The sequence below is a fragment of the Phragmites australis genome, chromosome 9, assembly GCF_958298935.1.
Source record: "Phragmites australis chromosome 9, lpPhrAust1.1, whole genome shotgun sequence".
NCBI lineage: Eukaryota > Viridiplantae > Streptophyta > Magnoliopsida > Poales > Poaceae > Phragmites > Phragmites australis.
The window spans coordinates 22,274,495-22,346,583 of NC_084929.1; the positions used below are offsets into that span (position 1 = coordinate 22,274,495).

A 72,089-nucleotide genomic window follows, 5' to 3' on the forward strand; every position below is an offset into this window, starting at 1 on the left:
GCAGTCTGTCATGAAGTGGGTGGTGTCACCACACTCAAAGCAAGCCCGAGGACCACCCCTTCTCTGGTCTTGGTGATTGTTATAGAAGTGGGTGAACTTTTTTACAATCAGTTCAAGATCCTCATCATCAAGAGAATCCACCTGTTCCTCTATGATGGAGACCAAAGAAGATAAAGAAAAACCACTTGGTGAAGGATTAGCACAAGAAACACTAACTCCAGACTCATTGCCACCACTAGGTCCTCAAACCAATGGCATGTTTTGAGATAGGGAGTTTCCTAGGTCTATCCTCACCGCCTTGACGATCTTGGTGGACTTGAGGATGGAGGTTACGGCCAGCGGAAGAAAATGACATTTTTTGTGTGAAACATATGAGTGAAATCAACAACCAAAGCCAAGAAATTCATCAATATAAACTTGCTTTGTGTAAGACCGAGATTGGCGACTAGAGGGGGGAGAATAGGCGCCTAAACAAATTTATTTTGAAATTAATGGCATTTTCCTATTCTTGAACCCAACACGCTACAAAACCACATGCGAAAGCAAGAGAGGCAAGAACAGTTTGCAGGACTTCCAAAATCAACTCTCCTCTTAGATGAATGTAAACACTAGGTTCTGGTTAATGCCATATTAAGAGTCATAGTGCAAAAAATCAAGCAACTTGAAGAAAAACAACTAAACACAAGAGAACTAGCCACCAGAAGAAAGGATTCTTCAAGTTGATGGATCTAGAGGTTTGGGATGGTTCAAGACCAACTCATATAAGATGATTAATCCTCTAGCAGCAAGAAGAACACCTCTAACATGACTCAAATGGAGCAGCTCTCAAGGAAAACAAAAATCAACAAGAAACCAATAAAAACTTGCACGAAAACATGGGAGCCAAAAGCAAGTAACTAGAAGGAGATGAACTCAAACATATGCGAAAATACTTTCTTCATTAAGCTCAAAGGAACGCTCTATTTTGGCAGATTACAAAATGTTTTTCTCACAAAAACTCTCACCTAAACATAGGCTAAGCACACCTCTCTCCCTCTCCACACAACACAAGTGGAAGGCTCTCAAAACTCTCCTAAAATTCTCAAAGGATCTACGGAACCACTAGCCATACCCTCTATTTATAGGTCTAGGGGACTTACTTAACCCTTAAGCAAGCATATCCCTAAATTGTCTTTCATTTACAATGCACTCCCACCTACCACCGGGGGTAGTTTTGTTTGAATTTTTCTTCATCCATCAGATGGCCATGGTGGCTTCATGACTTAGCCTCGCCTCGACGCATGCTTCACGATGATGCCACATGCATGCCATCCTCCCGCTGCTTTGTGGTCGAACCAAAAAACTGTCTTGCATGTTTCTCAAAGCATGACTCACAACCACTTTCTTACACCTTAAGCAAGTCTTCTGATGTCAACGTGTGTCCTCCATCTTGCGATCTTGACAACCGGCAAGTCTTTCCCACTCTCAATCTCTCGAGCCGCCTTGCCACTTGCGCCAGCATACCTTTTCGATTGACTTTGTCAACACGCTATTTTCATCCTCCATCTCATGCTTTGCCTAATCTCCACGTGTACAGCTAGGATCATCCTTGACTCTGCTCGGCTCCCTCAATCATTCGGCACCAAGCTATCCGTTTAGCCCCGATCTTCCAACTGTTGGTCACCAAGTTGAATCCATCACCTACATACCAAAAGACAAGGAAACATGTACTTCCAACACCATTTAACTCTATCATAAATTAGTCAAAATCAAAATCCCTGTTGAAAGAGACATCAAACAGAAAACGTGAACTTCGTATGTTCTGACATACATACGTCCTGAGCACCGAACCATCCACCATGTATAATTCATCAGACTGACCATCTTGCAACCCTCTCTGCAAGAAATGCTCCAACGTGCTATTCATTTCATCGACAGACCATCCGACGTATACATTTTCACCGAACCACCATTATCTCTGCAACATAAGATTCAGCGTATTCTCCAGCGTTTACATCTTCCATCGCCAGACCATTCGTCGCATGTAAGTCCACCAAAGCCTATTTGCAACCTCTCTGCAAGAAATAGTCCGCCGTTCATTGTACCTATCGCTGGACCATCTAACGTGTACTTTAATTTTTTGGTTTTGAATAGAAATGCTCCAGCGTGTACTCCATTTGAACGCCGGACTATCCGGTGTGTTCAAAATCCTAGGCGTCGGACCATTCAATGAGTACAATTTTTCTAGACTCAGTCACAAATACTCAAACTCTATTTTCTCTATAACTTTGGTTTGTTATGATCATAATTACAATACATAACCATGCCTATACAATTTCAAAATCATCAAATCAATTTAACATCATTATCAATCACTTGTCACATATAAATTAAAGCACATTTCAACTTAGTTTCTTACTTTGTGTAAGTCTGTACACTCCCACGTTGTTTGTGTTGTCTTCAGATTTTAATTGTCTTCCTGCTAGCGTTTCCATCCTGCTTGGACGTTGGAAATTTTTGTTTAAAACATGCATCATTGCGGGCTTTCCATAAGGACCAATAATTAACTGTGCAGCCCACAATTACTATGTTTTTTTTTTGTTTCTTTTGGGAATTTCTTCAGCCAATTTCCCTAACAAGTGGTTTTGAAAACTCAAGCTCCCGTTAAAGATAAAAAAAATTATTATGGTATATCAGACGTAGAGTGATTTTGATCAAAGATAATCTGATCAAAAGAAACTAGAAGCTTCAAGTGCTCCTTTTGTAATCATAATGAAAATATTTAATACCTTTTATTTGAATGTTCTTTGGCTAAGACAAATTGGTATATAGTCATAATAGCATTAGGGATTAAGAAATCGAAGAATATTTCACATATGATGGGTACTTAGTTACGTGATATATGAGCTAAGAAAAAGAGAAGAATCTTACTTGAGATAGAGCCTTTTTTAGGCTATTTAGCTTTGTCATAATGATATAGTATTTTATACAAAAATATGTCATTCATACAGGTACTTTTTAGAAAAATTTATTGGGTGAGGTTTTAGAGACTGCTACACATGGAGGATCAAAAGGAGGAATTTCTGAATGCTTGCTATTCATTAGAGGTGGTGGCAATAGAGCTTTTTACTAAACACAGGTGACTTTGTAGTTATAGCTTACAAGTTTCATGACACTTATTTTCTTTTTAATCATGTTTACTCCCCGTGTGATGTTAGCTACCTATGTTGAGATATTGTAATAATTAATTGTTGGTTGTACGCATCTCTGGATGAAAAAGCCAGATGCTTTTCTTCATTTTCTAAAAAAATTATAAAATAACTTGTACATCGAGGTCGGAGTACCTGTAAGGCAAAATGAACATTTAACCTTTAACCATGTCGCATGAAGGTAAACTTTAGTTCAAGGGGATAGCTAAATCTCACCTGAGTGTTTTAAAGGGCCTTGACCCATGAATTTTGGTGCCTTAGATTTGTGCTTTAGGAATGATGGTTATGAGGTAAGAAAAATTCATGTATTTAAGGCCTCTAACACCTGAATTTTTGTTTATACATTAATTATGGTTAGTTTATATTTGAATTACAACAGCTTTACAACGGAGTTACAGACATTTTTCTTTTGTGTAATTTTGAAGTAATGATGGCGTATAGTAACTAAAAGTTCAGGTTATTGGTTTTGGCACCACTGCAACTATATTTACAATTTTTCTCAACTACTTCCACTAGAAATTTACAGACAGTGGCCTTCAGAGTTTGAGTACACAGTGGTCTCATTCATTTTCTGATGTATCCGAAGTAAAAGGCATTACGAGAATATGCGAGTAGATATAGCTTCCCGATGAACTACACGCCATTCCACCTTGGGGAAGGGTCTCTTTTCACCTGTACCAAATCTGCATCCTCATGCGCATGCGCCACGGTCAGAGAAAAGAATCTCCAGCCGCTTTCGTAGCTGGTATTCAACGCTGGCACCTGACGTGAGGGCGCTGGTCAGGTGAAGTGATTCCGGCTAGCTAGCTCGCGCCGTCGTGCGTGCATTGTGCGCAACCCATTCGCGAGCTTTGAGCCTTTAAAGAGCAAACATCGATCACACACATGATTAATCCAGGCGTTCAAGATTGCGGCCATCTGCCGGTGAATCAGTGAATGTATTCCACGGCTCTATATATCTAACCCGTTCCATTGCCTTAATAGAACAAACAAGGACCGCAAGCTGGTGCTTGAAATGGTGGAAGAAGCAAAGGTAGAAGAATCTTGCATGGATATATAATTGGGCAGCAAGATTGATAGGGTAGGGAGTCAATTCCACTGTTTCTACCGCAACCCCTTGTTGCTCCTAGCTACCCGACATGCATATGCATTGCTTCAACAAACGCACAATCTAGCCTCTCGACTCCTCCCCGGCCTGCCACCCACTGATTAGTACGTAGTGATTACCCGGTTTGATTTCCTGGTACGGACTACGGAGACATGACATGCATTAGAAAAAGAGCCATCCGGCAGCCGGCGTGCTCTCAGGTCCATCGAACCTGAACCTTGTGTTTGGTTACCACAGGCGTCCGCGCGAAACCGCGGGCTCCGGACATACCTTGCCAGCTCTGGCCCTAGCAACTAGTCAGACCAAATACAGGACACCCGCACCCCCTCTCGCTGACACGCGGGGAAGGGCCACGAAAAGCTTACCAACCATTGCTGTTGCATCTGCTATATCTGAAGCTCTTGTGCAGTCGTGTTGCGAGGCTCAGGATCAGTGCAGGGCCTCATGCAGACGAGGATGGACGGGGGCAAGGTGGCGGCGCTGCTGGCGACGGTGGCCGTGCTGCTTCTGCTGCTCCCGCTGGCGCTGCCCCCGCTGCCGCCGCCGCCGGCGCTGGTGCTGCTCCTCCCCGTGGTCATGCTGCTCCTCGTGGCCTCGCTCGCGTTCTGCCACACCAGCTCCAGCAAGGTCGTCGCCCGCGACCAGGGGTCGTTCGTGAGTGGGGCTGCTGGATCCCCCCACCTGTGTTGAGGAACACAGCAGGTGCGTGCAGTATCGCATGCATGGAGTGAAGACTCTCGAGAAAATGTACAGGGTAACAGATATTGACTCGGTAGCCGTAGATCAAAATTAGCGATGCTTACATTGATGTGTAGGCTGATTCCCCTTTCCATTTTTCTTTCTTGGTGAGTGATTAGCTGATGATGCCATGATGTATTAATTAGTGTAGACGCAGCTTGATTATGTCCAATTTTCTATATGAATCTTCAGTGCCCAACGATGAGTAATTTGGCGTGAGAACGCTACTGTATGTAAACTCTTTACTGTATGGGTCGAGGTGAGATCGGACAGGCTCCATCTGGAGCATGACGCGCGTTGCTCGCGCCACGTCTCCTCAATTCGGGCCGGAGGCCTTGACGAGTGCAGACTAGCAGCTCCTCGCACCAACAGGCCGTGATCCGCCTTTTCTGTGGGCGAGACCGCTAGTTATTTGGGCTAAAACGTGATATGGGCTGGCTGTTCCGGATGCGTTGAGGTATACTTGGAAGAACTTTTTTATTATTTAAAAACGGATTTTGCAAATATATACATCCATTTTAAAAATAGATGACCCTCTACATAGCCCACCAGCGTGGACAGGCCTTGGTACCTGTGCTCGTTCAATAGGTGATAAGTACTTGTCGCCCAACAAAATAGCGACATGTAAAAGTCGCCTATCAAATGAGCGATAAGCAGTTGTATTTATTTATTTATTAGAATGAAACTATAAATGATTATGAAATAAAATTTCTGTTTTTTAAAATTGTTGTGAATCCATTCCAATTGAATATTGAATAATCAAATCATTCAATTCATTGGTTTTGAGATCTTTTAAAAAGTGAACTAATCAGATGGGGATTTTCTACATTACTTTGAGAAATTTAAGTAATATGAAGAGGGACTAAAGACCAATAATTTTATTCGCAAAAGTAAACGTTTACAATTAATATAAAGCTCATGGTACATGATTTTAAATTTTACAATGTCAGAATTCTACTGTGTTGAGCAGGGATATTCCCCTGTAGAACTAAGATAGTCGACTAAATGGGGTGAATAGGCGCCTTACAAATTTCTTGCACCTAATTATTCTGCTATTAAATCACTTGATCTAACTGGCGCCTTATCTCAAATGTCAGTAGGCTTTGCAAACACTCACATATGAAACCAAGGCTTAGTTAGATCAAGTGATTTAAAATAAAATTGAGTAATTAGGCACATTTCTTTCATTTTTATCCTCAAGTTGTCTCTTATCCAAGCAAAGTGTCACACGACTGAGTGCAGCAAACACCTTAAAGCTTCAAGACAACCGTATTGAATCATATTTTAGCATAAGATACTTGATTTCACAAGGTTATTCATATTTTCACAATGAATCAAATTTTCACATAATCAAGTTAAGTAATATCTTTGCGACACAAGGAACAGATGTTCCCCTAAGATTCTATCATGAGCTAAACATTTGAGAAGGATAGAAACCTTAGTGCAATGTTCCCTAATCCCCTAACTTGAACCAAGAAGCCTAGAGCAAGATATTCATCAAACTAGTCTTAACATAAGCATTGATAAGCCAAAGTAATTACGGACATGGTGATCAAGAATGTAGCATTTCATAGTCTACATGATTCATAAAATTGCCAAATTTCATTTTAAGGAAATCTAGCTTGCTTGAAATATTTTATGTTAAAACATCAAGAAGAGCCTAAGATTAAAAGCTTGCTTCGCACAACTACTCAACTTAGTTAAAATTCAAATCTAGCAATAAAAAATGCTAAAGACATACAAGTCAAAACTCAACTACTATGATTATCTTACATGATGCGATGCAATACAAATAGGGATGGCACATAGGGATGGTAACTCCCTATATGAAAATAAGACAGAGTATATACAAAGGCAACTCCCCCTCATACAATGCCATAGGGATGGCACATACCAAGATCTCCCCTCAAATAGGTAAATCTAGTAACATCTAGAGGTTTTGTGAAAATGTCGGCTAGCTAGTGTTAGATATCAATATATTTCAAATTTATATCCCCCCTTCTCATTGTGGTCTCTCAGAAAGTGGAATCTCATATCGATGTGTTTGGTTCTAAAGTGTTGAACTGGATTATTGGCTAAACTTATAGCACTGGTGTTGTCACACAAAAATAGCACATTTCTAAAATCTAACCCAAAGTCCTTTAAGGTAGCAACTATCCATAAAATTTTTGAGCAACAGCTAGTATTAGTTACATATTCAACTTCAACGGTGACTGTGCAATGCTAGACTGCTTATGAGAAGACCAAAACACAAGAGAAGTACCAAGAAATGACACGTACCAGAAGTACTCTTCCTATCAATTCTACACCTAGCAAAATTCGCATAAAAAAACCTCAAAGAGAAAGCGAAGAGGAAGTAGAAAACCAGAGTCCATACTTAAGAGTGTGCTTAAGGTACCTCAGAATGCGTTTCACGCTTGGCGGTGAGACTTCCTTGGTGAAGCTTGGAAGCGCGCACAGAGGTAGACGGCGAAGTGGATGTCTTGTCTTGTCGCCGTTTGGTACAAGAGGGAGCCAATCATGCTCCTGAACTCCAGCTGGTCCACCATTTTCCCATCTTCATCAGGATCAAGCACAGTCGAGGTAACCATCAGCGTTGCCAAGGGCTTCGCGTCACTCATTGCGAACTTCTTTAGCAGCTCCTTGGTGTACTTCGTTTGGTGGACAAATGTGCCCTGCTTGCATTACTTGATTTGAAGTCTAAGGAAGAAGTTGACCTCGCCCATCATTGACATCTCGAACTCCCTGCTCATAGTTTCTGCAAACTTAGCCACAAGTGCATGAGAAGAGCCACCAAAAATGATATCATCCCCATAAATCTGAACAAGTAGGGAATCTTTGCCATGCCTGAGAGTGAATAAAGTTTTATCAACCGACCCCATGATATACCCATGCTCTAACAAGAAAGACCCGCTGGATATTTTAATCTATTTCATTGTATTTTTCCGCTGCATATCCTTTTATATTGTGGACCAGTTGGTCATAATGTTGTAAATTTAATCTAATTAAACATATTCACCTTGTAAAATGTATGGATGTGATATCACTGTTGTCACCGTGTGTACTTGCTACTGATCATGGGACAAGTACAGTGGAAACACGGAGTTTCGGGTAATCTAATTACCCGGTGCGTTACACACATCATCCTTGACAGCCTGAATATTAGGGTATCTGGCCCCCTGGCACACCTCGTTCTGACTATACTTCCATGACACATGATAACATTCATTTACTACTAGGTTTGCGAAATCAGGATGTTCCAGTTTGCAGGGACAGGAACATCATCCTCATCATCTAAGATGTCATCTTTATGAGCTTTCATATCCTCTCAGTCCTCCCGCTCCATCTATTCCATTAAACTAGGGATGAGTTCCCCATGTCTATCTCACTCGTTGGTTCCATCGGATCGGCTGAGGATTGTCCAACATTCAGTTCTTTCACCTCGTGTACCACCATTTTATCATCATCCTCCATAGTACATACAACCTACAACTCCCCAACTCCCTCCCTGTACCTCCATTGAACAAGCAGCATAGATGACCAACCTCTTTCAGTTGCCCACTCCAAGTTCCTCCTCCAACCCGAGGTAGCAGTTATCTAGAATAGATCCCAGTAAACATTTTCACTTCCACAGTTCACTACAACGCTAACGGCCAGCTCTTGTTGCTCAGGATCTAGTCTGAAACCCCGCATTAACTAGACATATAATACCATAAAAGTCTTTTCCATTGGTTTAGCTATATCCTTGTCCTTTGATCAAACCCCGACAAATCTACCTCTTGCAGACCATAAACAATGCCTCGTTCTCTTTATAAAAATCTTGAAATATCACTTATCTGACATACATGCTCACGATCGATAAAAAAACTCTACTATTATTTCAACTTATAACAACTATATGCCAGATCTGCAACAACATAATGTAATACAAACATTTAATGTTACTTTAAAAAAATAGGTCTAACAGTTACTCTACGTTGCAGTAAAAACCTAGATCTAATAAGTACAAATATCCCTAAAAAAACCTAGGACTAACAGTTACTCTACGTTGCTCTAAAACCTAGATCTAGTAACAGTACAACTATCACTAAATTAGATCTACTAACATTGCTCTAATATCACTAAATCATATATATATATGATGTCTAACTATATCCAAAACTAAATTGTATGGCTAAGCTATCACAAACTATATCGGATGACTATCCTAACTAGTTTGGAAAAAAAACCTGGTTAGAACTATTACCTCCACAGCATTTAAAATCGAGCAAGACTTCATCGTTGTTCCTCTCTCTCGCACGCGCATGTCAGTGAGAAAGAAATGAGTCGATGAAGGGTAGGAGGTTGGCACCTCTTACCTCTTATATAGGAAAAGCTATCGTCCTTCTAACCGGTGATAACTTTTTTAAGTAGGACCCGTGTGGAAGGCCCTTTCATGGGTGACAATTTTTTAGTGGGGTCTGCACGGAAGGGCGATAGATGGATGATATGAGTATATTTGTACAATTTTTTCAAATAGATATATATATATATATTTACAAATTTCTGAATTAAAAAATATAAAAAAATCTACTCGGAACACAAAAGGCGTGAATATGCATCGAACTGTACTTAATCTGAGGCCTACAGTTCATCCGATGGTGCACTAGACTGTCCCAGATCGTGTGCACCAAGTACTGACAGTTGGGATCAAGTAGGTACGACTTCCTCTCTTCGAAAGCACATGACTCGAGATTACATTTTTTTTTCCAACAGGACATGTATTATATTAAAATAATGACAATGATTACAACCTGAATATTAAAAAAGATCTTAGAGATTAACTACATAACATAAATATAGGCGATAATTCTAATCTCTAAGTCCGACATGTATCCTTACCACCTTAGGGTCTCATTAAATCACTGAAAAACACATGGAGACAAAGAACACTAAATACGAGACACAAAAAATCTACAAAAACAAAATAAAGAGACTCTAATCTTAGAACACCGCAAGAGATACGTGCAGACAAGCACTACCACAATGCTGACCATCTTCATTTATCTAACAGCAAGCCAGCACCACTGAACAAGTTAGTGACCCGGAACACAAAGCCAGCATCATCAATTGAACCATGGACAACCTAGAAGAAGAAGCGCTCAAATCAAGGGAGTAAAATTCCATCGAATCCGTTTGCAATTAGGCTGAGGAAAACATACTTTCGTATATCTTCATCGAAGAACTCGGATAATCCGCTATGGCCATCGACGAAGGAAGCAAAAGTACCTAAACGCACCCATCACCATGGAGAAATCGAACCCTAACAACCTTAGATGATCTAAGCTACTAGAAACTTTATTTGAGGATTAAAATACCTAATACTTGTTAGATCATGAAGAGACACGGGTCCCTCTCTCTGTAGGAATTTCATGTGTTCGGAATGGGGAAGTAAAGACAGTATTAGCATATTGCTTTAAAAACTTGCTGCACGTGCTTAGAATCATATCATATTCCCCATCTCACTAGTTGCCAGGGTTCGATCAGTTAAGAGGTAACCATCAGTCCATATTTGCAGATCAAGATCTCGAGGTGACAACAGAATCAACAACACATGAGCTCTTCAATTGCAGGTTCGAGTCGTGGAGACAAGAAATGAAACCCTTAACATCGTAAAACACCTCACTACCTAGCACATTATACTAATGCGAATAATTATTACATTGTCATATCAATAATGTCGATGTCATGGTTGACATTATATTCCAAAGAGATGGTTGCCTCGAAACAGAGACCGTCCGCGGCTTGGCGCCCATCTTCTTCCACGACACGCTCGGCATGATCTGCGCCGTGTCGACACTGTCCTTGTACTGGATGGCAAACTTGAGCACTGAGTCGAGCAGCGAGGCCGAGCTCGATGAGCTTTGTTTGCTTGGCGTTGTAGTAGTGCTCCTCGGCTTCAACTCGCGGGTTGGGCACCGATTTGGTCTGCACGCCCAATCCGAGCTCTGCCCCGGCGGCTGTGACCAGCTTGGCCAGCTCGTTGACGGAGAACTGTTCGGTGAACTGGTTGAAGACTCTGAACTCGCCTGGTTTGGCTGGGTTGGCTATTGCTAGCTCAACGCACTGCACAGTGTCCCTGATGTCCAGATATCCCCGGGTCTGGAGGATGCAGAACAACAAGTTGGTCAGTAAATTTATGCTAGACTTCGCTGATCAAAATAAATTTAAAGTGGCGACTGAAAGTACAACGTCACCGTCCTATAAGGTTGTTCAATAGTTTATTTTTTAGATAATGGAATAAATATATCCCGGTCTCTGCATTTCGATAGTTTATTAGATTGTTACTTTTGCACACGATATTTAAAGGACGGTATTTGCATCTGTATGATCTTCAGGGTACCTCAGTCATAAATATTAAAACTACACTACACGTTATCAAATGATTATGGGTTGGAGCAGCTATCAGGAAAAAGAATCATATGAACAACTCAGTTTTAGTACTTGCTGAGCTGAGCTACAGCGTGCATGATTCACTAATCACTATCTAGTTTGGAGGCCCCAAGATTTATGTCAAATTGTAACGGTGATTTCACATCCTAGGACCTAAGTGAACAAAAGCTAGCTGGCATTTTAACTTAAAAAATGTACTGATGGATACTAACAATTTCAACCACAGGCGTATTTCTGAAAAGAGGGGAGAACCTTAATAAAGAACAGACTGCATAAATGAAGAAAAAAAATTCATGGCCAATTCCTCATATGGCAATGCGAGAGAGATAATAAAGACATACCTGACCACCTTTTCCGTAAACTGTAAGTGGATGCCCTACAGCAGCCTGAACACAGAACCTATTAGTGCTGTCCCAAAGACGCCATCATAGTCAAACCTGTTGGATAGCTCTTCATGCAATGCAGTTTCATCCGTTCTGACTCCATAGACTACACATTGGTTAAGATCTGTGGCCCTTATACCCCAAGCCTTGCAAGTAAATGCTATGTTGTGGGAGTCATGCACTTTGCTTAGATGGTACAAGGAGCTCGCTTGCTTTGGGGAAGGCAAGGTGTCAGTTCTTCCATTGTCAGTAATAGTGGTAAATCCCTCTTCAATGTCAATATTTGGGGTTCCATACTCACCCATTGTTCCTAGCTTAACCAGATGGCACTCTTCACAGTATTCTTTAATGGCAAACAAGACATTAAGTGTTCCAATAACATTATTATGCTGTGTGTAGACTGCCCGTGAACGATCAATCATAGAGTATGGTGCCGATCTTTGCTCACCAAAGTGGACAGCAGTATCTGGCTCAAAAGACTTGAAGGCTTCCGAGAGGAAATCAAAATCACATGTTGTCACATCCGGTTTTCAAGAGAACAAACTAGATGTATTACACATGTATGTCAGGATCAAATTTTCATACATGCAGTGACATCATCAGTGATAATATAACTGTATCAATAATTAACGATAATATTCATTACAAAAGGACCCGTAGGTCTAAAAGAAAACACTAAGATAGCTTCCAGTGGCAGCAGGACTTCCATCCATCCACATACGTTGTCCGGGGGAGTGCCAGCCTATGACATGGTCTCCAGGTCGACGCCTTCCTTCACCTAAAACTTGGCTCCATCATACGGAAGGTCTTCGAAAACTTCGCCTTCTGAGCAACATCAAGAAGTTGGGAGAAGGCAAGCGTGAGTACATAGAGTACTCAGCAAGTGTGAAAAAACATGACATGTAGGCTTTATGACAAGGAAAAGTTTGACTCGGACTGACTGCAACTATGCCAAACTAATCTACGACTCAAAAGACATAGCAACCTATTTACTATGTGATGACTCCAACATTAAAGAAGACAACTCATCATATTCCATCCGACTACTAAGCTCACCAGATATCCCATATCCGGCTACTGACTCATCAGGGTTTCACCACATGACTACCCAAAACCAACTATACAAGGTCCCCACTAATTACGAAGCGCCTCCAAATCTATATGCACCCACTAAGATTTCACCGCTAACAGGGACTCCATCCACTGCAGAGGTCCCCTCTTGTGCTACTTAACCATCCACTAGTGCGTACATAATATGAAGGACAACTAATTATTTGGCCAGGCCGTACCCATATAAGCCTCGTGGTTGCGTTGTTATGCCGGGTAACACGCTTCACAAACCGGTCCTTAAGATCCCCCAAAGAAACAACCACAGACTTGTTGTGCAGCTTCACCTCAAACTAACTATCCAGTTGGGATCCATATACCATATTACTACAAGATTACCATACCCAAATTCTTGTTGTATAAACATTAGTGCAGATTAATCTTTACCCCTACCATAACAGCACTAGCACATCTACCCTTTATTTCCCATAACTCATCAACGGCGACAAGGAATGTCAAAAAAAATCTAGTAAAACCCTAACCATAGGATTCCATATTAAACAAGCATGCATGTAGAAAAATAAAAGCTACATTGTCCTACAATGGTGTCAAAGTGATCAAGGACACTTGCCTTCGAATGCGGGTTGATTAAATTCCTCGAACGTTTGGTCCTGCAAGCTCATACACTGCTCGTCTCCTAAAGCAATCGCGCACACCGAAAAGAAACAAACACAACATCTAAGAACAGTACACAAAACAGCAGCAATGCACTATAAAAAGGTTACTGATGGATAGTACATGCTGCTACAAACGCGGGAGCGCAAGAATCACCTAAATCGGAGCTCATCTGAAAAAGTTGTGATGGTTTTAATCTATAGGGGCTTTTCTGAAAAATTACAACGGCTAAATTGCAAAAAATAGAAAGTTCCAGGGACCTATATATAAAATTTAGGGACCTATTTGTAATTATACAAATGTTCGGGGGGCTAAAAGTAAAATATAGTACTAACTATGGGCATATTTTTGAAAACAGAAAAGTTTGGGGGCCTAAATCTAAAATTACCTAATTTCAGAGAATAAAGGAATTATTTTTCTACTGAAAAACCTATTTATTACATCAATAGGCTCACTGGGCTCGGGTGGGCTAACGTGGTGGCTTACGCGGCTGCTGACTCAGCTTAGGAGCTGACGTGGCGCCTACGGGGCTGCTGACTGGGACGATGGACCGGCGTCGTGGACTAAGTCCACTAATCCATGTTAGACCAAAGGGGTATGGGGTTTGGTTGATCTAATCTGGGCCGTCGGTGGAAGATCTAACGGCTCACGGTGGTTGGGGAGGTTTAACGGCCAGCGGCGACAGAAGGACGACGACGACGTCTCGAGTCTCGTCGGAGCATCGCTGGCGAAGCGGAATACCGAGCTACGGCCTATCGAAGTCTACGGGAGATGGCGCAATCGGAAGAGGAAGTGACGGGGAATCTCACCGAGGGCTTCACAGCGGCCAGCGGGGTCTTGGTGGCGGTCGGCGACAGAGAGAAGCGGCGGCGGCAGTCGGTGCTCGGTGGAACCACATCTACGGCGATGGAGCTACGGAATTGACGAGCGGGGAAGCTCCCACGGGGTTCTGAAGTGCCGGAGAGACGGTTAGCCAACCTCAGAAAACAACGGGGAAGGCCAACAACAGTGAATGTCAGCAAGACTCACCGGAGCTTGATGAGAGGACAACTATGGCGGTCGAAGGGCGACGAGAAGCAGCGGGGAATGATCCTCGTGCTCCTGCGAATTTGGTGGTGCGCTCAGACGCGACGGGGAGGGCACGAGCACGGCGGACGGCCGGAGCAATGGCGGCTCGGGTCTCTCGGCAAAAGGGAGTGCGGGGTGGGCGAGGTGCGGGGGCTGTGGGAGCAACTTAAAGCACAAAAGGAGTGCATGCCGTTGCGGGGAACGTGGGCGTGAGGGTTGGACATGCGCCAGTGGATTCGGGCAAGCTGCGCGGCGGTTGCAGACGCGGGCGCGAGCGCGAGCGGAAGATGATGCTGACAAGCAGGGCCCGACTGTCAGCGAGAGAGAGGGGGGATGGGTTGGGCTTTGCTGGCCGGGAGTTGGGCTACGGGCTGAAGAATCGAGCTGGGCCACACTAAAAGTGGACATCACAAACCTACCCCCCTTAGGATGAATCTCGTCCTCGAGATTCAGAAAGATCGGGAAAGAGACTGGGAAACTCTGCTTTTAGATCATCTTCTCTCTCACAGGTGGCTTCAGCTTCTGAGTGATGTTTCCACTGTACCTTACACATACGAATCCTTTTGCTCTGGGTAACACATTCAGATATTTCGAGAATCCTGACAAGGTATTCCGAATAGGAAAGATCCTCCTGAATATTCAGCTCCTCCATTGGTAGCTATTCTTCCGGAACTCTTAGGCACATCTTCAATTGCGAGATATGAAACACATCGTACACACCGGAGAGCTGGGATGGTAAATCTAGTTGATATGCCACTTCCCCTCTCCTAGTATCTGGAATGGTCTAGTGTATCGGGGTTCCAGTTTACCCTTGACTTTAAATCTACGAAGACCTCTGATCGAGGACACTTTGAGATACACGAAGTCTCCGACTTCAAAGGTCATCTCCCGACGTCGATTGTTCGCATAACTCTTCTGCCTTGACTGCGCGGTCCGCATGTTGTTCCGAATCTCCTGCACTTGCCTTTCTACATCTTTTAAGACTTCTGGGCTAAATACTTGGCTTTCTCCGGTCTAATTCCAGAATAGTGGGGTTCTGCACTTCCTTCCATATAGTGCTTCAAAAGGGGCCATCTTTAAACTTGCTTGGTAACTATTGTTATATGAGAACTCCGCATAAGGGAGGTTCTTATCCCAACTCTTTCCGTTCTTTAAAGCACATGCTCTCAGCATATCTTCTAGAATCTGGTTGGTTCTTTCCGTTTGTCCATCAGTCTGCAGGTGATAAGCTGAACTAAAGTTCAACATGGTGTCCATGGACTCATGTAGTCGCTGCCAGAAACGTGATGTGAACCGGGTACCTCGGTCAGATACTATCCTCTTGGGTACTCCATGCAGAGACACAATCCTAGACATGTACAATTGTGCGAGACTTTGTCCCTTATATGTCTCCTTGACTGGTATAAAGTGAGCTACCTTTGTTAGCCGATCTACTACGACCCATATAGAATCATACCCGGATTGGGTTCGAGATAATCCCACTATAAAATCCATGCCGATTTCTTCCCATTTCCACTCAGGTACTTTCAATGGTTGTAGCAGTCCGGCTGGTCTCTGGTGTTTAGCCTTAACTCGCTGGCATATGTCACACAGAGCCACATATTCTGCTACTTCACATTTCATTCCGTACCACCAATATTGATCTTTGAGATCCTGGTACATCTTAGTGCTTCTCGGGTGAATGGAGTAAGCTGATTCATGGGCTTCTCTTAAAATTGACTCCCGAATGGACTTGACATTCGGAACACATATTCTTTTCTTATACCACACCACTCCTTGCTCATCTTCTGTGAATCTTGGAGCCTTGTCCTTCTTAATGAGTTGCTTGATCTCTAAGATCTTCTCATCTTCCTGTTGGCCCTTTCGTATATCCTACTCTAGAGTGGAATCCACTTCCATTACAACTGCGTCTGCGCTGGACACAATGAGCAAATTAAGCTTCTCAAACTCTTTACATAATCCATCCTGTTTTTCTTCTAAGGTCATCATACTAACATAAGCCTTTCTGCTCAGGGCATCTGCCACTACATTTACCTTTTCCGGGATGGTAGTTGATTCCCAAATTGTAACCCTTGATAAGTTCCAACCATATACTTCAGACTTTTATGATCAGAGAAGATCTCGCATCTCTGCCCTATCAGGTAGTGTCTCCAAATCTTGAGTGCATGAACTACAGCAGCTAGTTCTAAGTCATGAGTAGGTTAGTTCTCCTCGTGCTTCCTTAATTGTCTTGAAGCATCAGCTATCACGTGGCCTTCTTGTATTAGCAAACATCCCAACCCTTGGCGCGAGGCATTACAGTACACCGAGAACGGCTTCTGTGTGTCATGCATGATTAGCACTGGGGCGGTGGTTAATCTCTTCTTTAATTCATTAAAGCTGGCCTCCCGAGTAGGAGTCCACTTAAATTCCTTTCCTTTCTCCAGTAACTCTATCATTGGCTTAGCGATCTTGGAGAAGCCTTCTATAAAGCGACGATAGTATCGAGCTAAACCCAGAAAACTCTAAATCTCTAAAACGGTTTGCAGTGGATTCCAGTTTAGGACCTCCTTCAATTTGCTAGGATCAACGAATGCTCCTCTTGCTGAGATGATATGACCTAGAAAGGAGACTTCCTTCAACCAAAACTCACACTTGCTCATCTTGGCATACAACTGATTTTCCCTAAGTTTTTGCAGGACCATCCTCAAATGCTCCTTATGTTCTTCCTCATCCTTTGAGAAGACCAGGATATCATCGATGAACACAACCATGAACTTGTTCAGATAATCCATAAAAACCTTGTTCATGAGGTACATGAAGTATGCTAGGGCGTTGGTCAATCCAAAAGACATCACCGTAAACTCATACAAACCATATCAGGTGACAAAAGCAGTCTTGGGGATGTCCGATGCTCGAATCTTTAGTTGATTGTACCCTGATCACAGATCAATTATGGAAAAGACACATGCCCCTTTTAGCTGATCAAACAAATCCTCAATTCAAGATAAGGGGTACTTATTCTTAATGATCACCTCATTAAGTGCACGATAATCGATGCACATTCTTTGAGTTCCATCTTTCTTTGGCACAAAGATAATCGAGGCTCCCTAGGGTGATTTGCTCCTTGAGCTCTGCCAACTGATTGGCATCCATTCAGTACGGCCTCTTATATATAGGAGTAGTGGCAGGTATTAATTCAATAGCAATCTCAATGTCTCGATCTGGTGGCATACCTGACAATTCTTCAGGGAAGACATCCGGAAACTCGCTGACTACTCTGACTTCCTCCACTGCCTTGTCTTGGTTAAGCTTGATATTCCCTCCTGATTCTATTGTGGCCTTGAACTCCACCTTGGTGCCGCATGTATGTGTCAACTGATTATCTTGGTAGCACATCCTATCACTCCATTGAATTTAGCCAATCAATCCATTCCCAGAATGATATCTATCCCTTTAGATTCTAAGACGATAAGGTTTGCAGGGAATTCTACCCCTTCTATGGCAAGGCTTATCTTAGGGCATACATGCCTCGATTCCATCTCTCCACCTGGAGAACTAACTACCAATCGACTTTTCATTACGGCTACCAGCAGATTATGCTTTTCTACGAATTTAGTTGAAACAAAGGAGTGTGTTACTCCGAAATCGAATAAAACTGTAGTAGGGTGAGAGTTGGTGGGAAACATACCAAGTACCACATCTGGGGCATCTTGGGCATCCTTTGCTGCGACGTGGTTGACTCACCCACTTATGAAGTTCCGATGAAGCTGTTGTTGTGGCTAACCTCCAGGGCGATTCTGCTACTGGTTGTTGGATTGATCCTGCTGCTTCTTGGGGCACTTATTGGTAAGGTGCCCAAAGTTTCCACAGTTGAAACATGGGCCAATGGTACTGGTTCCCTAGCCATTGCGACCCTGTTGCTGCTAGTTCTGGTTCATGGGGCATGAGGCCTGGTAGTTAGAGAGTTGTTGCTACTGGAACTACTGCTTCGGCTGACTGAAGGTTCCTGAAGCCTGGTTGGGTGCCCTCTGTTGCTGGTTCTGACCTGCCTGGCGATACACTTGTCCTGAGGGAGGTGGGTTGAAGCGGGGACATGTGTTGCTGCCTGAGGACTAACCCTGCATCATCCTCTTGTGCTCTTCTCCTAAATTCTGCTTCTTCTTCTCTAGAATGAAGGCTCTGTCAACAAGCTTCAGGAAGCTTGAGTACTCACTAGCTAAGAGGGAGTACTGGAGTCCAGGGTTCAAACCTTTCAAGAAACAATCTTGTTTCTTTTTATTCGTGTCCACATCTCCGGGGGCATAGCGGGATAGCTATGTGAATTTGGTAACGTATTCACGCACTGACATGGGACCTTGCTTTAATCCTAGGAACTCTCTCCGTTTAAGCTTCACTCCCCTTTTGGCACGTGGTGCTTACAGAAACTATCCTTGAATTCTCTCCAGGTAATTTCTTAGGGGTCATCATGGGCAGCTGTGTATGCTACCCACCAATCTGAAGCTGGTCCTACAAGCTGGTGTGAAGCGAAGAGGACTATTTCCCTGCCTGTGCACTGAGAAATCTGCAGCTTGCTTCCAATTGTCTTAAGCCAATCATCAACATCCAATGGCTCGACTACCTGTGCAAAAGTAGGTGGCTTGGTTCTCGGGAAGTCCTTTTAACTTGTTCCGCGACTGCATTTGCAGTGGTGGTGGCAGTGTCAGATAAGCTATAGGTGCATGTTGAAGTCTCGCCATGGCCTGCGCCAATCCCTGTAGAATCTGAGTCTGCACGGCCATCATCTGTATTAGGTCCACTGGGTTACGGTTGGTTCGCCTGTTCCAGGAGGGAAATGTGTCTTGGTTGTCATCCTGGGGGTGAGCATTGGTGTTACCATCTTCAGCGTTGTTCCTGTCGACGCCAGAATTGTTCACATTCCTTGTGTTCACCATCTGACAGTTGCAAGAACATGAGATTGGGCACGAGAACAGGGCAAAGACAGATGAAGCATTATGAAGATTCAAAAACTAATTCATATAGATTGAGGACAGATACAACTGCGAAAGACAAACTTTCACATCGCATCGACACACACAAAGCAATCCTAACACCCAGCTCAAAGCATAGAAAACAAGCAAAATCATTACATCAAGAAACGACATCTAAACAACGCTAAACTACTACTGGGAAAAGTGCTAAGTTAGGAACTATCGCCACCCTCTGAAAGATCTTGTGGTGCAAATTGTAGAGCAGTTTCAAGGCAGAGCTTCTTGCGAGAGGGAGAGCGAGGCAACTCTGGATCAGGCCTCTCCTCAGGTTCTTCTTCTGAATCTTCCAGCATCATCGCCTGAAGGGCGCAAACCCTCTCCTCTGTTTCGGTGAGCCTCAGGTGCATGTCATGTAGCTCGTCGAGGGCTCCGTCTAGCTCATGTGTCAAGGTGTCAATGAAGCGAACCTACTCCACCAGTCTGGCGTCACCCTCCCTGTTGGTGGGGGCAAAGGTAACCTCCAAGCTGTCACTCGCACGTTGTGGGTAGAAGTGGTACGGTGTAGTCTGAAGGACGCCGTGGTACTCTGCACAGAGGACTAACAGTGCCTAGCGAGCTGCGTCGCTGATCCCATCCGCGAAGGTCTCTCTCGAGGCGACGGCTGAGTGGATCCTGCGCACCTTGCTTCCATCGTCATCCGGGTTCTTCTCAAAGATGGTTACCTCCACCATCCAGGCGTAGCCGTGGTTGCTGAGCGGTGTCTAGATCCCCTTGTAGACTGGGGCCTCCTGATAGCCTAGGCCCTTGAGGATCATCCAGAGCTTGCGAGGTAACTCCCTCACCTGTAGTCCAAAAGAATGAAACTCTGTGAGTGACTGGAATGCCTAAGTAACCTCTGAGGGAGCTCTCACAGGAATGAAGCCTCCAACCAGCTTGTGGGGCGTCTGCTTTGTGCATGCCATCTAAAATTTTGAAAGAGAGGAGTCAGTAACCATTTTAAAAAAAAAATTATAAACAAAGCCAATAGAAGGGAGAGCAGAAACAACATGGGCTGAGAAAAAGATTTTTCAAAAACTAGTTTTTTTTTACGGAGATATGTCCTTAATATCGACCATTTCTAGCTAGGCTTGTATCCTACGGTCAACAAGGCTCTGATACCACCTCTGTCACACCCGGTTTTCAAGAGAACAAACCAGATGTATTCAATATGTATGCTAGGATCAAGTTTTCATACATGCAGTGACATCATCAGTGATACATAACTGTGTCATTAATTAACAATAATATTCATTACAAAAGGACCCGCAGGTCTAAAAGAAAACACTAAGATAGCTTCCAGCGGCAGCAGGACTTCCATCCATCCACATGCATTGTCTGGGGAGCGTCAGCCTATGACATGGTCTTCAAGTCAATGTCTTCCTTTGCCTAAAACTTGGCTCCATCATCCGAAAGGTCTTCGAAAATATCACCTTCTGAGCAGCATCAAGAAGTTAGGAGAAGGCAAGTGTAAGTACATAGAGTACTCAGCAAGTGTGGGAAAACATGATATGTAGGCTTTATGATAAGGAAATTTTGACTCAGGCTGACTGCAACTATGCCAAACTAATCTAGGACTCAAAAGACATAGCAACCTATTTACTATGTGATAACTCCAACATTAAAGAAGACAACTCATCATATTCCATCTGACTACCAAGTTCACCAGATATCCCATATCCGGCTACTGACTCATCAGGGTTTCACCACATGACTACCCAAAACCAACTATACAAGGTCCCCACTAATTATGAAGAAGTCCAAGCCCGCTCTTAACCATGAGCATGGCTGATCGATCAGTCTTACACTCTGCAGAGTTTACACACTTTACCCACGAGTCGTGATTCCCGTTTTGCTTTACACTTCCGGGGTGTAGAGCCCGGGTCTCACTACAAGGCCTTTACAAAGCGCCTCCAAATCTGTATGCACCAACTAAGGTTTCACCGCTAACAGGGATTCCATCCACTGTAGAGGCCCACTCTTGTGCCACTTAAACGTCCACTGGTGCGTACAGAATATGGAAGACAACTAATTATTTGGTCAGGCCGTACCCATATAATCCTCGTGGTTGCACTGTTATGCCGGGTAATAGGCTTCACAAACTGGTCCAAGGAGGTCACCGGCGAGGCCTTGTCCCTCGCCTTCCCAACCTCCTCCTTCGCTGTCAAAGTCATCGTCATCTCCACAGACGCCTGCTTCTCCTCATCACTCTCCCCCCGCACGAGATCCCAGTCGGTCTCCTCATCGTCGTCAGAGATATCGATGATCCCGACGAGCGTGGCCTCCCGAGCTAAGGGTCAGGCCAGAGCGGCAGGCAGCCGCCTCCCCTACTGAGAGGGAAGCAGCATGGCCACCGGTGCCTCTGCCGACGATCGGAACGGTCCGACTCCCGAAAAAGCCATCGAGATCATTGACATCTTCGAAGAGGATAAGGAGGAAGACAACGCAATACTCAAGTCAAGGTTAACTGCTCACTCGTAGGGTTGTGAAGAATCCAGCCGGGAGACCCCAGCTTTATACCCGGGCCAAGCAGCAACGTAAGCTAGGGAGATGAAGCGTAACCGACACAGCGGTGTCCGCCATTGAATGCTTGAGGGAACTGTGGCCATACCCCGGTCGTTCCGCCAACACGTGGTGGCGTTCCATGATGAACGCCTCATTTTCTCGCACGGACGTCCCGTCACATTAATAACCCAGACTCCTTTCGGTGCATGACAGGGGCGTGGGCACAAGACCCTAAACAACCCCTCGCATTGGCCAGTCAAAACGCGGCAGTGGCACGTCTCATCCTGCCAGGCAAACACGTGAGGTCCCCTAATCCTACACGTAATCCGGAGGATAATGGTTGAAGATTACTATCCAGGTCCCTCCGGAGCCTTGATCTCTGGACCCTCAGCTAAAGGCTCGACCTCCGAAGGCATCAGACTCCTTTGCGCCATCTCTTCGTACCTGCGAAGTCTTCCCTTAGCTTAACCAGCCCGGCCTCCCGAAGGCTCAGCCTCCCAAAGCCTGGCTCCCCGAAACCTTGGTCTCCCGAAGCCTCGGTCCCCCGAAGCCTTGGCCTCCCAAAGCCCCAGCCTTCTGGAGGCCTACCTCCCGAAGCTTTCACCTCCTGGAGCCATGCCTCCCGAGGCCCCTTTCTCCAGCTGCTTAGGCCGGCTTCCCGGAGGCTACATGGTGGGTCATCAGGCCTCAGGAAAGATCTGCCAGAAGAGGAGCACTGGTCATACTTTGCCTGCAAGGAGGTGACCAGCATTAAACGCCTAGGCTGGTGGACACCGCTCTGACACCCTGGCGTAATGGAGGCTATCTTGACACCCTTGACAGTGCGGCGCGGGGCCGCAGGTTGCGACCAGCTTACCCCTCAAGATGTAGGCACCACGATAGTTACTACGATGGATATTTATCTCCCTGGTAGGGTAGAAAGTAGTTATCCAGGATATGGCCCAGTAATTCGGTCAGATCCCATATATTTGTACATTGTGATAACTTGTACGCCAAGCTACGCACGACCCTATAAATAGGGGCCATGGTCGCCTGGGCTAGAGGGGGCTAGACGGCAGAAAGACACAGAGGTGAAAAAATACCAAGTCACGTTGTGATACTCCCCCCAGATCGATCCATTTTTTCTACCATCAATACATTCGTCGTGTTCCTCTTAAACTTCGTCTCCAAGCTTGAGTCTCCTCCTTAGAAGAAACTCTCACCGTACTTGCTGGGGCAAGACGAACTCTTGCTCCAACAACAGCACTAGCACACTACCCTTTATTTCCCATAACTCATCAACGGCGACAAGGAATGCCAAACAAAATCTAGTAAAACTCTAACCATGGGATTCCATATTAAAGAAGCATGCATCTAGAAAAATAAAAGCTACATTGTCCTACAATGGCATCAAAGTGATCAAGGACACTTGCCTTCGAATGCGGGTTGATCAAATTCCTCGAACGCCTGGTCCTGCAAGCTCACACACTGCTCGTCTCCTAAAGCAATCGCGCACACCAGAAATAAACAAACACAATATCTAACAACAGTACACAAAACAATAGCAATGCACTATAAAAAGGTTACTACTGGATAGTACACGTTGCTACGATCGCGGGAGCGCAAGAATCGCCTAAATCAGAGCTCGTATGAAAAAGTTGTGATAGGTTTAATCTATAGGGGCTTTTCTGAAAAAATACAAGGGCTAAATTACAAAAATAGAAAGTTCTAGGGACCTATATATAAAAATTAGGGACCTATTTGTAATTATACAATAGTTTAGGGGGCTAAAAGTAAAATACAATACTAACCAGGGGCATATTTGTGAAAATAGAAAAGTTTGGGGGCCTAAATGTAAAATTACCTAATTTCAGAGAATAAGGAAATTATTTTTGTAACAAAAAACCTATTTATTGCGTCAGCAGGCTGACTAGGCTCAGGTGGGCTGACGTGGCGGCTTACGCGGCTGCTGACTCGGCTTAGGAGCTAACGTGGCGCCTAACGGGGCTGCTGACTGGGACGGTAGACCAGCGCCATGGACTAAGTCCACTGGTTCATGGTAGACCGAAGGGGTATGGGGTTTGGCCGATCTAATCTGGGGCGTTGAAGGAAGATCTAACGGCTCATGGCGGTTGGGGAGGTTTAACAGCTGGTGGCTACAGAAGGACTGCGGCGCCACCTCGGGTCTTGCCGGAGCATCGCCAGCGAAGAGCAATATCGAGCTACGGCCTACCGAAGTCTACGGGAGATGGCGCAATCGAAAGAGGAAGTGATGGGGAGTCTCACCGAGGGCTTCATGGCGACCGATGGGGTCTTGGCGGCGGTCGGCGACGGAGAGAAGTGGCGGCGGCAGTCGGTGCTCGGCGGAACCACGTCTACGGCGATGAAGCTGCGGAATTGATGGGCAGGGAAGCTCCCACAGGGTTCTGCAGTGCCGGAGAGACGGTAAGTTGACCTCGGAAAACAACGGGGAAGGTCGGCGACGGTGAATGGCAGCGAGATTCACCGGAGCTCGACGAGAGGACAGCTACGGCGGTCGCAGGGCGATGAGAAGCAGCGGGGAACGATCCTCGTGCTCCTATGAATCCGGTGGCACGCTTAGACGCGATGGGGAGGGCACGAGCACGGCGGACGACAGAGCTTTGCAGCGGCAGCAATGGCGGCTCAGGTCTCTTGGCAAAAGGGAGTGTGGGGTGAGGGAGGCGCGGGGCTACGGGCGCAACTTAAAGCGCAGAAGGAGTACGTGCCGTTGTGGGGAACGTGGGCGCGAGGGCTGGACGTGCGTCGGCGGATTCAGGCGAGTTGCGCGGCGGTTGCGGACACGGGCACGGGCGGAAGACGATGTTGACAAGCGGGGCCCAACTATCAGCGAGAGAGAGAGAGAGAGGGGAGATGGGCTGAGCTACGCTGGCCAGGAGCTAGGCCTGGAGCTGGGCTATGGCCTGAAGAACCAGGTTGAGCCGCGCTAAAAACGGACGTCACACATACGGTGAGAGTTGAATTGTCTTGTCAGTGAGAGACTTCCATCTACGGACACGATTTTGGATGGATGTTATGGGAGTAAGGGAATCAAGACCAAGCTGGTGATCAAAAAGACGTCGAACAAGATTGTCAACAATAGCAACCTCGTAACCTTTGTTGGAGAGATGAAGAGCTGTTGCCCACCCACAGTATCCATCTCCGCCAATAATCATTACTTTTTTAGGTTTGGAGGAATGAATGCCCAGATGCTTGCTGACTACCAGTAAGAAGTGTTTGTGTCTGTCCTTGAACAGCAGCACTAGCACAAGTGACATATGACTTCCTCCGTTTCATGGGACAAGATTTGTGGAACAGATTTGAAGATTTTGAGTTTTGTAATTGAACAACATTATGGCAATACCTAGGTGATCCTGAGGATGTATTATCAGCAGTAGAGGGGCTGAAACTACAGTTAGCGATCAAATGTGCCATCCTCATAATCCTTTCACTTCCAGTTAAAAAATGTGGAGGCCCTACAAAACTAGTAGATATAAATTAGGAATTAGTAACGAAGGGGGGAAAAGTAACTACAGGATAGAATATCACCATAAGGTGACCAGTGACCACAACATGAAAACAAATCTAGGTGAAGAAAACACTACTCCCTCCAATTGTGAACATAATCCGTTTTAGCCATACAAACATTTTTTTCTCGAATATATGCCGTTCTACAGTTTGAAGACACATTTATCTCAATTAATTAGTACACCTTGTTGAATGAATGTCTATGTGGCCACCAGTAAATAAGACCGATTTCCCATTCTCTCTCCTCCCACACATACTTACGAGTTGGCAAAGTTTGGGAATAGATGAAGGGCACCAAGTCCATGCTGTCTTACTCCTTAACTCATATGCTAAAGCTAAAGCTAAAGCAACTAATATTTGCAATCACAGAAATGGGTTTGCTATAGTTCTAGTGCTACAGTATCTTTTTCGATATTAGAATAAAGTGGTACAAGTGTTGTTGTATCTTTAAAAAGAAAAGGAGAATAAGGACAGGCAAAAAAAGTACGTCAATCTGTTATCAGCTAGTTCTTTCAATCTGCGGCTCTGCGCACTTGTGTTCAGCAGAACTAATTGAATTACGTGGCCCAGTATTGAACCTAGAGGAAATGCAAAACTTTCAAGCGCACACAAGTCACCATTGGCGCTCGCTCACCTCTCTCCCAACATATGCCAGTGATAACCTGACACTTACGCTGCAAACGGGGAGAAGGCGAGGCCTGACCAGAACACATTTCTTTGCGGCTCTCCTCCACCCAACCACGTAGCTGGGCTCTGAAACCTCCGCAGCCATATGCACCTCCATTGGCATCAGAACATCCCTGGCCCTACTCCTACCGTAAGGAATTCACCCTAACCTCATCCGACACCAGCAAGAGTCAAACAAAAACCGCAAATCTTTCTCCGCGCCAGGGGCGGAGCTAACGTGGGGCATTGGGGTTCAGTTAAACCCCTAGAGATTTTGGCAGGAACAAGCTGCTGTTACTACTCCACCACAGAGCAAGCAAGCAAGCAATACCGCAACGAACAGAACGGATTGGATTATCCATCCCAGGAAGAAAGACAGGGATTTGGGGGCCCAAAAGTGAAGAAAAGAATCCGCAGAACAAACGAGCTATCCGTCCGAGCAAGCTAGCGATTCCTTACCAACAGGATACAAGATCAACACACGTCTGGATGAGTCCCTACTCCACGCCAATCCTGGGGGGGACGAGGACGACTACCGGAGGCGAGTGACTATTGAAGAGCAGAGAGGAGCGGGTGGATATTCGGCGGAGCGATTCGGATCAGCTGCGGCAAGCACGGTCCGGCAGTGCAACCTGGCGACGATCCTGGCCGGCTACTAGCGGATGAGCGGTCACGATTGCTCCATTTGTTATCGGCAGAAGAGGACGAGCCAGTAGCTTGGTGTTATGCGTCCTCTAAGCACTGCACAGGGTCCACAGCGTGTCATAGCCAGATCCTTCGGCCAGCTACATCTCGACATCTCGTCTGCACCGGATTGTGGCTGCATGAATGAATGCAATATGTTTTCTTCTTTGGAATTGCTTGAATTCAACTATCAGAAAATTTGATAAACCCCAATCAAGTGCCGATATATTTGTTGTGCTTAGTCAGGATATCGCTCTAGCGCTGTTGTCAGTCGTCATCAGCGTGTTAGAGGGTGGTAAACGATGTGCACGAAATAGTGGGATGCGTTAAGAGGCGAGGTAGCAAAGCAATGGATATGTTGCTGGCCATGGGATTGGAGAAGGGTGATTGAGCATTGGCCGGCTGGTGGAATTACAGACAGGAACGACATTCGACGAGGAAGGCAACAAGGGTGATCGTGAGCCACCAAAGATGAGGAAGAAGCGTGATGCGCTAGGAGATTGGAGGAGGGGCAGTGTGGGGGATTGCGGATGGCTCCATCTTTGGCACCGCATCAAGCGGTGGGAGGCTCAAACCGCCTAGCTCCTGCAATATTAATATAGTCAAGTAGTAATCAATTTTCCTTGAATTTTGCAAAGATAGGTTTGAAAGTAATATAAAGTTTAAATCTTAAATAGGTAATTCACTCCTCTGGACGGTTGACTAGAAACATGAAAAATTTCAGTCAATTCACGTGGACCATCATATCTGTGTTAGACTACAATCCTTTTTTCTTTCTCCATTGAGTCTTTTTTTCTCCACCGCATCACTTCGCTCCTTTCCATGGTGCCATCACCTCGCTTCCCCGCTCTATCTTTGGCAGCTCCTGCCACCAACTAAACCAATCCATATTTTATCGCTCCTGCTACCGGTAATACCCACCACCATTTTGCATGACCTATAGCTCCGGCAGGGCTACAGTCTCCTTGTTGTCCACCCTCGGCATTCCCTCTAAGCCTAGCCTCCGCCTAGGCTCTAAACCCTAAACCTTGTCTAAGATGGTCGATTGAAATTCCAACAATTTTCAGTCTCCTGAGACCGAGACTTTCAGGTGTTTTTTTTTTAAAGTTGTGTAGTTCAATAGTTCAAACGTCCTATTTTGTCAGGTTTTACGTAACCCAGTCCCCCCTCCTTCGTTCAGTTCCTAAATCCTGCCCTACGCACATGCAAAAGAAGAGTTCACTTTTGAGTTTCGACACCCTTTTATTTATAATTCTGGATGTAATCAAGCGGGTCACAACACATGACAATTATTACTAGACATGTATCGCCCTGTTGCTTCCGTGGGCCGGAAGTACACGGCAACTCGTTTAATTTTGCCGGTCACAGCTTGTTCGTCTTGGCGAGGAAGACGACGGCGCCGGAGGTGGCCGCCGGGATGACGATGTCGTCGGATATGGACCTGAGGCCCGGGATGAACCGCTTCGTGACGACCGCGCACGCTGGCAGGCCGAAGAGGACGGCGAGTATTTTGATGTAGGCCCCGCCGAAGGTGAAGCTGTCCACCTTCACGACCGCCTTGGCGATCGCCTGGAACTCATCCTGGGTCAGGTTCTTGCCGTCCTTCTGTTTGTGAGCCTTCTGCGCTCGAAGGAAAAGGGGAAAACTGAGTATAGTCCATTTCACGGCGCTGTTTGGAACACGGGAATCTCACGGATTTCAGTCGGAACTATATCGTGAAACAATTGCGTTCCAAACGAGAATTATGCTCCAAACGGTGCTAAAGTTGCCATCCAAGTATTGATCTATCTTGCTTAGGCGTTTTGGTGGATCCATTTTTTGTTAGCGAGATCAACTGAGACTTTGTATGCTTACTGAGACTATTGCTTTAAAACTTGATACTCCCTCCAACAAAAGAATACTTAATGTTTTGGGCATGACATAGTCTTACTTTTGACCATTATTTTCTACTAGAATATATTTACATAATCCAATAAATTTGTGAGATTACAAAAGTATTTTTCAGATAAATCTACTCATATAATTTTAATGTCTTCAAACTAAATATTTTAAAAATTATTGATAGTCAAAGTTTTAAAAGTTTAACAAGAACTTGTCAAAAATATCAAGTATTTGTGACTGAAGGTTGTAGCTATTTTCTTTTCATAAATGCTTACATGTAGCGGAGGTTGTTGCAATAATTTGACCTTATTGTATCATATAGCATTCACCTTCCTAGTTCCTAGTTAGCATATAGCTAGGTTTATTCCATGTTTGGAACATGGAAAAAAATTACAGGAATCTCCCCGTCAGCTCAACAAATATTTATGGTACAAAATAAATCACTATTGCATATTCTGTGTTTTAAAAAAAATGCATTATTGTAAACAGGGCATTCGATATTCCTGAGCTGTTGTGAACTGTGACACATGTCTCATGATCAGGACTTGTGAGGACTTCCAAGCATGATTTTGCAACTGTTGGAAATATTTGGAACGAAATAGTATGTTTAAGGCAGTTGAATAGTTAGTTATTACTCCAAAAAAGGATAGTTGTGCTCAAGAAATCTAAAAAAGATTTGCTATAAAAGGATCCTTCTCACCTTGTACTGTTCCAAGAGAACTTCTTTTGACGGTATCCTGTACTGCAACTGCCCACGTTCCTCACAAAACATTCTGAAGAAGATTGCAAGCAAGAGAAAGAATGGTTAGAGAACAATGTTGTTAAACATTATTGCTAATATTTTGTAGCGCCATTTCTGAACACCCGGTGTTCGACGTGTCCATATGCTATCATCTTCTATGAATGATCCAATTGTTGTAACTCCTTGTACTCTAAATTCGGGACATTGTTAGGAATCATTATGGCAATTTCTGCACTAATCAAACAACTCAGCTAACCATCTGTAGATAAAATGGGAAACTGCATTCTGTGCACAACCAAGAAAGCGATCATACTAGCTGTCTTTAGGACATATGAAAACTTACTCGATGAGCTCGTAAATACTATGGTAGAAGTCCTCGAAATTTTCTGCAGGGCGCACTTTTTCCTCGTAGCGCTTCTTCATGAATGCAATGAGTTCTTCTGTATCATTGTCGATCTTCTGCGCTTCTTGCTTTCCACCTACCATTCAAAAACACCAGTTTTAATTTCCCTGACTCATCAAAACTTGTTGCGACGAACAGCGGTGGATCCAAGGGGGCAGGCAGGGAGCCCCTCCTACCCCCTCCCTCGGGGCACACTTGAGAACCGTCATGGCCCCTACAGTTTTTGGGTATAGAAGAGGAAGAAGGAAGAAGAATAGAAGATGAAGAAGAAAGAAGAGGAGGTAGAAGAGAAAAAAAGAGGAGAAGAAGAAGAGGTTGAGGCTTCCTAATTCTTAGGTCTGGATCTGCCACTGACGACAAACAATATTCATATGTTCCTCAATGACAAACACATACGCTCACAAAGGCAAAATATCGGCACAAGCACCACTTGGCGCACATATGCATCAACGGACAGCACAAACATAGCAGCATTTGCATGATGAATTGCTCGAGTTTGGGCGAGAACACACAACCTGGCCAGCTTGTATTTGTCATACCTTGCTTCGCCTTTGCTGCTCCTTGGCCCATGGAGTTTTAAGTTCTTGTAATCACAACTCACAAGGGAGACGTAGTTTGATGCGTGTGCTCAAGCAGGCAGGGGCACGACCGCATGAGTATATATATATATGTGTGTGTGTGTGAGAGAGAGAGAGAGAGAGGACGCAGCAGCGGTGTTCCTTGTGCGAGGCAGAGGCAATGGCATCGCTCCCACTGAAAGCAAAGTAGGTAGGCATCAAACAAAGGAAAGGGCACAAGAACGGGAGTGACTCTGGCCCCAAGCAAGCCTATATTCTCTAGGACATGCTATACTTACATTGTCAGCAAACACTTCTGGGCCTACTTCTCCACGCAAACAAGCATTCCTTTGTGAGGCAAAGCAAAGCATGCTAAGAGACTGCCTAGCACACCTAAAATATGAGAAAATGATCCACTAAAAAGACGATAGTAACATAATTTTGTTAATAACCTTCACACAAATGAAGAGTAAAGGTTCCCAAAGCTACCATTACTGAAATAACATTCACTCAATCCCTATAGCAAAAAAGAATGACTTACTTTCAGTAATAATGATACATGCTAACAAAGCCACTGTGCTATACAGAAAGTGAACTAACCATCGTACTAATCAACGGATCTCTTCAGCCACACCTAGACCTAACTATTCTCTAACAAGCCATTTTCAGTATGAACAAATATAATCGAAAAATAATCATCATGGGAAAAGATACCTCTACAAGGGCTTGACATACAGATCAAACAAGATGTTGACAAATAAAATCCTCTGTATATGGACTCTTCTACTGCTGCATCTTGCGCGGTGGATTGGAAATTACCAAACATCTGGTTTTGCAGAAACTAGCAGCCTGCGAGTCTAACACCAGCTACAAAATTGTGACGCTGCAGCAAGGAGAGATGCGCTTTAGCCTTGACATCGTGCTCATATTCTACCAACTGGTGACTCATCGCTGTGTTCATCTACCAACCACAGCCCATGATCACGGAAACGTTTTATCTTCTTTTCAAACCCTGTGATGTAGTTATTATGTATAATGACATGCTTGCCCTTCGTCTCCTTGACCCATGTTTTATTCTTGAAATATAGGCCACCAGTTGGAAATGCAGACTGAGGTAGCAGGTACACATCAACCTGCAAGCATATCTTCTGTTAATAATATTCTAGAAATATCTTCTGTTGATAGTTTTATAAAGGAAATTATCTGGTTGGAGACAAAGACCCATAAAAGTATGATAGGAAAACAGAACGGAACTCTTTGCTACGTATCATATTGTTATGTATCCGTTTCAGTATCTGAAGGTCCTCCAAAAATACACTTTCAGAAACAGAAAGTAAACTAAAATCGAGAAATCTAGAATGCAGCAAGGCTGTTGCCAGAAGACATACAGAATTTTATTGTTCAGGCCTTATATTGGAAAGGCCAGTCCGCTATATATTACAGTAAAAACACACAGCCTAGTAGAACCGATGTATGTCTATTAAAATACAGTAGCTTAGAAGCTACTCTCTATGTTTCCAGATTTACTGGCATAGTCTTTAATATAGCTTGACATTATCTTCTCCAACTATATGTTTGTACAAAATATAAAAATATTGAATCGAAACATTTTTAAATACAAATATACTAATAAGATTTCCATGAGAAAAATATAGATATTTTTTTGCACATGTTAGTAGTCAAGCTTTTAGAAGCTTGACTACACATATTCTAACAACGACATCCATTTGGAAACAAAGGAAGTAGAAGCCTAGAAACAATGTCATGGCCATACAGTTACTCCAAGATAATGTTAAGGGTTATCTAATTATCTTTACATACAATATGTACTTGGTACTGAGATCTGAGAGACTCGAACAGGGGCATAACAGGCCTCACCAGAGTTCATAAATTCGAAATTGATCATATGAAATATCATCCAATTGTAAAAAAAGTTAATTATATTTAGGGGACATATGCACTTGATATTGTGAATCTTAAATAAAAGACTGATGTGTATACTGTAAAATCTAGACGGCTTCATATTATTTATAAGCAGAAATGTAATGTTACACAGCCACAAGTCCACATTGCTCGGTTCATAATTACATGAGAACATGTGGAGCCACCCACAAAACACAGTAGCAGAGAAACAAAAATGAATGCACATGTAGAGAGCTAGAGGCATATCCTGATATCCATAAATGGGAAATGGTATACGTACTTAAATACTTTTACTAATAGTTTACAAATGGTTTAGGGTGAACGTCTAAGTACAAACTGCATTAACTGTTGGTTGGTTCGCGCAAACAGCATTAATTTGCAGGGCTCCTTATGATTTGTTAGTAAACAGTTCATCTAAATTCTTCATACGTATGCCACTTCTCATCCATAAACGTACTTAAAGTTACTGAAACTTCGACAATCATAAATGCTGTATCAAATCATCACATAGTTTTTTTTAGGAAAAAAAGAAGCATCGGTGGACTTCTTAAGAATGTGCAGTGCCAATTGAGCAAGTAATTTGTTTAAAAATTAGGCTCAACAAGTCTTTCGCATCAGTTCATAATGACACCAAGATTTCAATTTCCTTCTGTTCTTCAAATGAACAAAACTTCACAGCAAGGTCATATGCAGTTCAGATTACATCCGATCAGTTAACCCTGTGCCACCCTGCCCCAACCAAATACCGAGGTAGTCTGGTTATGCTAGAGCCTGAAACCACCTCCAAACAGTTCACGGATCAGCTGTGCCCTCAACACCCTAGTGATGGTGCAGCCACCCCATTGTGCTAAAACCCACCCGATCATGAAAACTACTTACTTTGCATAATTCAATTCATGTTCTTTCATTTAGCATTACCAACAAATTACTTAGATGAACAACTAAAGCAAACCACTATTTTGTTCAAGCAGATAAGTAGCAAGGCCTATTACCCTAAGGTATGGATATGATCAATTCAATCAAATGCTCCAAGACCATCTAAAAAAGGAGCCCCAAATCATCATTTTAAATTCAAGAATAACAAGCCACAAGATATACTAAGACTACTTTGCCCTGCCTAGTTGCATTGTAAACAAAGAAATCTAGCAGAAACAGACCTGCCCAGCAGTCTTGTTCAAAGCCCAGTTGAAAGCTGGCTGATCATTCGACTTCCTCTGCTTCGACCACGGTTGCTCCTTGAGCTCCTCGATCCACTTCCTTAGCAGCAGCTTGGCACCTTCCGTCGGCCGGAGGAAGATCATGCAGCTACAAATATATGTCCGCCCTTTCTTCCCCGGCGGTGGGAGCTCATGTGAGTGATCGAGTGGTTTCACCTGCAAGCCACAGTTCCATCCCAATAAGCTATCTTCCAATGAGACCCCAATCACAAATGCAGTAACTACACGTACAGGAGTCATATCGTCCATGAAGTACACATCATGGTCCCCGACGAGGTACGGGAACGGGTCGGCGAGCCACACCATGTCCACGTCGTTGTACATGACGCTGTACCCGAGCTCAAGAATCTGCAGCAGGTGCCGCGGCCGGCGCGAGGTGAAGTTGAAGAACCCCTGCATACAATCACACAGAGAAAGACGAGTACAGTCACGCGTAGGGGCATTTCATTGAACACCTGGGAGGAATGGGATAGACGCGACACCGAGAGATTCCTCTCCTCACCTGGGATCCGAACTTGTGGGCGGCCTGGGCATCGGGCGCGGGGGGCACGAGGACGGCGTGGCCGGGCCAGGCGGCGTAGATGCGGTCGAGGGTCTCGTAGTCCTCGGCGATGACGAGCACCTGGTCGGCGCGGCCGGCGCGGCGGACACTGATGAGCCAGTTGGAGAGGAAGGGGAGGTAAGGCCCAGAGACAGCGGCGAGGAGAACGGTGCCGTTTCCTGCGGCGGCGGCGAAGGCCGCAGCCTCCTGGAGCGTGTAGGCGCGCCACGGGGAGGCGGGGGCGCGCGCGGCGGGGCCCCAGGGGAGGAGGAGGGCGGCGAAGAGGAGGAGCGCGAGGAGGGAGAAGAGGTAGGGGAGCGTGAGGAAGGGGAGCGGGCGGGAGGAGCCTGCGCCGGCGGAGGAGGAGAGGGAGGAGACGGGGATGGAATCCTCGGCGGCTGGCGGCTTCTGGTGCGGTCGCTGGTGGAGCGACATTGCCGGATATCGGGGTTTCGGGAGGTGGGACGGGGAGGAGAGTGTGTGCACTACCCTAGTACTGCTACTGTAGAGTCACTCGGCGTTGGTCGGTGGTGGTGAACTGGTGATCCGGATCGCGGCCTGGTGTCATGACCTGAGCTAATGGGAGATGGTGACGGCTGTCATCGCGTCTATTACTTTTACCGCGATGTGTGTTAATTTCGGTTGGCAAACAGTTAATTAGCTTGTCCAGCTGTTTACTTGTCGTGATAGAGACAGTAAACTGTATTAGTTTTGGTTAATCATGTATTAGTGATAATGTGATTGAGGTATATAATCCTTCGTTGCCTTAAGGACCAGCATCCTATTATGTATTCGTAACAGAATTATGAGATGGAATGGTATCTGGATTTCTCTAGCTATTTTCCCCATTTTATTCTTCTCTGAATTTCCACTGGTTCTTGCTTGATTTCGTTCTCGATTCGCCAATTCAACTCGAGGGCATGTCAATTAGTGTCAGAGTCAAGCATTTCTTGGATCATCAGCGACTCCATCGATTCAACAACGAGGCTTGCTCGACACTTGTCTAGGTGGGTTGAAGGTTGATCGTTGTTAGGAGGTGATGGCTGTGATTGAGAGCAACTCAGACTATTGGTCCAATTTCTCATAAAACGATAAAATTGGGGATTTTGATATTCGGATGGAGAATATAGTTCAGACACTCGATATATAGTCATGTGGACTTTCTCAAACAGATTTTGTGTAATATATTCCTCATGTTTAGGAAGTGTCGGTGCTATCACCATAGTTAAGACAAGTGCATGACAAACCTATTGATACTATCCATATGGTTTGGTTTTCTATTTGTTCCGTTATTGATTCCTTCATGATTCATATGTTCATGTGATTATGTTATGTTGTTAATTCTTACTGTGTGATGGCATGGGCTTGCAGGTTGTGCTTTCTCGATCATTTTCAATTATGCATATTCAATATTTGTATTTTCTAATGTTTATTGATTGGAGTTTCATGAATATGTTTCTATTCAAAGATTCAAGTTTCAAGATATTCATTTACATTCCATTCAAGTGTCGGTGATACTGGAGATGCAATTTGGTTCTTATTTTCAGGATCCTATGAGTGAGTGTTGGCCCCACTCACTCTGCTTTACCAGTAAATGCAAAGAATATTCACATATGTCTGTCTAAAACTGAAACTACTTTCTTATCACTGTTTTCAAGAAAATAAAATCTTTGTTATTTCTTCTTCTTCATTGATTTCAATGTTATATGTTCTTCCAAGTTCTAGATTGTACTTGCTGAATATTTTTACTCACTCTTGTATTCTATTTGGTTTTTAGGTACTCTTTGATAGCAGCATGTTCGGAAGGAGGAAATAGCATCACATAGCAACAATGATCACATTTAAATAACTTCTCAGTTGTCTCCATAACATTTCAGCGCTATACTTGGTTAACTTGGTCAGTTATGTAGCTTGTGACTGTTTTGGTATAAAGTATTGAGTCCTTGAGTTGTATCGGATCCTAGTTATACACTGTTATGTTTACTTTCTATTTATGAATATCATGCATGTGGTGTTTGTGCAGTTTGGACTTGTGCTGGGAAATGGTAGTTTTCAGGGGAAATTTTGCTGAAATTTCTAATGATTTCCATATTTGTTAGGTTTTATATGGGAGTTAGTAGCATTCCTAGTTTGTAATAATCCGGGGTGTTACAATGGCAGTGAGGTGGATTCAGGTCAGGGTTTTTCGGTATATTGAGTAAAGGGGTACCCCGGCTAACAGGCCCCACGAAGGGTGTAAACAGCCAGGGGAACATGCCTCCTAAAAAACTGATCACTCGCGCGACCAGGTAAGGTTACCGCGACTAGTAACCAATCTCACTACGCCTTCACATAAACCCGTGACCAGCTCCACTGATCAAGGGACTAGATTAGACACAACCCATACGAAGCGCCTTTATTGGCACCCGCTCGAATGCTTCTCTTCACCACGCACTATCTCCAACGGATAAAGTCGTGGGCGGTGCAGGGGGGCATTGTCCCATCCCATAGCATTAAAGGCTACGGAGTGAGACTTTACAGGCCAGCGCAGCGCCGCACGATAGATGGGACGTTGTCAGCCACCCGACGAGGCAAGTGGATGGGGACGGCACAAAGAGGAAAGTGGACGGGGACGATGCGGAGAGGCATGCAGACGGGGACGATGCAGAAGGGCATCGTTCTGTCCTGCCTCATTAAATGTGGCAAGGTAGGGCTCTGCGGGCTAAGCACGACGGCGCATGGTAGCACGACATACAATACCGTCAGAGCAAGTTGGCATGCCTGGTCCTCTGTAATGATGATTTGAGTTCGATATTAGAATAAGCAGGGACCATACGTGTAGGGTCCACATATAAGTTCTCCCCCTCCCTACTATATAAGAGGATGAGGACCCCGTTTGTAAGGTAGAAAAATCAATTCTGGTAAACTGCTAGAACACCGTCTATAACCAAGTGAGATCTACGATAGCACAAACACATGATGTAGGGTTGTTATCCTTCGGGAGACTCGAACTTGTATAACCTCTGGTGTCCCCGAATCCACCATCTACACACAGACACACCCAGTCCCTGAAACACCGTTCACGCACCTACTATCCAGCATACCCCGGAATCACTATCAAGGATTTACCCTTGACAGAGTTGCTAGGCAAGTCCTAGTGTAAAATTCTGGAGCCGAACTCCATCTTAGGTGGCAATAGAAGCTCACAGGTAGATCTAAACGGGGAGGAGTCTGACTCTGAGTCGATCCATTATGTGATCGAGGGATGACTCATCACACAAAGACATCTGTGCAGCAACAACTACTACGATAGCGGCATCATCTTCCAGAGTTGTGAGCTCGAAGGAGGCAGATGGGTCAAGCCAGGAATTCACTAAAGGATTGCAAGAGGAGATTTTGGATCTGAAGTCAAGGGTGGGCAATATAGAGCTTCACATGACACATATGCAAAATCAATTAGCCACTCTGGTGGAACTGGCTAAGAACAACTAGGTTGGGAGTGGACCGATTGAGGGAGAAGTGATCAAGGTCTCTGATGAAGAAGAAGAGAGGAAAGTGGTGAGGTCGGTCCTAAAGGAGGTGTGGTAAGCTTCCTGAACATACTCAAGCTAAGGTATCTGACAATGTTGCTCACACTACTCATTATCGACAAAACTCCCCAAATGTATATGTTTATGTTGATGTCCCACACAAGCTTAGCAATACCACCTTTGAAATTGAGATTATACATGATAGGCCTTTGCACATGTCAAATCACCACAACGCTAGATTTGTTCACCCACTTGCATATATTCCTCATAAAGCAGTTGGCAAACATGGTAACTGGGTTACAATTGATAAGTGGGAAAGTAGGAATCAGGATTACTCTTTTAGCTTATCCATTTCTAGACCCAAATTAGATTTTTCCCTCTTTACATGGTGATAACCCTAGTGGGTGGACAAGGCAATGCGAGAAGTACTTCAAGCTTGCTAATGTGCCAACTAAATTGTGGGTTTGTATGGCTACTTTACACTATGTGGGTAAGGCAGAACATTGGTGGTCAAGCCTTAGGCTTTCTTCCAAACAAATTAAGTGGCAACAATTTGTACAATGATCTGCAATAAATTCTCAAAATATGGTGTGTTTGACATTGTTGAAGTATTTCACTCTCTCTCACAAGACTCAAGTGTGGCTATATATATTGATAAATTCAAGGAGCTAATGACTGGAATGCAAAGACAACACCCAGGCTTACAGGAGGATTACTATGTAAGATGCTTTATCAAAGGACTAAAACATAAGATCAAGCATTACCTAAAACCTCACAAACTTGGCACCCTATTTAAAGCCTATGGGCGAAAGGACAATGATGTCACCTAGGGGGGTGAATAGACATTTTTAAAAACTTTATCCCCTTGTTCAATAGTTGGTCTAAACTTGTAGCAAAAATAAACTAATAGATTTTTCACAAGTGAAAAATAAACTAGTGCACAATCATCCTAAACAAATGTGAAGGTTACAACCTTAAGGTGATAAAGATTATTAAAATCTAACAAGATATGCAAGAAACTCTAATAGGAAGTTGTGACACTATTCATTAGATGTTCTGATTCTACTATTCATCGGACGTTCCAAAACATTTAAAAACAACTAGATTGAACCTTACGAAATTAACTCAATGCACATACAAATAAGCATGCAAGCAATTGAATCAATGTAATGCACAAGAGTAAGGAAATACGGAGATAAATGATTTGTTACTGAAGTTCGGATATCCACCGATATCCTACGTCTCCATTGAGAAAGCTCGATCACACTTGAACCAGATCTCTTTCAACCTGTTTTCTCAAGAGGTTGCACACATGCACTTTTGGTCTCCACTATGACCAACTCTTTCTCCACTCCGAAGATGGTGAGTTCTGTTAACACTTTCGAGCCTCCTCACAATCTTCACTTGAGGTGATCATCAGTAATCCACCACCAAGCCGTCTAGGAGACGGTGGTCTCCAAGAGGAACAAACTCCCAAATTCGTGCACGATCAACGCCGAGTGCTCAAATACACACACACAACTAATGCGCCAACCGTGGGCTACCAAAGCACCATACCTTTCACACCTCTCTCTCTCTACTCACTAAGCCACAAATGTCTTGGATATCATAAACCAATACTAAAGAGATAAAGGGAGCACTCAAAGGTGGAACATCAAGTTTCAACACCTCTCCAACCTTTACAAGCACCAGAAAAAACATCAAAACCCTCCAAAGACTTGCCCCCACGCAAGGAGGCAATGAGGTATTTATACCCCACTCTGAAAAACTAGTCGTTAGACTCAAACTGCATATATCGGAACTTCCGATCCCCATATGAGAACATCCAATCTCATGTCTCCCAACGGTCGAATCCAGGAAAAACTCACTCCCAGACCTGGAAAAAACAACACATCAGAACTTCTGATGTATGGATCGGAACATCTAATCCAAAAAACAACTCAAACTCGAGAGCCTCATGTTTATTAAAATTGGAACTTCCGAAACATCGGAACTAGCATCAGAACTTTTGACACATCGGAACTATCATCAGAACTTCCAAAATTAGCACAACTGACACTCTGAAAAACAATAATAACTTTTAACCCCAATGTCCAATTTCAGTGATATCAGACTCTACAGAAAGCTTATCCAGAGGGCTACACATCCCTACTGAATTCATGATCTCAACCACATTGGATCAAAACTAGAAACACTCCGAAAGCCAATTCGGATACTTTCACCCATTTTATAAAGCTTAATCTCCCAATATTAAACTAGGTATTACATGGAACATGCCAAACACCATTAAGGCTTGGCCACAACCATTTTTTGCCACTAAGGCTGATAACAACAAAGGGTTAAATATAAAACACATTTTAGAAACCTCGGACTCATAAAACAAACCCTTTCACTGAGTAGTGGTATAACACAAACTACCACTCATCCTTGAAATGCACTCCTTTTTAGGCCCTTTATGGCTATGCTCCTCCACTGATAAGTGAAATTTTAGTGCCAGGGCTTGAATGTCCAACAAAGGACTTCCTAGCTGAAAAACAGGAGATCATCTCTAAGCTGAAACTCAATTTATCCCAAGCTCAAGGTCGTATGAAATAGTTTGCTAATCTCAAGAGGAATGAGAGGAAGTTCAATGTGGGTGACATGATCTACCTAAAATTATAGCCTTACAGGCAAGCTGCATTTGGCCTGAGAGGATCACTCAAGCTCACCACTAAATACTATGGTCCATTTTTTATCTTCAAAGAATTGGTAATGTCACCTACAAATTGTTGTTGCCGGATGAAGCTCAGATTCACCCTGTCTTCCATGTTAGCCAGCTAAAAAAGCATATGGGCACACATGCAGTTCCTAGTGCTGATTTACCACTTGTTGATTCTCATGGACGCATCAAGTCAGCTCCTATTGTAGTACTAGACACCACCAGAGCTATGACCTGGCGTGATTCTGTGGTTACTCAATGGCTTGTGCAGTAGGAAAATACACCACCCGAAGATGCACCTTGGGAGGATAAGGTGCTTATTATGTCGTCTTCCCTTGATTTCTACTGGAACACCATCAGGAGATGGTGGCCTCAAGACCCATCTTCAGAGGGACGGTCTGGAGGTCCAATGGTGAATTTGTTAGACAACAACACTTGAGGACAAGTGTTCCCAGGGGAGGGAACTTGTCATGACCTGAGATAATGGAAGATGGACGGAAAGAATATTGTTATACTGTTTCACTCCAATCGGACGGTTGTCATTGCGTCTGTTACTTTTACCATGCTGTGTCTGTTAATTTTGGTTGCCAAATAGTTAATTAGTAGTCCAGCTATTTACTTGTCATAATAGAGTTAGTAAACTGTATTAGTTTTGCTTAATCATGTATTAGTGGTAATTAGGATTAAGGTATTTAATCCTCTGTTGCATAAAGGACAAGCACCCTATTATGTAATCATAACAAAATTATGAGATGGAATGGAATCTAGGTTCCTCTCGCTACTTTCCCCATTATGTTCTTCTCTGAATTTCCATTTGTTCTTGCTTGATTTTGTTCTCGATTCGCCAATTCGACTTGAGGTTGTGTCACTGGGGACGACGATGGCCTGTTGTTGGCGTGGTTGATTGGAAAATTTTTGATTGACGAGGTGAACTAGTGATCCAGATTGCTAGCCAAAGGGTACCAGTTTGCCACAATTCAGTTAAATTAGTTTGATTGAATTAGACTAGTATCTGAGTGCTAAGTCATTTTAGCTTTCGTTTGGTATTACGGTGGCTTTTAAAAAGCATTTATTTTTTCTAGATATAGATAGAGTTATAGGCATATTTTTAAAATCTGTAACAACAAAATCTTTCTAAAACTAGTGGAATTATCATAATTGTTTAGATTCCACAGCATAGCATGCAACCACAAACTAATCCTTAGTCTTATAATAATCCTGTAAAATTCTTCTTAATAACTTCCTAAACAATTATCTCAATAGGATGCCAATATAAGGATTTATGGCGGGATTCCTTAGAGTATCTTCAGAAGCCCTTCTATTCCACCCTCCATCTATTTTCTCCAAAAAAATGGTCTCAACACAGCCTCTCTCCCCAGTGCCATTCTCCAACTGTCACTCGCCCTCGTGCGTTCCCGCCACCATCCAACCTCCGCTGCTCCACCCCAAGCCCCCAACTCCACCAGCCTCCGCGGCACCACCTTGTGCCCCTGACACCGCTAGTCTCCATGTTTTGCTCGAAAGGTGGTTAATTTATTCCGCAAGGTTTTTTTACCTCGTTTGTTACAATTATGCTCTTTTTTGTTACTCTTGCTCACCACCTATGCTTCTTCTTCCCCCAACTATTTCCTCCCCCTCCTTCAGCTCATGCCTTGCTGGCGCCACTAGTAGCTTCGTCTATTGGTCGAGTAGGGGAAGCGAGAGGGAGGGAGAGAGAAGCAGAAGAAGGGTCGAAGCAAGGGCAAGACATTTGACGACTTGCTCAACTCCAAGTTCTACAACAAATGGTACCAAAAGATTTCCTTTTTTTGCTAGGTATTTTGATTCTTTGGTTGCTTAGTTCTTGAGGCTGATTTGGATTGACTGTTCCTCGGTTGAGTCTACTCGGGTTCTGTGATCTTTCGGGTTTTTCTTAAGTTCAGTTCGGATTGGTTTTCTTTTCTTTTCTTGAATTACCTCAATGTGGCTTCCCACTTCATGGTCTTGGTGATTTGGTTGCATAACTAGAAAAGTGGCAACCAAAAGTGGTCAAACTCTGCTCAATTTGATAGAGAAAATCTGTGATGACTGAATTGCTAATCTTGTTTCCTGGATGTACTTTCAATCTGGAATGCAGATGGACGGGTTGATAGTTTAGCTAAACCGTGCTTCATGCTATGATATGATTGAGCAATTCTGCAATTACATTGGGAAGTAGCTCGGCAGCCTTCAGAAGCTAAGTTATATTCAATCAAGAAAAAAGTCTACATAACCCTCTGAACTATTGACTGGTGTATACTTAAAACTCTAAACTACAAAACCAGGTATTGTGGACCTTAAACTTTGTAAAATAGTTTAATTAACCCCTTAGCGTGGTTCCTGAGGTGGTTTTCGCCTTTCTAGCATTCACTCTAGCACTGGTTTTGCCACATAGGTGGGTATGGGCACGGGGACTGCATGTCAGTGGGCGAAGCGGCTAGGGGTGATGTGGGCAACGTGGACGTAGTGCTGGCAGCGAAGGTGTTGCTAGCGGACCCGGCCAGTGTGCTGGCGTCCTGGAACGCTAGCATGAGCATGAGCCCCTGCGTGTGGACTGGCATGACATGCAACACGTTGCGGTCATCGGCCTCAACCTCTCTAGCTGCAACCTCTCCGGCGTCATGCCCACCGCACTATCCAGCCTCAACCACCATGTGTGCCTCCAGAGCTCGGGAACATGATGGAGCTCGTTCATCTTGACGCGGTGAACTGTGGGCTCTCCGGTGAGATGTCGCCAGAGCTGGGCACCGATTCTCCCCTTTTCTCCCCATGTCTCTCCTCTGGTCAAAGCATCAAGGCCGCCGTCTTCTTCTCCAAGTCCAGCAGCCACAACCCTCCATAGTGCACCAATTCTCGATCAGGAGCCACTGTTGGATTCCTTACATCACCTCTGATCCATTTTCAGCTATCCTTGAGCTCGAATCGTCCTGTGGCCAAAATGCCCAATTTTGGGCCGCTACTACCGCCACTGCCAAGTCCTCGCCCCGCAACCCTCTCTCCCCAATCCCTCTCTCCTTCAATTTGGCCTGAGAACCTTTGAGCCGCTCTCGCGCTGTGCGCCTTGATTGGCCGCCACCGCTCACTGATGCCGGTGCCGTAGGCAATGCCCTAGCCCTGAGGGACTCTTTCCCTAGCGCCGCAATATCGCCTAGAAGCTCCCCCCTGGCCCAATTGGCTCGGGATGCTTCCAGCCATCGGGGGCCATGGCGGGATCCCGACGCTCTCCGCTACCACCACCGACCCTTTCTGTCACCTCCAGAGTCAATCCAGCTCGCTCAATCACTTTCCCTTCCTCTCCTCTCACTCCTTATCGAATCTTGGCGCCCGTTATGCCATATATTCTCTAGACGAAGTCGAGCTCCGCCGTCTGTTCGATCTGCCATGTTCTTCTTCTTCCCTGGGTAGTCTGACAAGGTAAACAGATTGACGTGCTTTGCAAAGTGATCACTAGTGTGGACGCTAGTGAGGCAAAAGCCATCTCAGAAACCAGGCTAGGGGGTTAAGTAAATGGTTTTGCAAAGTTTAAGGTCTACAATACCTAGTTTTATAGTTTGAAATTTTAGGTATACACTAGTTGATAGTTCAGGGGGTTATGTAGACTTTTTTCTTCAATCAATTCAACTAACGTTTGAGTTTAGTCTACCTAAAAAGATTTTGGGCTTCATCACCTTCATGGCACCCCATGTCTTAATTGAGACCCAACGTGTTGCATTTGTTTTGATTCCATGTTTAGTTTTACTAATTTCAGCACCATAATGGCAATTACTTTTTGAACACATGGGATAAGTATTGTAATGTCAAGTGGCCATGAACTGAAAAAAGGTTGATTTTTTTGTTGTTGTATAGATAAGGGATTAGTGGGTTGTTTGATCTCTGCTTATAATAATCTTATGGCGATGTAATGTAAGTGTTGACTGCTAAAAAAAGTTTGTCTTTTTTACAGGTGATTCCTGCACTTGTTGGTGTTCTTTGGTTTATCTATTTGGGCGGTGTTGGGATCGTGATCGCAACAAAATGAACAGTACTCATAATTGTAAGTGTAATAATTGTTCCTCTCGCGTTATTACATCAAGTGAGTAGGAGTATTTATAGGTACACCTCAACCACTCTCTTCATCTTTACACTTGTACCCTTTATCCACAGGAGTATTCATTCTAACACGAGGGAATATCCTAGAATATTCCTAGGATATTACTGTCATTGCCTACCTATGGTGCCCTATGCAACCAAATCTAGGCACGTGTCTTAGAGGGACCCGCACTCGACCCTCTGTTAGGGCTACTAGAGATCTCCCTCCGGCCATTACTTGGTCGGGTTCTAACTAACTCACGGTGCTCCTTTTTAGATGAGCCTCCCCTCTGTCATCAAAGGTCCTCGTGCTGCCTCCCTTCAACCTCAGGGTTTCGTCCTTCGGGCCTTTCCTCCGGGCTTCGTCCCTTGGACTTCCCTACACCTTCTCGAGCCTAACTCCTGCAGAACATAAAGGAAAACATCCCCGCCTTGACGTTAGCCTCGCTACTTCGGTTTTAGGATTGACCAGTGTGATCGAAGTCGATGAACAGGGGCCCACATGGTACCATTCCCCAAACAGGTGGTGATATAATATTGGCAGAACCCAAGAACTGAAAATGTTAGGGTGGTGATATAAAATTGATATAATGTTAGGGTGGTGATGTAATATTGTTCCACATGTCTCTTTTTATTCAGTTTCATTATGTAAGATTGAGCTATTTTTTCCTCTCTCTCTTTTTTTTTGGATCATGGTTGTTGGATAATTCATACCTTACCTCCTAAAGTTGAAGAGGTTGTTTAGCTGTTGCTCTTAGTGTGATTATAGTAATAGTAAAAAAAAGTGTGAAGAAGTTGTTTAGCCGGTTATGTTTGTAAATGGCTATATTTTCAACAGTTATATGTATAACTACTATATTTTTAATAGTTATATTTTTAACAGCTACATTTCAAATAGCTATATTTGTTGAAGCAGTTGTTTAGCCGGTTTTTGGATAGAGCCAGCAGTGATAGTCAAGGTTTCACTGCCGGCTCATAACATGAACCGGCATTGCCAACTCGTGGCTAGAGCTGGCAATGATAGTGGATTTTCACTGTCGGTTCTTTTCGAATGGCTTTTTAGTGTCAATCTATGATACGAACTAGTAGTGATATTCCATTATTGCCAGCTTGTAAGAAACCGGCAGTGATGGGCCGGCATATAGACCTATTTTCTATAGTAGTGAGAAAAAAATGATAAATCCAGAATTCGATTAAAATCCTAATGTAGTAAAGAAGTGTCATATGACCTTTTTCATCTTTACATCGGGAGACAGTTTTACCTATTAGCTTTCTATAGCACTCGCCTTGGAGTTATACAGTAGCACTCACCTAAGTTTAATATAACCTTCTAGAGGCCCTCGCGTGTCACACCCCATCTTCCCCTCCCCTCCTTAATCTCTCCCTCTCTCTGTCTCTCTCTGTTGTGTGGGACCCAGCTATCAACTGCTTCCTCTTCCCCGCCGCTTCCTCCTCCTCTACCGCCCGCCCGTCAGTTTTTCGCCGAGCCCACACACTTTCAAAACCGAATCATTGATGAGTAATGCTGCCAAAAGGAAACCATTGACCCTCCATCAAGGCAAGATCATTGTTGCAAAGGAAATCGACGGGAGGAAAGGAAACCGAGCCCAATTTTCCGCCCGCCTACCTCAATTCTGCTGATCAATTCAATTCTCCCTGTCCTCTCTATAAAACCTCAATTGACCCCTCGACCGAGCATCTTCGCACTCCACCGTGCCCAATTCCGCAATCCTCGTCGAGTTTCCTCAAACCGCAAGCCCTAGCACCATCACCGGACCTTTTCTGGACCCCGCCGCCATCGCCAAGTCGCACACAGCCTCCCCGATGCCGTCTGAGCCTTCACCGGTGCTCTCCGTCTGCACGTCGATGTCCTCGACCGTTCGCCGTCGAGCTCCGATCATCGCTCGCAGCTCCGTAGGCCGCCGAAGCTCACCGTTGAAGCCCTACCGTCGCTAAGCCTTCCCAGTCTTCCCTGACGCCCGATAAGCCGTCAAACGGAGTCGCCGCAACCTCTGCTTCCTCTTTCGCCGCTCGTCGACGTCTTCCGACCGCCGCAGCGTCATCTACGCCCGTCTCCGGCCATGCTCCGCTGTCCCGAGCTCATCGCCGTTGCCATCTCGCTGGAGAAGGGGTAGATGCCCCTCTCAGCTGTTGGATCATCGTCGGGGGCATAGATTAGAAGTAGCGTACCCCTTCGCATTAGACGATTTCACCCGTCCGATCCGAGATCAACGGCTCCGATTTAATGAATACCGCGCCGAGTAAGCCTAGCCTAGTCAGCAGCCACGTGTGTGTCTGTGTCCGACGTGGCTAGTCCAGTCAGCGCTCTCTCTCCGAGTCAGCAGATGACGTCAGCGATTGAGTAGTAATTTGATTTTCCCATTAGAAAATAATTCACGATAATCTAAATATTCCGAAATAGGTTTTCTTTAATAGAAAAATTCTAGAAAATAGAAAATAGTTTAGGTAAATATTTATAAATATTTTTAGCTCTGTTTTTATTTCTGTAAATGATTATTTAATGTTTTTTAGTCTAAAAATTATTGCAAAAATGTTAAAATAAATTTATAATTTGGAAAATGGTTTAGAAAATATATATTAATTATGATAATGTTTAGAAATGAATTCTTTGATAGAATAAATGCTTTAAATTTGTTTTTATGCATATAAAAATTTGTTTATTTCCAGAAAAATGCAATAAATTTCATAAAATTGTTTTAATCATTTCTATGCTATAAAATAATTCTAAAAAATTTTAAATAAATGTTTTAGGCCTTTGAAAAATTAGGTTTAATTCCAAAAAAATAGTTTTTGTCATTTTTAGTTGCTTAGAACTTCGTTGGGCTGTAGTTTTCGCTTCATTGCTCAGATTTGGGCGGTTCTTGCGCCCAAATCTTCTTGAATTTGTGCCCTAGCTTGTTCTAGTGTTCGTTTTATATGTTTTTCTTAGTGTATGTTTTTAGTTGTGCTTGTTTACTCGCTTGTAAAGGAGTTTGTTCCGGAAGCGTTCGAGAACATCCAGGATCAAGACTTCAGAGATTTCGAGCAACTCATCAGAGAAGGCAAGTGCCCTTGAACATTTTGTGCCTACTTTTATAAAATTTTGTTTTACAAATTGCATGCTCATCAAACATGATATCCCATTGTTAGGGTTTACTAGTTTTTCCTCAATCTTCCTTATAACTGTAGATTGGTTTTCATGTTGGGTAGAATGTGCTTAGCTATGCTTACTTATGGGTAGCATAGTTGAATTATGTTGATATTGATGAACATTGGTAAAAGTGCTTAGCCTAAGATAGTAGGGTCTGAGCAAGTTGGCATGTTGGTTGGCCTGTGGATGTGTTTCAAGCAAAATTATGGGCTTTCGAATATTTAGTTATTACCCTGTTGTTGGGTTGATGGCGGTCTTGACCAGACCATGTTAAGGACCGGTTCGTGGAGTGACCACCTACAAAAATAGTATAACCACAAGCCAGGTATGGAATGGGCCTAACTCAGTAATTCGCCTTTCTCTCAGCATTGTGAAGATCACTTGGTAGTACATGGACAGGAAGGGTGTACTTCCTGTAACCATAAGGCGCAAGAGGGGGCTTCTGGGGTGGAGGGTGTACTCCACTTATGTACGGCGGTGAAACCTCAGCGGGTCAACACGTGCTTAGAGGCGTTGGAAAGGCTTTGCAGTGGAATCCTGGTCGCACACCTCAGAAGTGTGTAAGTGTTTGATCAACACGGGTAAAAAGGAGGACACGTCTTGTGCGTAAAGTGTACGACCTCTGCAGAGTAAAAACTGATATGTCAGCCATGCTCACGGTTATGAGTGGCATGGACTCCTCACATGATTAGTCGGGTGGTTCTTCGGGTTGGTCTTGGGTTGGATTTTGGTGGATCACAGTGGTGGAAACTGTGATTCCAGTTAGCTTTGTTTAGAGGTGGTTGGAACCTCAGCTGGGGAGCAAGGTGGTGGGAACCTTGGCTCTTGTCTTAGAGAAATCATTCACATAAAAGTAGTTTGCCTTTATAATTGTTTACAAATAAAACAACGTTTATGCCAACAAACCTTTGAGTTAAGCCTATCTTGACTTTTGGCTCCCATGTCATAATTTTTTTCCCACAGTTGCTAAGTATTCTATATACTCACACTTGCTCTCTCCTCCATAATCTTGTCGCGGTTCAGAAGCTGAAGATTACGAGGACTTTCTAGAAGATGGAGCTGAGTTCTAGGCAGGTGGCTTTTCGGTTGACTTCCTGTAGAGTTTGGGCATCGTGCTGAGTTTATTTCCACTGCTTTGTAATCTTCTTTTAGACCCTTGGGGTTGTTGATGTAATAAAGTATGTTGTAATAATGGATATTGTGTCTGCTACTCGCTTATGACATCACTACGTGTATGTAACTTGATCCTGGCATACATGTAGATTACATTCGGTTTGGTCTTAAAACCATGTGTGACATCGCGTAGCTCCCTTGGACGACTCGGGGACGACACAGCTTCGCCGCCCCAGCCTCGACAGCGCGAGTGGTGCGGCCGCCGCCCCCATTGCCAACTGGCGATGGCGGTGGCAGCCAGCGATGGTGTCAAGCAGCTCCAACGTGGTCCCCTCCCTCCCTTTCCTCTCATCCTCCCTTTCTTCTCTTCATTGGTTCTAGTGGCCTACTCATCGTTGTCTAGGGCAAGGCGTAGGCAACCACCCCTTGATGTCGGTCGGATCCACGCACCTTTACTGAGATCCGCGCGTTGGCGCATTTGTGGTGGCCGGTTCTACTCGCTGCTGGCGAGATCCGTGTGTTGGCACGGGTGGGAGGCTGGGATCTAAGTGCCGCCGTTAGGATCTCACGGTAACACGCGGGCGCATGCCGGTGAGGGCCGTCGACACCGTGTGCATGCTCTGGGGCATGTTCTGCGAGTTCATAGCACGTGTGGTGATTAGATCCGTGGTGTGGCACACTGGGGGGCACGGTGCGGCCACCAGATCCATGCCCCCGATGGCTCAACGTGGCTGCTCGACAACGCGACAGCCAAATCCACACCCCGGGCGGCGTGGCATGGCGGTTCGATGGCGTGAAGGCCGGATCCGCATGCCCAATGGCAGATTTGCTTGACTTCGTTCGGATCCAGGTGGGCGACGCATGTGGATGGCAGATCTACGGGTGTGCCCGCGTGTGGCATCACGCCGATTGCAGAGGTCGTCGTTTGGTTGCAGAGGTCACGGTGGCGCTGCAATGGCGCTTGTCGAGGTGCATAGAAGGCTAGGCTTGGACAGTGTGAAGTGGGTGGCATGCGTGCACTTGGTGGCAGTAGATTGGTGACCCGTGCAGGGTAGGAGGCAGACTCATACGGTGGAGGCGCCGCAGCGTGGAGGCAGCTGTGGTGGTGTTCATGTGATCGTGTGTTGTGGATTCGGCCATGGGGCTTGGCGACCTGCGGATCGGCCCTTGTCATGGCACATACCGGCGGACTCCGGTTGGTGCTTAGTGCAGGCACAAGATGTTGGGTGATGAGGAGGGTTTCGGATGAAAGACTAACTTGGATCTACCGATACTGGCGATGACGACGCTCTTGTGTGTCGTTACCCTTCCTGAAGGTGTCACTATGAGATCCTTATCTCCCCCACCTCGAGAGTATTCTCCAGGTGAAAACTCTGATCTCTTTTGAGATCGGGCAATGGCGGCACCTTTGACGCTATGTCCTCTGTGGAGGCATTGCCTTGGAGCTCCCTGCGCTGTGCTGGCTGGGACTGACATTGAGATTGGTGGCGATGAGGTTCGGGCCTGGGGTGATGATGTGGCTTCTGCTTCCTTGGAGCTACACATGCTTCACCGTGGGCGGCTGACATGCTTGGGTTGATCATATCGGTGTGGAGTCAGAGCTGTTTCGTCGTTGGGGTGTGACAAAGCTTGGCAACGATGGCACATAATATGCTCTTTCTCGAGGTTGTTTCGATGGTAGCTATGTGTGTGGATACAATGATATTGAGGCATAGGATGAGGTCCGTTATGAGAAGTCAAGGCTGTTGTGTCGCTATTATGATGAATTTGGCAACGATAACTTGTGTCAGGCTCCATCATCTGTAGGTTGTTAGTTTGTTTTTCCGGTGTTTTATAGCGTTTTGCTTTTGTTACTACTAATGAATGAATAAGCAGTTCTCCTATTTTGTTTTTCGTCAAAAAATATAACACTCGCCTGGGAAAATACAATCTCTAAATTAACAGGAAAATTTATTAGAATCAATTGTACCTAGGTCACAGCCCAAAAATCAGTATATAGGTGCTTACCAAAATCATGAATCGAGCAGCACAAGAAACCCCAAATGCACCAGGTTGGTTCTGATTTCTCCATCGGAGGAGCTCGGCTAGCCATATATCAGATCCGATGAATCACTCCTGCTAGCCTGGTAAAATCGCCTCCGTTTTGTGCAGGTTTTCCTCCTTTCGTTAATTTTCTCTGATGAACCACTCGTGCCACAACGGACTAGCCATATATCCAATGAACCACTCCTGCCACAATGGACTAGCCAGATATCGGCAACTACCTCCATTTTGTGCAGGTTTTCCTCCTTTCGTTAATTTTCTCTGATGAACCACTCGTGCCACAACGGACTAGCCATATATCCAATGAACCACTCCTGCCACAATGGACTAGCTAGATATCGGCAACTACCTCCATTTTGTGCAGGTTTTCCTCCTTTCATTAATTTTTTCGTTGACCAAATTCGGAGGGAGGCTGGTTAAGGAATAAGGATTTAGTTCTCTATCTCCTATAGTCGGTCTATTTTTAGCCTAACATGATTTAATTTGTGTCGCATGCAGGAGGAGCAGCGGAGATCAGAGGCTGTAAGGCAAGAACTCAAGGCTTCCAGGGCTCTCAAGTGTCAGGTGTGGCCGTGATGTTGTGTTTTATTCATCAATTAAGCTGTGAGAATAAGTTCTGGTTCCTAGGTTCAGCACAAAAATTTTATACAGGTTAAGCAAGAGCGATATGTGTGCTTTAGTTTAGTTTGTTTTTCTCCATCATACAAGTTAAGAAAGCATGGTTGTGTACTTTCATTCAGTTTAATTTCTTTCACGTTATTCAACTAAGGAAACATTGTAACATATAGTCAAAACCGTCAGGAAAAAACTGATTTGGGGTAGTGTGTTGAATGCAAGTTACATGTGGAATCCTAATGGTGGTTGGCTATATAGCAGCCATTGTGCTTAGGAAGCATATATATCAAGTGGGTTGAACTTATAGTTACTTGTTTGCTTACATGTGCTTATCTTTGTATTGAAATGTACTATGTGCAATGTAATGTAATGAACCATGTGTTACTTGTGCTGCCACGTATTTCCTTCCTAATGCATCTATTTATTTATGTAGACCTGAAATTCTAATCATAATAGGCTAATAGTAGATGTTGTGTTCATGGAAGCATACTATGTGTGTTGATCCTATAGTTGTTGTTTCTTCCCCATATTTTTACTTGAATATATTTATAGTCTGAAATGCGCTATGCATAATTTTGAACGTGTTGTTTTTTGTGCTTCCAGGTCTTTCCTTCCATATGGCTTTTGTAGATGTATCTATTTCTTTTTGTATACTCGAGATTTTAACCATAATAGACTGATCTTTGCATATGGATGCATATTGGGTGGGTTGATCTGGTGGTCATCTGTCTACTTTTCAGAACATGATTTGTGTAAATTTTTAAAAAAGTTTTCCACGGGGAGCATCCCCGTCTTCGTCTTAAAGGAGGGGATTATTGAACCCTGTCGAGCCAAGAAACTCACTGAAACCAATTCTCAAGAAGGTACCCATATTTTGTGAGCACCCGAGTTCAAGTCCGGGTGGGCAGTCTCTTTACTGGAGGCTCTACCAACCGAGCTATCACTCGGTTCTCATTTGTGTAATTTAATAAATCATATGTTGTGGTTTTTTCTGCCAGGTATTTCCCTCTGAATGGTTTTGTAGATGCTCTTACTTGTATCTGTGCATCACAAATCCTTGTCATAATTATACTAAAAGTAGCCAATGGAACATATTACGTGGGTTGATCCTGTAGTTTGTTTCTCTTTGTTGCCTGCATATATCTTCGTTCTGAAATATGTTATGTGTGTTTATGCTGCGAGGTGTTTCATTATGAATGATTCTGTACGATCTGTTTATCTCCATACACCTGAAATCCCAATAATAGTAGATTGAAAATAGCCTTTGTGCATATAAGAGGTAATTATCCTGTTAGGTTGTTTGATATTATAGTTTGTTGCCGTTTTACTACTTAACTTGAAAGTATCTTCATTCTGAAATATACTGTGTGTAATGCTAGGAATTATATTTTGTTGTTTGTTCAACTAGTCTTTCCTTCGGAATGGTTTCTTTCATTAGATGAATCCATTTATTCCTGTTGCCTGAAATTTAACTTGAACGTATCTTCATTCTGAAATATGTTGTGTGTAATGCCACGAATTGCAAATTGTTGTTCGTCTACCAGTCCTTCTGAATGGTTTTGTAGATGCATCTGTTTATTTCTGTATGCCTGAAATCTTTTTTTGTAATAGACTAAAAATAGATGGAAGCATATTAGGTCGGTTTCTTATAGTTGCTTGTTTGTTTATTTATGTTACCTTAGCATATCTTCATTGCGAAACATGCTAATATATTGTATTCTGTAGCTAATGCTATACGGTGTCATGAATGGTTCTGTAGACAAGTCTTTAATTTATGCAAATATATATGTGATTTTATTACATGTCAAAATGTAGAGACCTGGTGATGATGGGAAAACCCTGCCTCTAGCAAAACAACATGTCAAGAGAGGTCGAAATGGAAGTACTAGAGGCCGTAAACCAAAGGTCGCATACACGAACATATCCCACTGGCCACTGCCATATGTTGACTGCTTTTCTCAGTTTTGCAACTTGATAATTGTGTCATATGCGTGGAATGCCTGATAAGGATTTTCTAAATTTCTTTTGCGTCTTGTGAACATAGAATGGCAACAGCCAAGACAATGGACGCCACCAGGAAGGAAAACTACCATAAAAAACGACCGGATCTGAAGGCATTAACAAAGGCATGTTTTTATTAATGATATTTTTTCAGAATTATATTTGATTAATTTTTTTACTTATGAGATTCTTAAAAATAAAAACAGATGCAAGAAAGCGGTGCCATACTTTATCAAGAGAAGAGGATACGACATCTTCCTGGTTAGTCTATCTTCCATCTTCAAATAGAATATATCTTACAGAATCAGAATCATCAAATAATTTTTGTTTACGTTGTTACTTTCTTTGTATAAGTTTACGAGATACAGGTTATAAATGTCTCCATTTGTAGGGATTGCTGTTGGGGATCAGTTCTACTCACGTGCTGAGATGGTTGTCCTAGGGATCCACAGCCGTTGGCTGAATGGTATAGATTATATGGGTATGAAATACCGAGATAACGTAAGCTACTTGAATGAATATACAAGCCTCAGCTGCAGATATATAATATATTACGAAAGTACTAGTTCTAATCCTTACTGTTTCATTGATCCATTTTATTTAAGAACTGAAATTGGTTTGATCGTACTTGCGAAATTTGATATCAGAACAGAAACTGCCTCAGTATGTACTCGATTCGTTTCACATTAGGAGCGAAATAGTTTCAGCATGAATTTGGATACATTCAAGTGCAACTTTTCCATGTTGTATAGTTACTGGTTCTGAAACATTTTTCGTTTAAGGCTTAGGTACAAACATTGATGTTAATGTTCTATACTTCTATTCCACGACAATGAATTCGTTAAAGACTCCAACAGCAGTCATAGTGCATGGCCTTTCTATATGTAGTGTGAAGCACTGAATGATAAATAGCCATTACATTCTTCTGAGTAATCATGTGCATATCTTAAACATTTTTCTTGTTCCTTAAGTAATGAGTGGAACAAATTGGGAAAATCAATGATTGCTGTGAAAAGAGCACTGATTGTAGCTGGAACGGAATCTGATAAACTTCTTCCCATAATCATTATGCTTTGTACTTGATGCTATCCACACTAGATCCAAGAATAACAGTTACACACAAGGTCATCCTTCCTCCACTGAAATCTGTTTGCTCCTAATGAACAATGTATCAGGCATATATTTAGTTTCTGTTTTCTAAGTAAGTTAATTTTAAATTTTGAATTACGCAAAATGCTGTTTCTCAATTGATTAGACATTCACATCTGCTCTTATCTTTTCACACTGATTCATATGAAAGTTATGCAGGTCTATTGATCTTATGTTTTGTTTATAACTTCACCATAAGAAAGTTTTATTTATATTGTAGCATTTTCACTTGATTAAGCAGAAAGGGTACGAGGACTTTACTTTCCCACTTGCAACCTGCATTGTAATGTCGGGGGTATATGAAGATGATTTTGATAATGCCAATGAAATTATTTACACTGGCCAAGGTTTGTTCAATTGGCTTGGCAATCGTCACCAGAAAACTGAACAAACGTTGCTTCGTGGAAACTTGGCACTGAAGATTAGTTCTCGTGGTTCCTTTGATCTTATATTCTAGGTAAACCCCTGTTGTCATTTCATAGTTTCCATTCCTTCATTTTTCTTGTATATTTGTTCCAGAGCCACCAATTAAAAACGTTCCCTCTCTCTTTTATTTTTTATGTTGTGAAATTCCCATCTTTTACTATCTCATAAATATGCTGATTTTGGTCAAGAAGTAGATTTTTTTTTTGTTTCCAGGTTGAGAGATACTTTTCTTCCAAATTTGCAATCTTGTCTTGTACTTCTCTAATAAAAGTGGATCACATTCACATCAAATGTAGTTAGTACTTCTCTTTGTAAATTTATCACCCTTGCTTTTTATTGTTCATATTAACCTTTTCTACTGGCCCTGCAGAACAGCAAGGATAATGGTAATCCTATACGAGTTATCCGTGGCCATATTTTAAAGAGAAGCTATACTGGAAACGTTTACACCTATGATGGGCTGTATAAGGTTTCATCTCCCAAATGATCTTATTAATACTCATATTTTACTAAGGCTAAGTGTTTGCTTTGATAATTTGAACTGACTCTACAAAGTGGCCATTCTATTTTATCTTATCATGAAATATCTGAATTTTTATCCAAAGATTTCTTACATAAACTTTAGATACTAGTCTTGTTAAAAAAAGTTTTATATACTAGTTTTTTCAACACAAAGTTTGGATACCAGTCTGAATCAGTGTTTCTAGACATGACGCGGGTGTCAGAATCCAACTTGGATTCGGGAAGAAAATTTGGATACGTGAAATACAACTCAGAATTCGACACGAGTGTTGGAATCCGACTCGGATTTAGAGTGTCTGATTCGGCAAAAAAATTAGACAAGGGTGCCCAGGTAACACTGGTCTGAACATAACTAAACTAATGCATTACTGAAACATGGAAATATATCATGCCTCTTTTCATATATCTTATCTTTACTGTACCGCTTCTGAAACTGAACTTGCCTCATAGTAGTCCTTTTTCAGAGTGACTAATTTTATGACTTTCAATGTTACAATAGGTTGTGGACTACTGGCCACAGAAAGGAGTGCGAGGACATTTGGTTTTCAAATATAGATTGAAACGGCTTGAAGGTCAACCACCTTTGACAACTTCTCAGGTATACTATACTACACAAAGTTTAATTTCTTGCTGCGTAACTTGTATCTATATTACAGTGTAGGCTGTATTGACCAGACCACAGTTCAATATACTGGTTGTAGCCATCTAATGACCCGTCAATTGTCTTATACGGAATGACCAGTTTTGGTTTGGAATATAACAGTCACTCGAGGCTATCGGTGAGGTTGTGAAAGGTTTATGAAGAAAAACATTCATATATAGAAGTGTAAATAAAACTGAATGAAGCAGATAAGTTGACAATATGAACACCGGAAACCAGTTGGGAATTGCCTAGTTTCTCTGGGAATCAGGAGGCTACCATATTTTATTTCCTGTCATTCTTTTTAGAACCATGGACTGGACGGTACTTTTGTATTCTTTCTTTACTGTCTCTCTGTTCAGACATTTTCTAATGTGCTGCGCATAATTGTCCAAATTGGAATTTATTTGTTGTCTCGATTAATTGTTCAGTTCAATTATTCAATAGCACACTAGTTCTCTATGATGATAAAGATGTCACACTAACTTTAATGTCAACACAAAGCTTAGGGATTGGATCCCTGAAGGAAGATCCCTCTATAATTCACATAGATTACATAATATCCAGTCTCGACTGACTTCTGATTCTACTAATGTTTCAAATTCAAAAGTAAGATTTGTAAGCACTGATTTCTGTTCCACTTTGTAGTTTGGTTTGATCATTATGCTTTTGTTCCGTTCTATTTCTTTGCTTTTTATTTTTTATAAACGCATACATGTGCAGGTACGATTTACCCGTGGAGATTTTCCCATGCCAATATCTGAATTGCCTGGGTATGTTACACAATCACTTGTCATTTCTATTTTACTGTCTTTACTGTTCAAATTTCGTAGTTTTATCTTTTGGTGAGGTTCTTTAGATTTTCCTTCGTGAGTTAGGTAAGCAATCGAGATTTTTCTAGTATACACCTTCCGGATTTCAGACGTATCAGGTACCGCGGATTCGATTCTATAATATTTAGAGTTGTTAAGTATGCACAGTTCATACCCTGCCAGTATACAATATACTCTTTGTGAGTATATACTTCATAATTAGCTATTCGATAATAGCCCCCTAACTTTACTCAATAAGGAAGATTTCTACAAATGTCTACTCGAGTACCGCTAAGTCCAAGTCTGATCGAGTAAGGTAGATCGAACTCACAGTCAAAAGAATTAAATAAGGGGAAGCCCTATTCTAAGTATTGAGTAGAAACACTTTTGGGTCAAGCGTCCTGTTGTTATCTACACTCGAGACTCAATAAAGGTCAGTAATATCAACTTCTCGACATCCGTCTCTGAGTAGAGTTTAAAAAAAGCCTTTCAAAATTTGAAACAACGGGTATGGGCGTATTAAATGCGATCAGACGTGCGTGTAGAGGTTCGCATGGCGCCATCATGCTTTTCACGCTGATCGAAGCATCATAATTTTTATCCAAAGCGAAAACAATTTCCAAGTCTCATCTTGAGGTAAGGCCTATTTAATTATCTGAGGGGAGAACTTCACCATCATTGTCTTAGCCTCATTACCTCCTTTGCAGTCTCACCTTTCGAATTCATCGACCATTGTTTGCATCTACTCAAAGACTTCATCTTTCACTTTGGATCTTACGGCGGAAACTTCCAATTGGACGACTTTGCCTTTGGGGGTGCTCAACACTATCTCCAACAAACGGCGGCATCCAGAAGATTTCGCCTTCTTCCATTGTGTCTACACCTCGTGGCGTGAAGTGTGTAGGATGGCGGAATTTGCTCCTTGGATCCTAAAAGGACCGTTCGTGCATGAGGATGGCTTGGTGGAGGTCTATCTCCTGGGAAGTGAAGCAGTTTTTGACCTTCATTTTTTAGGTTTAGTCAATGACAGCTAGGAGAGGATTGGGGCCTCGATCAAGCTCTTGATTGTCATTGAGTGAGGGCATCATACCAAAGTTAGGGTAATTAACCTGATGACTTGATGGTTCTGTAATCCCCCATTACTTTCCTATGATGCATTTTGGGTGAACCTGGAGGGGTTCGCAGTGTGAAAGGATGGGAAATTATTCATCATTATTGTTCTAAGGATGTCGTGCTTTCATCTTCAGATGACGAAGGGAGTGCTCATTTTATCTTATCAATGGACCACCACAATGGTTTCAGATTTCTTGTGGCAAGTTTTGGTGGCATATTTCAAATTTTCTTGATGGAGTGGCCTCGGGAGATCCATCGGGTGTCCAAGTATCACATATAAGGACTAATTCCTGGAGTGACAACCCAAGGAGTAATGTACCAACCACGAGGCTGATATGGGTAAGACTTAGCACATTGGTTAGACACCTGGCTAGCATTCGTTGGAGTACCAAGACCTAACCAATGGTCAATGCTTCGTAGTGATCTCCTGGTGGCACACCACTGGCTTGTGTTAAGTGTCTTGTAAACACAGCAACATAGAAATCACGACTCGTGGGGAAAGTTGGACCACCTCTGCAGAGTCTAAAATTGTTATAACAGTCGTGCCCACGGTTATAGAAGACTCGGATCCTCACATAATTAGTTAGTTTTGGTATGGTGGTGGAATGGTTATTGTTATGATATGGTAGTACTAGTGGTACTAGGTGGTTATAGTTGGCAAGAGGGTTAGCCTTAGGTGAAGTTAAATGGTTGAATTAATTGGGCTACATTCACTTAATAATTGCTCAATGTTTTTAAAGTTACATAGTTTTCTTTACTCGCATTTATACAAATAAACCCTTATGTTAGCTTGTCTTTGTTATAAGCCTGCATATCATTATTCTCCTGTATACTTACTGAGCACGTCATGTGCTCACACTTGCTATTTTCCATATACCATACGACATGTGTGGTGCTGCTCGATGAGTGAAGATGTTGAAGATTGTCAAGACGAGGTTGTGACGTTCTAGGCCCGTGTCTCTCGGTCGGTTGCCTGCGGTATTGTTGGGCACCAGTGCTTCTGTTCCGCTGCAGATATCTTCATGGTAGACAATATATGTCAATTGTCGTAAGAGTTAAACGTTTATTCTATAAAAATATTGCTTTTGTTACTTCACATGTGATGTCCTTATGTGTGTTAAACATCTTGGGCACACATAAGCCACATCTGGTTTTGGCCGTTAAAACCAGGTGTGACACAACCCCGCGCAGGTGGTCACGCTCCTCGACCAGCTTCGAGCAGGTGGTCGCGCTATTCAACCAGTGTCGCATCTATGCCCCTAGGTAAGTGGTAAGCATTTCTGTGATTAATGACAATCGTATCATTGTGACTAACAAGTGTGTTTTGAAGGGTATCAAAAATTTAGTTCACAATGACATTTTGGTATTCATGATCCCTAAGGCGATTCTATGAATGATCAAAGGATATGCGCATCAAGATTAAGGATCTTCTAGTTCTAAGTATCACAAGAAGATGAAGGACACCTAGAGTAGTATAGGTTCCATTTTATTAGTCTTTTGACCGTATTATAAAGAGGGGCTAATAGTAGTAGTTTGACCTAAGTTAGTCTAGATTTGGTTGGATTCACACTTGTGAAATTCTAGCACTAGGTAGCTCAAAGAAGCCTATGAATGAGATGGCAAGAAGTTAGAACTCGAAAATGATTGAATTGGACGAGTTTAGAAGAATATGTCTACACCAGATGGTCCGGCAACCAACATGTTGAACTCACCGGAGCTTCTTGTTTTAAGTCAGAAATCATTTGAGTTCATCATATGGTCCGGTGACACAAAAGGTACTAAGACCGGAGCATTTTTCTAGTGACGTAGCTAGGAAAAGTACAAGTCAACGCCAGATGGTTCGGCGCTCTGCAGGCTGAACATGCCAGAGTGTTTTGACTATGAAGAGGCACTTCAAGTCAACGAGTCAGATGGTCCAGCGCTGAGGATGAAACACGCCAAAGCATTTTACACATAACTAGAATTCTACTAAAAAAGTGAGTGTGCATGCCGAATGGTTTAGCGTTCATCGAATGACTTCACCAGAAAAAAATTTCCAGAGAGGATGTCAACAGTCGGTCTGGTGTGGATGTGCATGCTGGATGGTCCGGCGTGAGTGCATAGACCTCGTTGATGTATTTCAAAGCAGCAACAGCTAATGATAGCTGGTCGTGTTAGGGATCTGAAGAAGGTACACACTGGATGGTCCGGCGTGTGTGAGCCAATGCACGTTGGACCTTCCGACATTCACAGGAAAAAAAAGTGGGTGTTTGGACAATAGCTAGATTAGGACCTCTAGCCTATAAATACTCCCTCACTCAGTCTCACTAATAACTCTTGCAACTCAGATCAAGATGCAAGAGATAGCACTTGATTGATTTGCAAAGTCCCTAATTGGAAGATTAAGGACATCATTAGTGATTAGAGAGTAGCAAGTGTGCATCTAGCTGTAGCTTAGATTTGATCTTGGTCAAGTGAAGCTATTGGCTTGTTAGTCTTGATGGTTGGCAACACATAGCCAGTCTTTGGTGATTAGAGGTGTCTCGGTGAGCTTTTGGAGTTCTTGTGGGAGCCGCGGGAAGAGTGATGTGCTTGGTTTGATGCCCGCTAATCCGGAGATGGAGAAGTGACAATCAAGAGGAAGCACTTGAGTCTTGGTGACTCAAAGGGGAGCAATATTCTTGGTGGATGCTTCAACGAGAACTAGGGGGAGTGTTAACTCCTCGATACCTCAGGAAAAAATTTGGTGTACTCTTGTCCATCTCCTTATTTTACCGTATTTACTTTGAGCATTTACATTCTTGCAAGCTTTTAATTATGCAATTTGCTTAATGTCTTAGCTTGCTTGTTTAGTTTCCTTGCTCTAGCTTGTTAGCATAGTTGCTTTATATTTTTATCTAGGATAAGGTTACTACTTGTTCTAGCACTCGGTAGAAGCGGTTTTAATTAGAGACTATTCCACCACCCCCCCCTCATGGGCCATTCGATCCTTTCAACCAACCCCACGACCAGCCACCGAGCAGGTCTATCGCGTCCTCGACCAGCTCCAAGTGGTCACATCGTGCTCCGCAACCAGCGCCGAGCAGGTATGTCAACTAGCCGAGTAAGTCCTTGACCAGCCAAGCAGCAGTGCCAAGATATACATGCCGAGGAAATAAGCGCCGCAATAACCATAGCACCTCCGCGGTATCCACACGTACTGGGCAGAATTACAGAGCACCGATGTCCTAGCACCACGCGCACAGGGTTTTGGGAGATCGTGTTGAGGTTGCGACTAGGGTTTTGAAGTGGCTCACCACCACACGCCCCACCACACGTCTCTCCTTATATAGAGCTCGCTAATGGGCTCCCACACTAGAAACCCTTTAGGACTCTAACTCTTCATGGATCACAATCCAATCAAACCCATATGCGAATTCAATCCGTATGTCTTATTCCATCCCATTAAGTGTATGACCCGTTAGGTTCATGCACAAACGGTTACAACTCGAAAACCCTTTCTGAACTGAAATCAATAGCGGCCCCTAGCAGGACATGTCAACTTCCGAGTATACACAAAGATCATATTGACTGAACCTCGATATACACATACACTGATCCCTTTGCGTCACAATATCAGTCAAGCTTATGGCGAGATACATGCCACCCTTAATTATAGCTCGACCATTCACTCAATCAAGTTGTGGATCATCAAAACAGTGATTAACTCTTTAATCATATTGCTATGGCCATGCATTTTCTTATCCAACGACATTGAGGGGCCTAGAGATATCTCTCATGTTATCAAGGAAAGACAAATTCCATCTTGATTGCTCACACCCCACGACATATTTCATGACAAAACCAAAAACTACCTTTATAACTACCCAATTACAGTGTAGCGTTTGGCAGCCCCAAAGTATGTCACTACACATTTTGGGAATCAATGACGATCTCAGCTCTAAGGATCCTGCAGGTACACCATTTGAAATAACAACTGATGACACATCATAAATTACATCCTAACAGTATCTCAAGGTGGATCTATCGAATATAATATTCTCTAACATAAATATCCACATTATTGATTCGGTATCTCTATACCTATGATCCATGAAACATGATCATCAATACATGTGATGGCCTTATGAATAATCACAATGATATATGAATAGGAATCAATTTAGAATTACACCATGATACAAACAAAGAGTTCAACGAACAAGTCATATATTTGCTAATCAATGTAAATGATAGTCATTCTTGAAATAATACATTCTTCATAAGTGCAGAAACATAGACTTAATACAATCATCTCTATGATTGCCTCTAGGGCATATCGCCTTCAGCTAGGCAGAGGGGAGAGGGAGGTGGAGGGTGGTCGGTTGAAGCTCATCGTGGGGCCTAATTGGCTGGCGACAGTCTTTGGTGATGGATCGATGACGGCTATCATCGAAGGTAGGAACAGTGAGCGGGGGGGGGGGAGTGGGAAGGGCGGAGCTTGCCTCGACAAGCTTGGTGAGCAGCGGTGAGGTGAGGAGGGAAGCTTGGCTGGCTTTTATAGATGGGAGGAGGGGTGACAATGCCGACGGTGGAGTCTGGCAGTGGTGCCCGCATGTGGTATGACACGATGGTTTGTCAGCGGTAACAGGACACAACGATGTAGTGGCTTTGGACGCGTGCGACATGTGTGGAAAAGTCGGGGTGGCGATCGAGGTGGTTGCGGCTCTTTTCCATGCTTGTGTGCTCGCACCAGTGAAACTTTTAGATGCTGTCATCATGCAGCGCCAGAGCAAGAGGAGCGGTGTGGTGGCAGTGTAGATGGTGACTTCGTCATCAGTACGAGGTAGAGGTTAGGCGGGTGACGTTGTTGCAGCTTGGCGGCGAGCTCGGGTGCGAGCGCGTGGCGGGAGAGAGAGGAAGAAGAAGGGGAGAGGGAGGCGGCGGGCCAGCAAGGCCGGTGGGTTAAAGAGGTGAGCTGGCCCGTGAAGGAGAGAGAGAGAGAGAGAGAGAGAGAGAGAGAGAAGGAGAGAGTGGGATGGATCAGATTGAGCCCCAACAAGGGGGAGGGAAAGGAAAAGGTTTAAAATTTTGTTTGGATTTTATTTCTTTTGAAAATTTTGCTAGAATTTTAGGATGTTACAAACTTGCCCCTCTTAAAATGAATCTCGTCGTCGAGATTCAGGGTCTTGCTTGAACAAATAGGGAAATTCCTTCCCCATGGCATCTTCTCATTCCCATGTAGCATTCGCTTCAATGTGCCTACTCTATTGTACGCGATACAGGCGTACCGTTGATCCTCTGATCTGTTGGGTGCCTACATCCAAGATTTTCACTTGAACTTCCTAGTATTGGAGGTCGTCCTGGAGATCCAGTGCTTTCATGGAGTGAAAGTGCATCTAGGCCCCCTAAGTGGGTTTTGGCTTATTGATGACAAAACGATTAAAGAACTAACATGCTTTTCGAGTGATGAACAGGTTTAAGCATTAGTTGTGAAGATAAATGATGTTTGACGCCCGCCGAAACAAATGAAGAATCAACGAAGGGTACTAGATAGGGTTTACATTCTTTTATTTTTGAAATTGAGTCTAGGATAGACGCTTTTTTAGAAGGATGGATTGGATTGCTTGGTTAGTGTCTCAATGCTCAAGAAATCCTTTAGAACCACCCAGTTGAGAGACACATTCACTCACGGACACAGAATTCAATCTGAAAACTTCACTGAGTCCGGAGTCTCCGGTGTTCACCGGATACTCCGGTACTCAGTGTTCAGCGGAGTCTCCGAGGTAGCCTCCGGCAGAGAGTCTCGGTTACGGTTTATTCTTTTTGGAAAAAGGCCGGAGTCTCCGGTGTTCACCGGATACTCCGGTATTTTAAGGGTTAACAGACCGGAGTCTCCGAGGGAGACTCCGCCAGAGAGTCTCTATTAAGTATTTGTTTTTTAATTAAAAAAGGGGACCGGAGTCTCCAGTGTTCACCGATACTCTGGTAAAATATTTAGAGTTAACCGGAGTCTACGAAGGAGACTCCGGCAGAGACTTTCGGTTAGCATTTAATCTTTTTGTTAAAAGAAAAGAGAGACCAGAGTCTCCGGTGTTCACCGGACACTCTGGTACCTGGAGAGGCCGGAGGGTCCGGCTGGTCTCCGGACTTAATCTTTTTGGAAAGACTGTCAGGACCGGAGACTCCGGTGTTCACCGGAGACTCCGGTAATTCAACAGAACTGTAACGGCTAGTTCTGACACGTTCGGTGACCGTTCTGACGCCGTTTTTGGATTTAGGACCGGAGACTCCGGTGTACACCGGATACTCCGGTAAGCTCTGACAAAAACAGTAACGACTAATTTGAGAAAGAGTGCTATAAATGCCCTCTCTCTCCATAGCATTTAGAGCTTGCTGTGGCTGGTAAACTTGAGACCTCTTGATCACCTTAAGAGCATTCAAAGCCCCTCCAACCACCTCAAGAGCAAAGTTTGCAAAAATTTGAGAGTTTGTGTTTCGAGAGGGTTCAAGCCACTTGAGCATTGAGTTCTTCATCGAGCATCTACTGCAATCATCTCTCTTGAAGCTTTGGGCTTCTAGAAGGAAAGGAGTCGCCCGAAGAGCACCCAAAACTTTTGGTGTGCCTCGGGAAGTTTGTAAACATCTTCGAATTGAGTAAGAATTTCTAGCTTGATCTTGGTGGTCGCTAGAAGAGGATAGGGTTGGAAAAGATCCGGTTCTTTGTGAGCTCCTCAACGGAGACGTAGGCACTTCTTTGTGAGGTAGCCGAACTCCGGGATAAATTCTCGTGTTATTATTTGCGCAATTTACTTTATCGTGTGAATTTGGTGACTTGTCATATAAATTGCTCTAGTGACAATCTTGCTAGTATTAAGTGTTATTTTAGCTTTGTGATATCTAGTAGACCCAGTGTAATCCTAAGACTCTAGTTGTTATCTTTAATTTACATTTTATCTGAAAATCCCATTTAGGCCGGAGACTCTGGACTAGACCGGATACTCCTGACCATACCGGAGTATCCGGCCTTCACCGAAATATCCGGCAGTCTTAATCCGCTGTTTTTAGTTTTAATTTTCAGAAAAGCCTATTCACCCCCCCCTCTAGGCACTTTCAATTGGTATCAGAGCCTAACCTCCTACAAAGCTTCACCACTTGGAGGGAATCATTATGTCGACATCCGGAAGTCCGAGGGGTTTCAAAGATGATCCATCAAGGAGTGATGATGGTAATGGTAAAGGAAAGGGAAGTGAAATTCCTTTCAATTATGATCGTTTGAATTCTTCAAGCAATTACATTTCCGTGACTTCCGGGCGTGCACCATTCTTCGATGGTACACGTTATGCCGTTTGGAGGCACAAAATGAAAATGCATTTAATCTCTCTTCATCCAAGTATTTGGAATATGCATCGCAATGCTCAAGCCACAAGTGTGTTGCTTAGTGCCTTGAGTCCAGAGGAATTCAATAAAGTGGATGGACTTGAGGAAGCTAAGAAAATTTGGGACACACTTCAAGTTGCTCATGAAGGGACTACAAGTGTGAGAGAATCCAAAATAGAGTTGCTTGAGGGAAAGCTAGGAAGATTCGTGATGGAGGATCATGAAATTCCTCAAGCAATGTATGATCAGATGATGGTGCTTGTGAACAAGCTAAGAGGGCTCGGAAGCGAGGACATTGATGATCACAAAGTGGTGAAGAGATTACTTAGAGCATTTGCTCCTAGAAATCCCACTTTGGTGACGCTCCTCCGAGAGAGAAGGGACTACAAGAGGCTCACACCAAGCGATGTGCTTGAAAGGATTCTTGCTCATGAGCTCATGGAAGAAGAAGCAAATGAAGTGAAGATTCATGCAAAACAAAGCTCAACCTCAAGGCATAAAGAAATTGCACTCAAGGCAAGCAAAAGCAAGCAAGTCCAAGAATCAAGCACAAGTGAAGATGAAAGCTCCGAAGATGAAGAAATGGCTTTCTTTGTGAAAAGGTTCAAGAAATTCATGAGAAAATGAGGCTATTCAAAATACAAGAGAGACATGCCTAAGAAGAGAACATCAAGAAGGGCATGCTATGAATGTGGCGAAGTTGGTCACTTTATAGCCGATTGTCCAAACAAGAAGAAAGGAAAGGACAAAGAAGACAACAAAGTCAAGCCATACAAGAAGGACAAGAACAAGATGTACAAGAAAAAGTATTCGGGTCAAGCACACATTGGAGAAGAGTGGGATTCAAACTCCGACTCCGACTCCGATGATGAAGGAGTCGCCACCATTGCTATTCATGAGCCTACACCAAGAAAATCACTCTTAATGAGTGATGATGATGACAACTCCCCAAAATGCTTCATGGCTAAAAGCCGCAAGGTAAAATCTCAATCCAAGCTCCTAGATAGTGATAGTGAGTATGATAGTGATTGTGATAACTTGTTCAAAGGTTTGAATAAAAATGTCATGGCTAAAATAAAGGAGCTAATGGATACAATAGATAGTCATGAAGAGACCCTTGAGAGACAAGAAGACTTTCTCATCCTTGAAAAGGAGAGAAACCTTGAACTCGAGGAGCTCTTTGCTAAAGAGAAGAAAAAAGTTGAGAAATTATCTAAAGATTATGATTTAGCCAATTCCTCAATTGCCGACCTTAAGAGTAACAATTTCTTGCTTCAAGAGAAATTATCTTGTTTAGATGAAAATTATAAAACTCTTGAAACACAAATCGATATTCTTAAGAGAGGGTCACCCAACTCTAGTGAAGCAAATTTACTATCTAGTGCATCTACTAGCAATGGATGCTCTCGTTGTTCTAACCTTGATATAAATGCTTGTACAACTAATATTGAATCCTTGCAAGCATTACAAAAGGAAAATGAGAGGCTAAATGCTTTGGTCAAATATGGGTGCATCAAAACCTATAAGTCAAAGGATGCACTTTACAAGACCATCCAAGCCAAAGACAATAAGCAAAAGAGAGGTCTTGGATTTGACCAATACACGAGCAAGCCAAATGATCGTGTGCTATTGAATGAAGTGGAATGCCTCAAGTTTGTCAAAGGAGGCAAACAAGTTAATCACACGGCTCAAACACGGCAACCGAAGGCTCATGCTCCCCAATGTTCATTTTATGCCTCATATATGCTAAAGAGAGACCACCGTGGTAAAGTGGTTGCTCTTTATGTTGGTCCCCGTATAAGAGATAGAATTGTTAAAAGGAATGTGTGGGTGCCAAAAGTGCTTGTGACTAACACTAAAGGACCCAAAGAAATTTGGATACCTAAAATAAAGGCATAACTTTATTTTGTAGGCATACTCCTCCGGTGGATCAAGTTGGGTCATTGATAGTGGATGTACAAATCACATGACCGGAGAAAAGAGTATGTTTTCTTCCTTTGAAGAAAATGGAGGACCTCATGAAAACATCATTTTTGGCGATAATGGAAAAGGAGAGGTAATGGTCCTAGGTAAAATTGCCATCTCAAATGATCATTCTATTTCAAATGTCTTGTTAGTCAAATCTCTTAATTACAATCTATTATCCGTATCTCAATTATGTGAAATAGGTTATAATTGTCTTTTTACAAATGAGGGTGTGATTGTCTCTAGAAGGGAGGACGCCTTAATAGCCTACAAGTTGAAGGGTAAACTCTATCTTGTTGATTTTTCAACGGATGAAGTGAAGCCTAAAACTTGCTTGATGGCTAAGTCTAACATGGGTTGGCTTTGGCATCGCCGACTTGCTCATGTTTGCATGAGGAATTTGTCTAAACTTCAAAAGGCCGAACACATCCTAGGACTAACAAATGTGTCTTTTGAGAAAGATAGAATTTGTAGTGCTTGTTAAGCGGGAAAGCAAGTTGGAGCATCTCATCCCTTGAAAAATGTGATGACCACTACAAGACCATTGGAACTCCTCCACATGGACTTATTTGGGCCAATCACTTACATAAGTATCGGAGGTAACAAATATGGTTTAGTTATTGTTGATGATTTTTCACGTTTCACTTGGGTATTCTTCTTGCATGATAAAAACGAAACTCAAGCCATTTTCAAGAAGTTTGTAAGAAGAGCCCAAAATGAGTTCGAAGTAAAGATCAAGAGAGTAAGAAGCAACAATGGAAGCGAGTTCAAGAACATACAAGTTGAAGAATTTCTTGATGAAGAAGGAATCAAGCATGAATTCTCGGCTCCCTACTCTCCTCAATAAAATGGAGTAGTCGAGAGAAAGAATAGGATATTAATTGAGTCCGCAAGAACAATGCTTGATGAGTATAAGGTATCGGATCAATTTTGGGCGGAAGCAATCAACACCGCATGTCACGCCATCAACCGGTTGTATTTACACAAGTTATTGAACAAGACTTTATATGAGCTTCTAACCGGTAACAAGCCCAACGTTTCCTACTTTAAGGTCTTTGGTAGCAAATGCTTTATTTTAAACAAGAAAGCTAGAAGTTCAAAATTTGCTCCAAAAGTAGATGAAGGGTTTATGCTTGGTTATGGATCAAATGCCTACACCTACCGCATTTTCAACAAAACCACCGGGTGTGTTGAAATTGCGAGAGGCGTAACATTTGATGAATCTAATGGCTCCCAAGTGGAGCAAGTTGATACTAATGTGTTAGGTGACGAAGAAATACCAAGCGAAGCAATCAAGAAGATGACAATTGGCGAAATCAAGCCCTTAGAACAACAAAAGACTCAAGAAGCTCAAAATGATCAAGATCAACCATCTTCATCAATGCAAGTTGAACCATCAACATCAACCCAAGATCAAGACGACAAGAGACCACAAGACCAACATCAAGACCGTGAAGACCCAAATAATTTTTTGGATGATGAAGTGGAAGACATTCAACATCAATCACAAGTGCCACACCCACGCGTTCATCAAAGTATTCAAAGAGATCACCCCGTGGATAACATCCTTGGTGATATACAAAAGGGGGTAACTACTCGTTCAAGAATTGCAAATTTTTGTGAATTTTACTCTTTTGTTTCCTCTTTGGAACCTTTGAAGGTAGAAGAAGCGCTTGATGATCCGGATTGGGTAATGGCTATGCAAGAAGAATTGAACAACTTCAAAAGAAATGAAGTTTGGTCTTTGGTGGAAAGGCCAAAACAAAATGTGATTGGAACAAAATGGGTCTTCCGCAACAAACAAGATGAAAATGGGATAGTAACAAGGAACAAAGCTCGCTTGGTTGCTCAAGGGTTTACTCAAATTGAAGGTTTGGATTTTGGTGAGACATTCGCTCCCATAGCTAGGCTAGAGTCAATTCGTATTTTATTAGCCTATGCTACTCACCATGATTTCAAGTTATATCAAATGGATGTGAAGAGCGTATTTCTAAATGGATCAATTTCCGAATTAGTGTATGTGGAGCAACCGCCCAGCTTTGAAGATCCCAAACATCCCGGACATGTTTTTAGACTCCATAAGGCGCTCTATGGGCTAAAGCAAGCTCCTAGAGCATGGTATGAATGCCTTAGGAATTTTCTTGTCAAAAAGGGCTTTGAAATAGGCAAAGCCGACTCTACTCTTTTTACTAAGAATGTTGATAATGATTTATTTGTTTGCCAAATATATGTCGAAGACATTATATTTGGTTCTACTAATCAATAATTTTGTGAAGACTTTAGTAGGATCATGACAAGGAGGTTTGAGATGTCCATGATGGGAGAATTGAAGTTCTTTCTCGGATTTCAAATCAAGCAACTCAAGGAAGGAACCTTCATTTGCCAAACCAAGTATATCAAAGACATGCTCAAGAAGTTTGACATGGAGAATGCCAAACCAATCAAGACGCCCATGCAAACTAATGGACATCTTGATCTCAATGGAAAAGGCAAAAACGTGGATCAAAAGGTATATCGTTCCATTATAGGATCTTTGCTTTACTTATGTGCATCTAGACTCGATATCATGCTTAGTGTGTGCATGCGTGCAAGATATCAAGCCGCTCCTAAAGAATGCCATTTAATGGCCGTTAAGAGGATTCTTCGATATTTAGTTCATACTCCATATCTTGGCTTATGGTATCCAAAAGGGTCATCCTTCGACCTTATCGGCTATTCGGACTCCGATTATGCCAGTTGCAAAGTGGATAGAAAAAGCACTTCGGGAACTTGCCAATTCTTGGGTAGGTCCTTAGTGTCATGGTCATCCAAGAAACAAAATTCCGTAGCTCTATCCATCGCCGAAGCCGAATATGTTGCCGCGGGAGCTTGTTGTGCTCAACTTCTATGGATGAAGCAAACTCTAAGAGACTATGGCCACAAAACTTCCAAAATTCCACTTTTGTGTGATAATGAGAGTGCCATCAAAATAGCCAACAATCCCGTACAACACTCAAGAACCAAGCACATAGACATTAGACATCATTTCTTGAGAGGTCATGCGACAAAAGGGGATATTGATATTCGCCATGTGAGAACCGAAAGACAATTAGCCGATATCCTCACCAAACCACTAGATGAGCAAAGGTTTTGCGAGTTGAGAAGTGAATTAAATATCCTAGATTCTCGGAACGTGGCTTGAACTGTTGCATACGTTTGCTTGTTATAGATTTATAGCTTTCTTAGTTAAGAGTTTGCGAAAACTGCATTTTTGAGTGATTTTCACAAAACTATTTGGCTCTTTGATCTCTCGATCATAATTTGCAATTTGTGATCATAGTTATGTAATGATGCTTGTTGGCTGATCACATTTGGCAAACTAGTCCTCTTGTCCAACATTTTTCTCCCCGGAAAAACTTCTCCCCGAATCTCAGCTCAAAATCTTTCTGTGACAGTTCTAGGTTCCGGAATGTCCGGTGTTCACCGGAGTATCCGGACCTGACACTGTTCACAGCTCAAGCTGATTCCTGTCCTGTTTCCAGTTACCGGATAGTCCGGTCTTCACCGGAGTCTCCGGTACAAGTGTCAGGACCGGAGTCTCCGGTGTCCACCGGAGTCTCCGGTAGAAGTGTCAGGACTGGAGTCTCCGGTCTACACCGGAGTCTCCGGTGTTTCCAGAATCCTATATATTCCCCCAGCCCGAACAGTTCTCTTTTCTCATCCTTTCATAAGTCCTCTCTCCCAAAAGCTTCCTCTCCGGCGATTTTTGAGAAGCAACCAAGGATCTACAAGTTCTGCTACATTTCTCACTTGGATTGAAGGCCGGAACCTCCGGAGATTCCTATTCATCAAGATCCCTGGAGGATTTGAGCTCAAAAGGTATATGTTTCATCAATCTTCCCGATCTCTCAATGCCCTTGTCTAGAGTTATTTTCCCTTGGTAGAATAGTTCCTAGTACCTCCTAGAACACTTCCCCAAGCTTATTTCATCTCTAGTCGGCCAAATCTTCCAAACCCTAGGATTTTTGGGGATTTTTCGGGGCCGACCGGAGTACACCGGATACTCCGGTATCAGCCTAATTTTCCAGCAGATTCTGTCCAATCATTTGTTCCTCATATCCTTTGTTCATTCCATATCTCCTAGGTGTTCTTGCAATGGCCGGAGATCGTTTTCAGAAGGATCATACTTTTGAAAGGAAAAACAAACAAAAGAGTGACCCTCGTGCTCAAGAAACAAGAGCTCCGTCACGCTCGGAAGATAGTGGAAGTGGTCATACCAGCGGTGAAAGAGTCCACAAAGTAGCCTCAGGCAGAGGCATCCACATTGAAGAAGGAGGAGCCACTCAACAATATGAGAGAGACATTGTGACCGTATGCAGGACCAAAACTCAAGCTATGAGAGGCTGAGATTGTGGAAGGGGAAAGGGACTAGCTAAAGTGACAGCGGGAAGAGGACAAGGAGGAATGCCCTCTAGGGAAGAGAGGGGCAAAGGTGTTGCTCAAGAACACTCGTCTGAGTCCGAGGATGATGAAGAAGAGCAGGCCGATGAAGTTATTGGACCCTTGAAACTTCATAGACCTCGGAGAACTGCTTGTGTCATTGATACTCCAAAACAGACAGTGAACTATATGAAGCATGTTTCCAGGGTTGTTAGTGAAAG

At 43.4% G+C, this 72,089-nt stretch overlaps 2 protein-coding genes and 1 pseudogene across 2 annotated transcripts; 1 reads left to right on the forward strand and 2 right to left on the reverse strand.

The window, feature by feature from the left end:
* Positions 1-10,739: 10,739 nt before the first annotated feature.
* On the reverse strand, positions 10,740-26,885 carry LOC133928066 (UDP-sulfoquinovose synthase, chloroplastic-like; annotated as a pseudogene).
* A 1,341-nt stretch (positions 26,886-28,226) lies between these two features.
* On the reverse strand, positions 28,227-34,806 carry LOC133928067 (UDP-D-xylose:L-fucose alpha-1,3-D-xylosyltransferase MGP4-like). Its single transcript, XM_062374351.1, has 7 exons — positions 34,230-34,806; positions 33,959-34,120; positions 33,668-33,883; positions 31,513-31,720; positions 29,971-30,106; positions 29,586-29,658; positions 28,227-28,624 (listed from the first exon to the last, which is right to left on the reverse strand). Exons 1-7 carry the CDS (start codon positions 34,701-34,703, stop codon positions 28,367-28,369), a joined length of 1,527 nt encoding a protein of 508 aa, XP_062230335.1. The 5' UTR covers positions 34,704-34,806; the 3' UTR covers positions 28,227-28,366.
* A 15,907-nt stretch (positions 34,807-50,713) lies between these two features.
* On the forward strand, positions 50,714-55,265 carry LOC133928812 (histone-lysine N-methyltransferase, H3 lysine-9 specific SUVH4-like). The gene is made up of 7 exons (XM_062375300.1): positions 50,714-51,232; positions 51,367-52,762; positions 53,299-53,388; positions 53,528-53,609; positions 53,691-53,745; positions 53,876-53,985; positions 54,854-55,265. The coding sequence occupies exons 3-7, from the start codon at positions 53,342-53,344 to the stop codon at positions 55,088-55,090; spliced, it is 531 nt and encodes a 176-aa protein (XP_062231284.1). The 5' UTR covers positions 50,714-51,232; positions 51,367-52,762; positions 53,299-53,341; the 3' UTR covers positions 55,091-55,265.
* Positions 55,266-72,089: the final 16,824 nt, after the last annotated feature.

What these genes read in the sequence shown, in the direction of transcription:
- LOC133928067 (XM_062374351.1), bottom strand. Translation starts at nt 34,703, where the DNA reads ATGTCGCTCCACCAGCGACCGCACCAGAAGCCGCCAGCCGCCGAGGAT. An exon ending in TGAACAAGACTGCTGGGCAG is followed by an intron (nt 31,721 to 33,667) that starts GTCTGTTTCTGC and finishes ATATGCTTGCAG; the next exon opens with GTTGATGTGTACCTGCTACC. An exon ending in GTCACCAGTTGGTAGAATAT is followed by an intron (nt 30,107 to 31,512) that starts GAGCACGATGTC and finishes TTTGAATGGTAG; the next exon opens with GTGGAAAGCAAGAAGCGCAG.
- LOC133928812 (XM_062375300.1), top strand. Translation starts at nt 53,342, where the DNA reads ATGTCAAGAGAGGTCGAAATGGAAGTACTAGAGGCCGTAAACCAAAG. An exon ending in CTAGAGGCCGTAAACCAAAG is followed by an intron (nt 53,389 to 53,527) that starts GTCGCATACACG and finishes TTGTGAACATAG; the next exon opens with AATGGCAACAGCCAAGACAA. An exon ending in GTATGAAATACCGAGATAAC is followed by an intron (nt 53,986 to 54,853) that starts GTAAGCTACTTG and finishes TTTATATTGTAG; the next exon opens with CATTTTCACTTGATTAAGCA.